The following is a 72,089-nucleotide window of genomic DNA, read 5'->3' as shown; positions in this document are numbered from 1 at the left end:
GCAGTCCACAGCCTCTGCAGCACGAGTTCAATCCCCGGCAGGCCAGGGAGCAACCCACATGGCGCAGCAGACCTCTCCTGTCTCGCCCGCTGCACCCCTCAGCAGTGTATTTCAGTCAGTCTGCCTGTTCTGTTCCCCGCTCTGTCTCTGGTGAATCCTCTCACCCCCTGCATCTCTGGCCTGTACCCCAGCTCTTGCATGCATAAATAAATCTTTTTAAAAAACAAAACAAAATAAAATAAAATAAAATAAAATAAAATCACCTTCTTCCAGGCTCCCATGATATCCAAGTTGCAAACCATCTCTCCTTTCTGGATCAGATTTCAATACACTTGTATGGCACTCCAGGTCACTTTAACTCTCTTTACCCTGGGAGACATGACAGCTTGGCAAGTCAGGAACACGACAGACACTCTGTCTCCTGAAGAGCGGGGCTCCTGAGAGAAGCTACGCTCATGGAAGGGCTTTGTCACTCTCACCTGAGCTCTAGGTCAGCTTGAGACCCAAGAGGAGAAGAGCTTGACCATATTTATTTATTCTGCCTGGCAAGGTAAACTATAGTACTTCCTCAAAAGAGAGAATCTCCCTGGTTGTCTGCTTTTCCCCTTCACTCTCTGCTTTCTGGCTTGCTGCCAAGGATACTAACTAGACTGAGACAGAGAAAAAGCCCTAACTGCAAAGGATGGCTTTACTCAAGCTCAGTCTTGGGGAGCCTGGCTCAGCCAGGCAGGGATTGTGGGGAACCAGACACATGTGTGGAGCAGTTACTATGCTGACACCCACCTCCATTGTGGGAGGATGCAGAGAGAGGAGAGGGAGTCAGACATGACCTCTAGGACGAGGCTGTGGGGGCACTGAACAGTTGGAAGAGCTGTGGAGAAGAAATGCCTGCCCCAGAGAACGTCCCACAGTGACTAGAGCTGGTTAGGGTTAATAGACAAAGGGTCGGGCCTCCCTGGTGGCACAAGGGGTTAAGACACAACCTAGCACAGCATGAGTTCGATCCCCTGCCAGGGAGGTACCCACATGGCGCAGCAGACCTCTCCTGTCTCGCCCACTGCTCCCCTCAGCAGTGTATTTCAGTCAGTCTGCCTGTTCTGTTCCCTACTCTGTCTCTGGTGAGTCCTCTCACAGTCCCCCACCCACCCCAGCACCTCTGGCCTTACCCCAGTTCTTGCATGCATAAATAAATAAATATTTTTTAAAAAAATAGAGAAAGGGTCAGGACCAAGGGAGTTGGGCAATGTTTTCAAGAAGGAATGGTAGCAGAAGTGATAAAGATGAATAGTTTCCAAAGAGGCAAATGATCTTTGGCTTCTCCATACACGATGGAAGCTTGCCACGTGACTTCCTATAGGAAGTTCACAGGAAAAGGAAGGAGCGAACTGCTAAAGATCCCTGTGGCCGGGGGTTCTGTATTCTGTCTCAAACCTCTCTCCTTCTTTCTCCAAAGCTTGAGCGCCTCTGCACAAATGGTATCTTCAGCATCCTTCATCTTTTTAACCAATGTGTGTAGATTTAAGGTGAGTAAATTCCTTCACCAAGTTCTAAGAGAAGGGATTTTCAAAACAGTGAAACTGCTCATAGGGAGGACACAAGATTCTGAGATGCCAAAGGGAAGGTCCTTTTCCTGTTCATATTGTGGTTAGTGGGGAGAATCACTTCTCATGGAAATGATTTTCAAAATCCTTTCCAGTTGTAATGCCTCTTGTGATCCTAGGTAAAGCAAGAAGTCTCCCTTCAACAGACACAAAATAATGCAGATAGGGAAATATCAAAAGATTTGCCTCAATTATCCCAGGGCCGCCCAAGTCCCAAACCTCTTTTTGGAGTTGCCCAGAAGGTGGCAGAATAACTTGATTTAATTACTCCAAATCTTCTCTTTATGCTGAAGAGAGGTATATAAATAACAAAGCAGAGTAAGGCCACAGGAAATTCACACCCATATGTGCTCCAACCACAAAACAATTAGAAAATGAGAAGGTTCTATACTGAACTGGAACTGGGTGGAGGAAAGCTGTCTTCCTGGGCCCCTGTCCTTGAGAGGCCTTTTACCTAAGGTATGCCCAGTCTCTTCATAGCCCAGGAAAGCCAAGTCAAGGATTCCAACATAAATGAATTCTGCCACATTGTCCCTTTCTGTTCTCCCAAGACATCTCCCAGATGATGGCATCAAGGTTACAAGTGCAGGGTCTGGAGTAAATTGGCCTGTTTTAATCCCTCTGCGTCAGTTGGTAGCTGGCTGAAATCAGGAAGTGTTAGCAATTACGTATTATTTGCCAATTCAGCACTAATCTCTCCATTGACAGAAGTTAGTCTTTGGAGGGTGTCTGTCCTTCCCCAGTTACCCACAAATGTCACTAAGCAGCCTTTCCACATCTCTGTTCCCATCCTGCCAGCTCCATTTAAAGAGAAATACCCATGGAATTCCCTTGGCATTGTCATATCACTCTCCCTTAGCCAGAAAGGAAAGGCTCCAGAATATTCTCTACTCCATCCTTCTCCTCCTATCCCCTCCCCCATCCAGCCAGCTCTCCTTCCCTTGTCAGTCAGGTTAAACCAGGACGAATAACCAACATTTGTATAGTACTCTGCAGTTCTCAGAGTGCTTTTGCATATATGATTTTGTTCAGTTCATGGTAAGCAGTGTAATTTTATTCTTAAAACAATCCTGTGGACCTGTATTTGTTTTTCCCCATCTTATAGATATGCACACCAAATCTTAGTTTCACAAGCTGTCCACGCTCACACAGCTAGGAAGTCAGTCACCCCAGGACTCAAAGCTAGGTCTCCTAAAACTGAACCCATCCACCATTCCTCCACTACTCCATATTATCATTTGGTCATGTCCACGTTCACAGCCCCGGAGCACGTGGAGCTGGAAGTCTATGGTCAGAAACAAAGATGCCTCACTCCCCCCACCCCCACCCCCACCCCCACCCCCACCCCCGCCGCTCCGCCCCCACCCCTCCAGGCCTGGGCAGGGCTGTCCATACAATGCTGCCTGCAAAGCACCATGCCTAGGTAGGGAGGGAAAACCAGAGAGGGGACCAAAGGCCCACGGGGTCTGGGATACCTGCCAGAGCGCCACTAGTTCAAGGCAAAGACCAAGGCATTCCAAGCACCCAGACAATTCTGAAGAACCCAGGAAAAGGCCAAGGCTCCAGCTAAACAAAGGTTTCTCCATCCCAGCACACCCCTGGGCCTGCCTCAAAGACCTGTCTAGGGAGAAGGAAACAGATAAGCTCCTTCTGGCCAGGGCCGAGAGGTTGATCAAATTCAGACACACACCCATGCACACTCAGCAGTAAACTCAGAGCCATGGAAATCAAGCCCTGGGCTCACCCAAGGCCAAAGGAGAAGCAGTGGCAGCTACAGCCTGTCTGGGGCTCCAGCTCAGTGCTACCATCTCCTCAGATGCTGGCTGCCAGGCAGAGCAATAAAATATACCTCTACTTAATTTTTCCATGGACACAACCCCAGATGGGACTGGCAGGCTCTGCAGGAGCTGCAATTCCAAAGCCTCTGCTCTGGGACCCACACTGGAGATGTGGGAGGAGAAGTATTTGGGAATCAGGTTTGTCATTCCCTGGACATTTCTCTCCCAATATCTTTCCATTTCATTCAAAGATTGATAGAGGGTTGGAATTCAGTGCAAATTGCTTACATCTGCTTGGCCACAGCCCAGACAGGCAGGTAGTTCAGAGAGAAGGAGGGGCCTTGTTGGCCCACTTCTGGAAGCCCAGGTGGCTGTGTGCTAAGGAATCTGGTGCTGGGCAGGGATTTGTACGCAGAGTTTGCACGCAAAATTCTCCAAGGAAATTGAGGAAAAGACATCAGGGCAGCTGCAGACAAGTGATTTCACCCCAAGCATGGCTGGAGGAACCCGGGCAGGGAAGCCACAAAGACCCAAAAGCAGTGCAGATGGAGGTGGAGAAGGTTGGGCTGGAGGAGCAAGAGCAGTGGCAGATGCTTCAAGCACACACACCTCAGCCAACTAGGGTGTGGGCAAAAACTAACCTCATACATTTGGTAACCTCTTCCAGTGAGCCAGAAGCCTGCCAAGCCCCCAGGCTCCCCACCCTACCCCACTCCACCCCAGCTTGGCAACCTCCCTGCTGCTGCGATTGCTCCCCAACATCAAAGTCACAGCTTTCAGGAGCTGAAAATGCAAGACAAGCACAGGCAGGGAGAGCAGAGCGACCCTGAGGGCCGAGGACCCAGGCCTGAGGGTCCCTCTCCCAAGCTTTCTCCTTCTGCTGCAGCATCCTTCTAAGGCACGAGGCCCATGTACCATCCTCTGGCTGAGAGATGTTTGCATGCCCCAGACTAGGCGCTGACTTTTCATCCACTGCCAGAGCAAGCACCACCGCTGCCACCCCCACTCGAGGCAGGGCTGGCTCCTATTTTTCATCTTAAACAAACATATCCCCAAATCATTGGTTGGTTCCCGGCTTGCAGCGGGGAGCCAGGAAGTGTGCTTAGAGGGAAAGCGGTCGGCGAGGACCCCCGGGGGCCTGAGATGCCCCGACGCGGCGCGAGCCGGGCGGGGGTCTGCCACCTGCTCGGCGCGGCGGGCAGGGGCTCCGGCTGCGACCGCGTCCGCGGCTCCGGCGGTCGCCCGCCACCTTCGCTGCTTCCATCGCTGGCCCTCGGCTGTTGCCATGTTTGGAGAGCGCGCCCAGACCTCGGCGCGGCCAGCGCGGCGGGCCCGCCGCAGCCCCCCGGCCGCCGTCGGCAGGGGCGCATCCTACCTGTGCTCCGCGGGCTTCCCGCCCCCGACGACGGGCCGCGGGCTCGGCGACCGGGCTGCCGGCTCTGCGGCTCCTGGCGGCTCCGGGCGGCTCCGGGCGGCTCGGGGCCCCGCGCGCGCCGCCTCCTCCCGGGCCGCTCCCCTCCGCGGGTTCACGCGGCCCTGGGGTCCCCGGACGGCGGGGGAGGCCGCCGAGGGCGCCGGGCGCAGCTCGCAGCAGAGAGAGGTCCCGGCGAGGGCGTGCGCGAGCCCGCAGGCCAGGCCACCCCGCGCGAGACGACAGCGGGAGCCGCGGGCGAGCGCGGAGCCAACATCTTGTTATAGAGCAGCCCGGATATTAAACGGGTTCCTGGCTGTGGGTCCTCACCCGCGCGCTTTAAAGGGACTTATGAATACTCCACTGCAGGCACACACAAAAGGTTCATAAAAGGTTTATTTACAAGGGAAAAGGAAAGAAGGAAAATGGACAACTCAGGGAGAAAATAGGGAAATAAAGTCTTTAATGCGTCCTACCCGATCCGACGACCTGGAAACCCAAAGCCACTCCCAGAGCTGGCCGTGTGCTGCCGTTTTACCACGAGTTCTTGTCTCGTGAAACCGTAGAAAGGAATTCACAGACTTGTTGAAGTAAGTAAGCAGAGAGAGACAAATCTTGTCTTTGAAAGAAAAGTTTATTTAGGAAGAAAAGAGACAAAGGAGAAAGACTCCCAGGTATAAGGTACCTGGGAGGGGCCAAGATGAGCCGGTACGGGATATTATGTTGGCAATATATACTTTTTCTCCCTCATTATGTTTAAGTTTTACTTTTTCTCTCCCTGATTGGCTAATTCCCAGAGGGTCTCACACTTACTAAGTGAGAGATTTCACATTCCTTATCTAACAGCTTTCCCTTTCCCCATTTGTCATGCTTGTCACTCTATCTTTATGGCCTAGTCCTCTGGGTGAGCATCTCTACACTTTATCTTTATGGCCTAGTCCTCCTGGTGAGCATCTCTACATTGAAGTTAAACAGCTGCCCTCCTAAGTTGTCCATAAATTAAACCACTCTCCATTTCGCTAGTCTCCACCTCCCTTTATCACCTGAAGAAAACCAGGACCATCGTTAACAGCATTAATATTGTCCGTGGTTCTGGGGTATTTGTTTTTCTCAATGGAATTGATTATATCTCTGAAGCCTCCCTAAATTCTTCAGGGGTCCCTCCTGCACTGTCCCTGAAACTGCCTAATAACCCTAGCTTGCCCTGTGTCTCAGCCGGACGCTGCGAGCTGGCGGGGAGCCAAAATGGGGGCCCCCCAAAGCCCACGTGTCTGCCTTTTGTATCCACCTGGCTGCTTAACCCCACCCTCAGGTCCCAGCCACCTTCCCTTGGGTGGTGATGGGATTTGGAGTTCCCAGTGTCTTTGGCTTTGGCCTGGGGTGGGGGTGGAGTCCACAAAGCCTGTATGGAATTAGCTTTGGGACATCCTTTCCCCCTAACAATCTCCCGGAGGCCGGCGCCCAGCTCGGCCCCGCGCCCCAGACCCCGCCGGCGGCCCGCAGCGCGCGTCCTGGGCGGGAGGCAGGGCGGGTCCCGGAGCCTGGGGCCTCCACCTCTCCCTCCCCGCCTCCCCTCGCCCCTCTCCAACCCCCTGCGCGCGGGGAAGCGCTGCGCGCGGGCGTCCAGCGGTGCCGGCGATCCCGGCGCCAGGTCCCCACTCCCCGCTCAGGTGAGGGCTCTGCCAGCGGTCGCTCCTCTTCCCTCCGCGCCGGGTCAGGTGGAAGCCAACCGCGCTGCTGCAAACGGCCGCGTTTGGGGGCCCAGTTATCGGCGCGAGGAATTCTCCCTTCGTATCCACAGTGATGCTACCTCGGGGCCGCGGTGGGGTGAGGGGGAGCTGTCTCGCGCCTTCCCCACTCGACCCCATTCGTTTTTCTGTTCGCCCACATGGAAGCTCCCCCCAGAGCCTCAGAAAATAGCAATCAACGACCTGAGGAGGGAAGCAGGTGGAAAGGGTTGGGGAGCCCTCTTTCTTAGGGTAGGTCGTACCTGAAATGTAGACTTTTTCTTGGAGGCGTGGTATCTAGAAGAATTCTCCCCCAGGAGTCACCTCAAGAAAGCCAGTGGACCAGCTCCCAGTTTGCGTTTGCTTTGCATAATGACTGATATCTGATCTCAAAGGTCACTTTTCTCAGAACAGCCCTGCTTGCCTTTTCCTTAGTTCTTGCCCCACTGTGAATCCACACCTGTTCCCAGCCTTGTCCTCTGAACTCCCCTTCAGGTATTTAAGTCTCAAGACTCCCAACCAGGGCTCCATAGAAACATCTGCCAACCATCTTCTTCCGTGTTTTCGAGGAAATATTTGCCAAGATGTTACTATTCCAGTCCGTTAGAGGTTCATGAGAGCTTTTAGTTTCAGATAGGACTTTTTTTTTTTTTTTTTAAAGACTCGGGACCTTTAAATTTTTCCTCATTAATAAAAAACTTACAACAACCCCAAACAGAATTCTTAGATTCATAGGATTATAAAATTGGAAGAGACTCTAAAGTACTATAAAAGGACAACTATTTGTTGGAAATGGAATTTGAATAAACAAAGGCCATCCTACATGGGGGAGAAAGCAATGGAAAAAGTGAGTTGACAATTCAGAAGGATTTCTTGGTCTCTTAGAAGATGAAACCTGGGCAAATGCAAAGTAACCCTGCAGGTAACCCTGGGGAGAGAAAAAGGGTGGAGAAGCCTGTGAGGGGCAGACAGGCTTGTTTCTCCACTCTGCCCCTCCTGATGTGACCTTGGGTGGTCCAGTCACCCCCTGAGCTGCAATAACAGTAGCTTCCCCTACCACTCAGTGTGAGCAGATCTAACGAGAGAATGGAAGTGAACCATTCTGATAACATATATCATAATGTCCATAGGACCCTATTCCTGATCCCTAAGATCCACAGAGGCTAAAGCCGTCATTCTTCCACTCCCCAGTCTCCCCCTGTTCATAATACAGATATTTATGACACTTATTCTGTGCCTGCTATCAGGCTAAGCTCAGAAGCCTGAGAGAACCCCATAGCCTGGGGGCTATAGGTGGACCCATTGTGGCACAATTTTGGGGTGAAATGTCAGAAGTGGAGAGCTAACAGGAAATAAGTGGGCCTGGGTAGCTGGGTTGAGGAGGACAGTAAAGGCTTTCAAATGCATTTTGGTAGGAAGAAGAAATTGTGTTATAAGAGAAATCAGGACATGCCAAAATGGCTTAGATTTTGTCCTGGAGGTGACAGAGGACACAGGTGTAGACAGGTGAAGTTGGGAGTGATGTTGCAACAGGGTGGTCCCCAGGAAAGGGGGAGGTTCCCTGTCCCACCCAAGAGAGGGTGGAGCTGAGCAGGAAGAGGAGAAGCTGCAGAAGAGACTGAGGAAGGAAGCAGGATGGAGCCAGGAGACCTGGAGGAGGCGCATCGAGCCTAGAGACACATGAAGAGACTGCGCTTGTCTTTTGGTCGTGGACTGGGTGATACAGATGTGGGTGAGACCCGTGGGGAGGTGACCATGGCAGCTTTTATCTTGATGTTGATTTTGCTCTTTTCCTTCCGGGCTTGTCTGGTGGTTTCTGGCCCTTTTTTGTTGGTCCCCACTGGAAGATGTTTTAGACTTGTGGCAGGCTGTGGGGCCTTGCTCTGGGCCGATCCCATATGGATGGACTTTTACCCACGAGGGGACCGGTAACTTTGGGTGCTTGATTTAGATTTTAGACTATTTGCCTTTCCTGTATTGTTTCCTAATTGTATTAAAGTTCCTTCCCATTAAAGTCTCCTATGTTTTGTGTTGATGCGGCGGATGGCAGAACCCATTTAGAATAGGCAGGTTTGCGGGGTTTGGGCTGCCCCTCTCCCTGCCCTGTAACAGATGTGGCGCCCAACATGATTTAGGACAGAGCCATCCGTGGTTAGTCAGCCCCATGGGGAAATTGGGCCTCCCTATGGCACTGGCTACCTACCATAAGCACAAATGTGATTTTTGGTTTTGTTATAGGACAGGGAGAAGGGCAGCCCAAATCCCGCAAACCTGCCTATTCTAAATGGGTTCTGCCATCCGCCGCATCAACACAAAACACATGAGACTAATGGGAAGGATCTTTAATAAAACTAGGAAACAATACAGGTAAGGCAAAGGTTGAGAGAATTCATTTTTGCAAAACTTGAACCATTTTAACATTTTTTCCCTGTGATTTTGATATATTTGCTGTCTTGTTTTAGCCAATGCTCCAATTTTTTTTATTTTTTTTTTGGCTTGAACTGATGAACTATTTTTCCTGGAGTAGAGAACTTTTGCTTTCCACAATGGACAAATACCTGGAGAGACTGGTTTTCTTTCACACTGGAACCTGAAAAAATGTTCATCTAAGACTGCATCCCAACCTCCATATATATTTGATCTTCATCACCATGGAAATGGTGGCAAAAAGTGAAAGGGGGAAATTGTTAGGGGGAAAAGGATGTCCCAAAGCAAATTCCATACAGGCTTTGTGGACTCCACCCCCACCCCAGGTCAAAGCCAAAGACACTGGGAACTCCAAATCCCATCACCACCCAAGGGAAGGTGGCTGGGACCTGAGGGTGGGGTTAAGCAGCCAGGTGGATACAAAAGGCAGACACGTGGGCTTTGGGGGGCCCCCATTTTGGCTCTCCACCAGCTCGCAGTGTCTGGCCAGCTCTGAGAGTGACTTTGGGTTTCCAGGTCGTCGGATCGGGTAGGACGCATTAAAGACTTTATTTCCCTATTTTCTCCCTGAGTTGTACATTTTCCTTATTTCCTTTTCTCTTGTAAATAAACCTTTTATTAACCCTTTTGTGTGTGTCTGTAGTAGAGTATTCATAAGTCCCTTTAAAGCGCGGGTGAGGACCCACAGCCAGGAACCCGTTTAATATTGGGGCTGCTCTATAACAGTTTCTCCAGTGTGTTTGTTTCATATGTCGATTTGCTGTTGAAAAACTGGCTTGGGCTTTGTGAAAATTCTGTGTGCTTGTGTGTAATTTGTTTGTAGTGACTTGCTAAGAGATTTTAATTTGTGTAAATTGTTCTGTGCCAGTTTTACTCAAAAGATTAGGCAGTACATCGGACCATGTGGCCAGATGAAAGATGGCATCTGAGGCCACTTGGCGTGCTTTTGTAAAATTCAGAGGTTCTTGTTGCTAGAGCTTTGGAACTTTTTTTTTTCTTTCTTTTTGTAATCTCTGCTGTCTCATTAGCATTTCTAAAGGCACTAATGGTTCTTCACTGGTATGTTGCTTTGTCTTTGACTACTTCCTGCTCTCTGCCTGATGAGTATTTCAACAAAGCCAGCTAAAAATTGCTGTTAGTTATTTCTGCCCTGTGATTTTATGCAAAAATAGGAAAAAATGGTTTAAAAGTAGATTTAATTTGCAAACTTTTGCTATGCTGTTAAAACGTTTGGGATCAAGGTTGAGAAAATTCGTTTTTGCATAAGATTTTAAGATTTTTTTTCTTTTGGCTTGGATAATGGACTATTTTCAAGTAATGGAAAACTGTCATACTGGACATTCATGGACAATGCTGCTGACTAATTGTTGCTTCTCTTACACACATTGTAACCCTGAAAAAAGACTGTCTCCTAAAATTACACCATGAGATCTGTGCCACCATAGATATGGTGGAATAAAAATTAAAAGGGGGATTGCAACAGGGTGGTCCCCAGGAAAGGGGGAGGTTCCCTGCCCCACCCAAGGGAGGGTGGAGCTGAGCAGGAAGAGAAGAAGCTGCAGTAGAGACTGAGGAAGGAAGCAGGATGGAGCCAGGAGACCTGGAGGAGGCGCATCACAGATGTGGGTGAGACCCGTGGGGAGGTGACCATGGCAGCTTTTATCTTGATGTTGGTTTTGCTCTTTTCCTTCCGGGCTTGTCTGGTGGTTTCTGGCCCTTTTTTGTGGGTCCCCACTGGAAGATGTTTTAGACTTGTGGCAGGCTGTGAGGCCTTGCTCTGGGCCGATCCCATATGGATGGACTTTTACCCACGAGGGGATGGGTAACTTTGGGTGCTTGATTTAGATTTTAGATTATTTGCCTTTCCTGTATTGTTTCCTAATTGTATTAAAGTTCCTGGGCCTCCCCGGTGGCGCAGCGTTTGAGTGCTGGGTTGCGAAGCTGCCCGCGGCCTCTGCGGCGCCGGTTTGATCCCCAGCTGCTCCCCGGCCACCAGAGGAGGGTCCCACATGGCGTGCAGACCTCTCCTGCCGCCAGCTGCTCCCCTCAGCAGTGTACTTCGGTCCTTCTGCCTGCTCTGCTCCCCGCTCTGGCTCTGGTGAATTCTCTCACCCTCCCGCGCTTCTGACTGTACCCAGTGCATGTATAAACAAACAAACAAACCAGCAAACAAATAAATAAAGCATGCCTCTATAAAAAAAAAAAAAAAGTTCCTTCCCATTAAAGTCTCCTATGTTTTGTGTTGATGCGGCGGATGGCAGAACCCATTTAGAATAGGCAGGTTTGAGGGGTTTGGGCTGCCCCTCTCCCTGTCCTATAACAATGTGATCTGGAAAACTTGCTGGCGGATTACACAGCATTTGGAAGATGCACTATTTCCCCCTGGCCCTCCAGATCCACTCTGGGCCCTCTGCTTCCTGGAACCAGTTGCCAGTGGGGAGCCATGGCAGTAGTGGGGGGAAGGGGAGCTGGAATTCAGGGAGGTCTGGATATTTATTTCTCAGAATCCCTCTTTCTGGGATCACTGTGGGCTGTGGCCACCTTCAACCAAAGATCATAGCTCCCTTCCCTCTCCCTCCTCTCTCTTAATTCTGGTAATCACCCACTTCCTTTGGAGGAGGGGGGAAATGAAGAAACTTGCTTTGCTGCACTCTGTGCCTTGTGGTTTTCCTAGGCCCTGCCAGTCCTTTGTAAACTATCTCTTTTTTTTTTTTAACTCTCTTTAAATTACTCCTCAAATTGGAGTGCAAATTTGCTTCCTGCCCCAACCTGATACAGGTTAGCAGCCCAGATTGGGAGCCCTGGTTTCCTCTGGAGTGCCATCAGGGAATCTCCAAACTGTGCCCAGGCTACATCTGAGATGAAAAGGAAACGACAGATATAAGAGATAGTTAGGAATCCTAATGAATAACATTTGCTTATGTGTTGGAAGTTGTGAATTAAGGAGAGAGGGGGATCTAGAAATTGTTCCCCACTGGATGCATTAGGAATTGGTGGCAGTTCACTAAGGTGGAAAGAGGGGTGTCTAACTATGGGGGGGGGATCATGAGTTTGTGTTGGTTGGTGCTATCTGTGGAATATTTAGGGGGGGTTGCCTGGTAGATAGTGAATTGAGACTCTAAACTAATAGTTGAGGCATGGGCAAATGATACCCAGTTTGGACTGCTTGGTTTATAGGTAGTAAATGAAGTTATGGGCATGTCTGAGATCACCTCGGTGGACATGCAGAGGAAGAGGCCTGCAAAAGAAATGGAGAAGGGCCTCCCTGGTGTTGCAGGGGTTAAGCACAGTACTCTGAACTTATCCACAGCCTCTGCAGCTTGAGTTCGATCCCCAGCCAGGGAGCTACCCACGTGGTACAGTAAACCTCTCCTGTCTTACCCGCTGCTCCCCTCAGCAGTGTATTTCAGTCAGTTTGCCTGTTCTGTTCCCCACTCTGTCTCTGGTGAATCCTCTCACCCCCCCACACCTCTGGCCTGTACCCCAAATCGTATATGCATAAATAAATCTTAAAAATAATAAAAAAAGAGACACATGAGTGTAGACCATTGTTTCTATGAACTTGGCAATGAATGGGAAGGAGAAATATGACAGTAGATGGGGAAGGTGCAGGGTCAAGAGGAAGATCTTATGATTTTTTTTCTTTTTCAGATGGAAAAGATTTAAACATGCTATTTTGTTAAGGGTAAAACCAAGGAGGAAGATGATTGATGAAGAAAACCCCAGAGGAGCTGAGAGGATTTGGGGTCCAGGAATAGGGGGTGACATTGCCTGGGCATCTTTGAGAGGAGGGTGCACAAGGAGATGTCTGTGCAGAGTCATACACAAGAGACTAGGCCTGGAGAGGACTGGCTGCTGCCTGACAGTCTCTAAGCAATTACTGAGAAAAATGGGGGGAATATTTAAGGAAAGTAGTCAAGGTTAATATAGCTGCTGAAGGAATGAGAAGGTAGCTCCTTCAAGAAAGGAACTTGCCCACAGAGACAAGGATCCTGTTGGGATGGGCCATTTTATCATGTAGTGGCTATGACCCATATTTCCATTTTCTTCTACAGCACTGGGAATGTTAAGCATTAAATCAGTGTACCCAGTTGAAAGACAAAAGGAAAAGAGGGCTCCTGAAAGAAAAGGAGGTGCCAAAGCAGGAAGGTTATGATTGCTGACATGGGCATTAAGGCCTGCCACTCCGGTGCCCTGGCCAGAAAGTGCTTTCTAACACAACCATCTGTTTTCCTTGCTTAAAACTGACTAGTATGTATGTTCGCGAGGGCAGGATTTTTTACTTTGTGCTTTAAATGCCTGAATTCCCAGAGCAGAGAATGAACAGTGCCTGGGACATAACAGGTACTCAAGAAAAGCTTGTCAAACAAATGGATGGTTCCACATAACTCCTGGGTAAAGTCCAAACCTCAATCCACAATCAGGGCCACTCCCTCTCTGGCCCTGGATTTTCACTGTAGCCTCGGAGAACAGAAACTTTGTTTCACTAATCCTTGCATCCGCAGAGCAGTGCCTGTCATGTACTAGGTATTCAAGTGTGTTGAATGAATAACACCCTCCTTCATTTCAATATAGACCGCGCTTTGGCCTTTACTATACTCCCTGCAGCTTCTAGAACACACACAATCCTCATCTGGACACCTTCCTACGAGCTCCTCCCTCTGCCTAGAGAGGGTTGCTCCCTGATATATATGCTGTCTATGTGGCAGGCAGAATAATGGCCTCCCAGAGGAGGAAGTATCTGCCTCCTAAATGCTAGAACCTATGAATATATGGTAAAAGAATTTTCACGTGCGAATAAGATAAGGCTATGGAGATGGGTGGGGGGAGTATCCTGGATTACCCAGGTGGGTCCATTCTATTTTTTTTTAAGATTTATTATTTATGCATACAAGAACTGGGGTACAGGCCAGAGGTGTGGGGGGTGAGAGGATTCACCAGAGACAGAGTAGGGAACAGAACAGGCAGACTGACTGAAATACACTGCTGAGGGGAGGAGCTGGCGGGCGAGACAGGAGAGATCTGCTGTGCCATGTGGGTCATCTTCCCGGCAGCAGTGGCTGAGGATAGCCTCATAGGTTGCATCTTAACCCCTTGCGCCACCAGAGAGGCCCCCCAAGTGAGTCCATTCCAATCACGTGAATCCTTGAAAGTGGAATTCTGCTCCCAGCTGAAGGGAGTGATGACAAAAATGGTAGGAATTACCACACTGCTTGCTTTAAAGGATGAAGGTGCAGAGCCAAAGGATGTGAGCAACTACTAGTAACTGGAAAAGGCAAGGAGACAGATTCTCCCAGGAGCCTCCAGAAAGGAATGCAGCCCTGTCAACTCCTTAATTTTCAGCTAAGTGAAATCCATGTTGGGTTTCTGATCTATAGATTGTGTGATAATCAACCTATGCTTTTTTTTTTTAAGATTTATTTATTTTATTTATACAAGAACTGGGGTATAGGCCAGAGGCGTGGGAGGGTGAGAGAATTCACCAGAGACAGAGCGGGGAGCAGAACAGGCAGACGGACTGAAGACACCGCTGAGGGGATCAGCGGGCCAGGCAGGAGAGGTCTGCCACGTCATGTGGGTTTTTCCCTGGCTGGCTCGGAATCAAATCTGCGCTGCAGAGGCTGCGGATAGCTTCACAGAGCGGCGCTCAACCCGCTACGCTACCAGGGAGGTCCAACCTGTGATTTTTTTTTAATCCACTAAATTTGTGGTAATTTGTTATAGCAGCAATAGTAAACTAATGCACCTCATGACTAGCTTTCCAGAAGTTTCCTTAGGGTGCCTGAGTGTCTGGACACACCTGATAGATGGATGCTTGGGTTGTAGCATTAATCAAGGGTGTTGGGACTGCTCTTTCTGCACTGGGAAGTTGAGAGACAAGATCACCTACCTACATTCTGATGTGACTGTCCCTGTCTCAAAGAAGGAGCCCCTACCCTATACATACTTTAGATGCAATGAAGTTGTCACCACTACCAAACCCTTTAGGCTAACAACCTTCTAGGCTAATGATGTGGAATCCATTATAAAGAGGTCAGAGGCACCAGGAGATCATGAGTTGGAGACCTGAATGACCTCATGGAAAGAAAAGCAAAAGAAAGGACCCCATCCCCTTAATTCTCTTGAAATTAAACCTTTCCCTCATTGCACTAAAATCCCACCATTGGAGATGTGCTTTCTGGATCTTTAATATAATTATATTCAACTCACGATTATTTCTGTGCTAGATACACAGCCATGGGCCATTGTAGGAATCTCATACAGTATCTCACCCCAAGTCACAGGAGAAAACAGTTACCTCTTCAAGGTGCTAAAGCAAGGCTTGCTGTTTCAGGGTCCACAAACGGGGCCACTTAGGGCCAAGAACTGCGATGATAAGCCTGTCTGCTCCACCCCAGTTTTGATAGAGTGGTTGCTGCTATTCAAAGACAGATGTATCTGATGAGTAGGAGGTTAAAATGCATCTTTTAAAAAATTAGTGGGGGAAATTAAGCTTAAGAAATAGGAAACGGGGTGGGGAGGGAGGCTTAAGAATCTGTGGGTTTAGACTGTCCTCTAGTGGGAGAATTTAATTCAACCATCTATGTGAAGTGAGAAGCTTCAAAAAGCACTTTGGAAAAAGGCTTATGCTTAATAAGGTAGAGGTAACAGTTGTGGTGTTTGAAATGCAGCAGAGAAATGAAGCCAATTCCGGTCACACTGCCTCAGGTGGGACTTTGCAGTGTTAACAAGCCAAACTTTCAATTCAACTGTCAAGCTTTGCCTACAGGAAGAAATTATTCTCCCAAGCCTGAAATAAACCCTGTCAGCTGTCTCCAATCTGGCACCTTCTCTCTCTAGTTCCTTCCATTCCAGCCAGATTAATTTATTCACCATCCCCCAAACACAGCTTGCACTCCCCACGTTCCTTCCAGATTTATCATTTTCCTTCCCACTGTGCCTACCTCAATGTTAGGGATGTGGTAGATAATAAACAACTTAATGGCTTAACCCCATGACATCTAGTTAACAGGTAGTTTATTATCCTGAAGGAAAGTGAATATGATGTAACAAAATCATTGGGCAGGATAAAACTTAAAGGCCCCTTTATTCTTGCTCCTTTAAAGTGGCCGGGACAGAACTCCATTTACTTTCATTAAAAATGTTAGGTTTTATACATTTCCACACCTCATTCATAAAACAGAGCAAGAAGTTTTTCCTTGTCTAACACAGGGGCTGCTCAAGATGTCTACATAGATAACTGAATGTCTCTGTTGCCTGTTTCTATTTACCTCTAAGAGTGACTGGTTTAAACTTAACTCTGATCATGTATTTTCCTTGACTAAAAACTCAGTCTCCTGCTCTCATTTTGTAACTTCTGTCTTTCCATACCCATCTCCTGCAAAGCTTGTATTTGAATTTTTATTGCTGCCATTATTACTATATGTTAAGATTATCTGCTAGTGTATCTGCCTTCTTTCCTACATCGTGAACAGAATCTGTCTTACCTATTTCTGGAGTCTGGAACTAGCCCATAAGGAAACCACAATAAATGATCAATACATATTTGTTGAATTAAACCATTCCTTCCTGGTAGCTTGAGTCTAACCTTATCCTCCTGAGAAAAGTAATAGAATGGTGAAACTTTAGATTGAAAGGTATCTTAGAGGTCATCTAATCAATTCCCCTCATTTTTTAGAGGTGGAAGCCCAGGCCTATTCAGGATCACACAATTTGTTAGTCTTTGTTTTGAAAGAATCAGACAATTGTAGGAAAGAAATTTTTCCTAGTAAGGCTGAATTGTTTTGTTGTCCATTGTGTTCAGAAGCCTCAAGTTCCCAGAAACAAGAATAAATTCTCTCACCAGACTGTTAAATTTCATAACCCTGTGTTCCACACCCTTTGTGTCAGGATTGGTGAAATGGATTTTAGGAAAAAATAGACCAATCTGGAAAATTTTGTTCTTCAGGTTCCAAGTTGCTCCCATCCTGAACACTGCACGGGCTTTAGAAGGACTCATTTTGTGAGCTTGACTTGAAATCTACAACTTGCCTGGAAGAGGGGGAAAGGCAAAGAATCAACCAAAAGTCTATATTCAGGATCTAAGCTTCCTTTCTTTAGTTTCAATTCAGACCCACTTTTCATAGTCACTTTCATTTTCCTTTATTAGAGCCCCTATTGGTGAGTCAAACTTATCTTTCCTTCTTTAGTGGCAAGGAATGCTTCATCTAATGGCAACATCATATCATGGATGGAAGTGTATTTTTCATCAAAGGTATTATAATCTGGTTCAGTGAAATTATTAAAATTAAGAGAATTTATCAGGGAAGTGATAGATAAAATTCAAAAGAATTGTGTTCAAAGAGGTTACAGGCATGGCAGACCTCTCCTGCCGCCTGCTGCTCCCCTCAGCAGTGTACCTTGGTCTATCTGCCTGTTCTGCTCCCTGCTGTCTCTGGTAAATCCTCTCACCCTCCTGTGCCTCTGGCCTGTACCCTAGCTCTTGTATAAAAATAAATAACCCTTTTTTTTTTTTTTAATAGAGGCATGTTTATTTATTTATTTATTTGTTTGTTCTGTTTACACATGCACTGGGTACAGTCAGAAGCGCGGGAGGGTGAGAGAATTCACCAGAGCCAGAGCGGGGAGCAGAGCAGGCAGAAGGACCGAAGTACACTGCTGAGGGGAGCAGCGGGTGGCAGGAGAGGTCTGCACACCATGTGGGACCCTCCTCCAGTGGCCGGGGAGCAGCCGGGGATCGAACCGGCACCACAGAGGCCGCGGGCAGCTTCGCAACCCAGCGCTCAACCGCTGCGCCACTGGGGAGGCCCAAAAATAAATAACCCTTAAAAAAAAATAAAATAAAAAAGGTTACAACTGTATGTCTGAATTTTGGATGGTCTTGGCTTTTTTTGGGGGGTAACTTTAACATTAGAAGGTTTAGTGGATATTGGCAACTGATCAAACGTGAAATACGAAAGAACTTGAACACATGTCTTACATGAAAGGAAAACAAATGTTGACGTCACCTTACCACGCCAAATATATACATATTTTTAAAGCCAAATTGGAATCTAGCTTTAATTCACGAGAAACAACTTACTAGAATTATATCAAGTGAATAAAAGAAAAGCCTAGTGCATGAGCACCTGGATAGCTCAGTCGGTAGAGCACTAGACTTTTAATCTGGGGGTCCAGGGTTCAAGTCTCTGTTTGGGCGTCTGCAGCTTTTGCACATTCACAGCTTACTAAATATTTTCTATTAGCAAAATTATAACACTGAAGCAAACCTCTTTTTAAATCGAACACAATTATCTCAGTATTGATTTCAGAAATTGCTAGAAGTTTGTTCTCACGGAAAGAAAGTGTAAAATCCCGAAACTTTTTGGAGAGTATACGCAGGTTTACGCAGGGTGGTTTCCCAGCAAGAAGTTTTGTTTTTTCAGATGGCTAATAATAAAGGAAACCAAAAACAAAACGTGAAAAAGAGAGGTAAAGATCGCGGCGGGGGAATGAACAGCTGGAGGGAAAGCACGAGCGCGCAGTTTGGCAGCTAACGGGGTTGAACTGTGCGGTTAGCCGCGGAAGACGGATTCTGTCTGGGGCCAGGAGCTTCCCCTGTAGGTCCCCTGCAGGCGTCTGTTTAAATGACGCAAACCCTGAAGGGGTCTCCAGCCTTGGGGCGCAGCCTGCAAAGCTGGAGACGGGACCGGTGCCGGGGCCACACACGGGGCGTTACTGACCTCGCTGTCGCCGATGGTTCTTTCCCTCCACGGCCTCCGGGGCCTGAGCGGGGGCCTGCGCCCCGCCTGGCCTTGACAGTTACCCTCGGGGTTTAGAGTGGGGAGTTTTGTTAGATGATGTTCCTTTTCTTCATGCCGTTTTTTAACTGACTTAAACTGATTACTCTGGTCCAGCAATTCCACTTTTAGGAATTTATCCTAAAGAAATAATTTGGGATGTTTGAAAAGACCTGACCCCGCGAGAGCTCGTCATGGTATTTTAATTGGAAAAAAATGGAAGAGACATAACTAACAATATAAATTATGGTACAGCCTTATTATGGAATGTTATGCATCCATTACTAATGTCTGGAACTATACAACTTGAGAAAAATTGCAAAATATTGTTAAAATTAGGAAATATTTCAAATCAATTTTTTTTTAATTGGCTGAATGTATGTACAATATAAGGATAAATGCTTCTGCAATGTTTGGGTTCTGAAGTTAGGTACCTTGTTTGAGTCCTCACACCACATGGGATTTGGAGTAAGCTACTTGGGTAAAATAGTACATGGGTATATGGAAGTTGTTTAGAACAGTGTGACATATAATAAGAATTTATAAAGTCACAAAGACAATGCAATGATGTAACAAGAAAAGCTTCTATGGATTCTGCTCTATCATTCTTTCACACTTTCCACCTTTCAACAAGGCTTAACATATTTGACTGGTGTAGAGGGAGATACAGAGAACTGACAGACAACAATATTAGATTAATTCTGGACAAAAAATGAATAGCTTTTTCTCTTAAATAGCAGGAAACTATCAACAGTGTGGCTCACCAATATTCTACCTAACTACCCAGGTGCTTCACCAACCTTCTCCCTTTGCAAAGGAGAGGAGGCAGCTCTCCTTGTCGCTAGGCTGCCCGCCTATGACTATGCAGGCGTCTCTCCTAACAAACCTGTCCCTTTCAGGGGCTGCTCCTTCTGCCCACGTGTGTTTGTGCAAGCATCCTTTACTTCCCTTCCCTTTTTATAACAAACCTGACCTTTTGAATATTAAAAAAAAACACTCTGATTCCTTATCATTTATTTATAGCAGCATTCAAAATCCTCCACATCCTTCTTTGCTAGGATTCCATGTCAGCACCTTTTAATAGAAATATGATGCAAGCCATGTATCTACTTAAATTTTTTCCATTAGTAATATTAAAAAAAAAATAAGGGCCTCCCTGGTGGCACAAGGGATTAAGATGCAACCTATGAAGCTATCCACTACCTCTGCAGCACCAGTTCAATCTGCAGCACCAGATGCCCACATGGCGCTGCAGACCTCTCCTGTCTGGACTGCTTCTCCCTTCAGCAGTGTATTTCAGTCAATCTGCCTATTTTGTTCCCCACTCTGTCTCTGGTGAATCCTCTCACAACCCCCCCACCCCCTGCCGCACCTCTGGCCTGTACCCTAGTTCTTGTATGCAAAAATAAATCAATCTTTTAAAAAATAAAATAAAAACAAAATTATTTTATTAATATTTTATTCTACCCAATATATCCAAAATATTACTATTTTTATGTGCAACCAACATAAAACACTGAGATATTTTACATGATTTCTTTCATACCAAATCTTTGAAATCTCATATGTACTTTACATTTATAGTACATCTTTTGGCTAGGAGAGTTTCAAGTCACATGTGGCTGGTAACTCTCATTTTGGACAGTGTGATTTAATACACAATCAAATCTTCCACTTCAATCAAAGTGGACTCTTCTCAGTTGTCAGACTATGTCTTCTAATTCCTCATCTCTTTCTTCTCTTCACTATTTATGCCTTGCTTCTTCTTCAAATGTTCTCCCATCTCTGCCTTTTGAAATCATATTAGTTTTTTAAGGTCCCATTCAAATGATACCTTGTCTATAAAACTCGCAATAAGAAGGAAAGATTAATTCCAGAGACTAGACTGACATTCAGTTTATGGTCACATTACTCAAATAGAAAAAATAAAACTGGATCTTTATGCTGTGCACAAAAATCAATTCCAATGAGTTAAAGGCCTAATGTGAAAAGAAAATCTTTAGAACTCTTAGGAGAAAATATATGAAAGTATCTTTATGACTCAAAGACATAAAGATATGTCTTCTAAATAATATACAAGAAGAATCTTCTAAATAATATACAAAAAAAGAAATAAGACACACAGAAAATAATCAATTTGACTTAATTGAAAACTTCTGTTCATTGAAAGAAAACATGAAAAAGCGAAAACAAGCTATATATATATATATATATATATTTGAAACTTATTTGCAATGCATGTAATCAAGGATTAAAAGATTGATATTCAGATTATAAAGAGAACTTTTACAAATCAAAACCAAAAGACAAACAAGGGCCTTCCCAGTGGCGCAGCAGGTTGAGCACAGCCCTGTGAAGCTGTCCATAGCCTCTGCAGTGCAGGTTTGACTCCTGGCTGGCCAGGGAGATACCCACATGGCGCAACAGACATCTCCTGTCTCGCCGCTGCTCCCCTCAGCAGTGTATTTCAGTCTGTCTGCCTGTTCTGCTCCCTGCTCTGTCTCTGGTGAATCCTCTCACCTCCCCCACCTCTAGCCTGTACCCCAATTTTTGTATAAAAATAAAACAAATCTTAAAAACCAACCAACCAACAAACAAAAAATCCAAAAGACAAACAATGCAACAGGAAAATGGGTAAAAGAACTCATAGATGAGAAACAATAAATCAACAAATATGGAAAAAAATCAACCTTGTTAATAATCATGAACATATACATTAAGCCATCATGAGAAATCATTTCACATCTCTCAGATTGTTTTTTAAATAATCTGATAATATCAAGGATTGGCAAAGGTGTGGAGCAACAGAACACACTCCTGTTACTCTGGAGAGTGCTTTGTCATGATCCAATAGAGTGGATAATGTATATGTGACTTTACTCTCTACAACACACACAAAAATGGATCTTCCATATGATCCAGCAATTCCACTCCTACGTATCTACCCAAAGGACACAAAAAACATTAATTCAAAAGAACACCTGCACCCCCATGTTTATTGCAGCACTATTTACAATAGGTAAGCTATGGAAACAACCAAAATGCCCCCAAAATAGATGTCTGGATCAAGAAGATGTGGTATAAATACACAATGGAATATTACTCAGCAATCAAAAGATAAGCTCATGCAATTCACAGCAACATGGATGGAGCTGGAAGGGATCATGCTCAGTGAAATAAGCCAGAAAGAAAAATACTGGATGGTTTCACTGATAGGAGAAATGTAGAGGAACCAAATAAGTGATTAGGAAAAAAATTAATTATAATAAATTAAAAATCAAAATTAACAAGCAACTACAAACCAGAGACATTCTGCAGGTGGGGAGAAGGGAGTAGGATCAAAACAGGGGTAGGAAGAGCACAAGGGAGTATGATGATGGTACATGGGTGAATGGGTGGTGGGAATTTCACAGGGACTATAACTGAGATGAGAAAGCAATCATACATTGTACAAAAATGAAGAGTGATGTAAAAATATATATAAAATAAGGGCCTCCCTGGTGACACAAGGGGTTAAGCACAGCACTATGAATCTATCCGCAACATCTGCTGCACAAGTTTGATCCCTGGCCAAGGAGCTACCCACATGGTGCAGCAGGCCTCTCCTGTCTCTCCGCTGCTCCCCTCAGCAGTGTATTACAAATTGAAGATTGGTGTAACTTTCTCGTTTCTACAAATAGACTAAACTCAGATTTCCTGTCTCTTTATTCAGTAGTTTGTGAGTCTAGTTCTAAGAGATGGAAGTGGTGACCATTAAGTCACTTATGAGTATGTTAAGCCAATTTCATTTTCTTTTTTGGTAAGGTTATTTGACTGGTAAAAGATATTATAGGTATGGCTTATTTTCTTTCTTTCTTTTTTTAAGATTTATTTATTTATGCATAAAGAGCTGGGGCATAGACCAGAGGTGTGGGGGGGTGGGTTGAGAGACAGAATGGGGAACAGAACAGGCAGATTGACCAAAGAACACTGCTGAGGGGAGCAGCCGATGAGACAGGAGAGGTCTGCTGTGCCATGTGGGTTGCTACCTGGCCGGCCCAGGATGGAACTCATGCTGCAGAGGCTGCGGACTGCTTCATAGTGTGGTGCTTAACCCCTTGCGCCACCAGGGAGGCCCAGATATGGTTTATTTTCATTATAGCATGTAATTTGATGAAGTTTTATGAATTCCTTTAGAAAGGATAGAGAAATGTTGCCAAATGTTGACCACTAATATGTGGGATCATTGGAGGTTTAAGAAAAACACTGGAAGATGAATGATTTTCATGAATCAGGTGTCAACTCTAAGGGGAAAAAGTTCTATTCTTAATCATGTCTCATTCAACTTATTTATGAAGGCTTTAAATGATGATAAATATGTTGATAAAAATTTTGCAGAATGCAAAAGTGAATTAATCTCTCTCAGCCTTTCAGGAGAGGCTAACCTGCAGTCCATGCATCACTACACTTACCACATTCTTTTGATCTGGGCAGTCTGACTCCTCCACTAGACAGATTGCAAGTCCTCTAGGTTTGGAATCCTCTACCTTGGTGCTTGGCACATAGTAGGTATTCAACAAATATATGTCCATCTTAAACAAGCTTAATTGCAAGGAGGGATCATAATTCAAAAGTTCAGGATACAGTAGGAAGGGATCCAAGCTAACCTGAAACTATTTAAAAGAAACAAATTCCTGTTTGGGAATTTTTAAAAAATTAAAATTAACTGCACAGGTGAAAGAGTTGACAGTGGTTCGCCTAAAAGAGCACCTCCGTCCCCCTCCCCCCTTTATTTTTTTGAGAGGAGTGGTTGCTGACTTAAAGCTCTCTGGAAACAACTGTGAAAAAAGAAGTTTCTTCAGCTTATTTACAGAACTCTGAAACTCTCAGCGACAGAACTAGAGGAAGGTGCGATATGCAAATTAAAGGAGTTCACTGCCCCATTTTTACTTGCCTGAGACCGTGTGTACCTCAAAACCCACATTTTAAAAGGGACAAATGGGTACTTGTGCAGAAGATGGTGACTAGGTGGCAGGGGGCTTGAAGCCGTGCCAAATAGAAATAGCTGGAGACTCTGACGGGATTTTTTAGTTTGTATAAAATCAAACAGGGTTAGGGATGGTTTATGCTAGCTGTCTTCAAATAACCGAACAGACACTACTTAGTTCTCCAAAGAGCAGAACTATAATCACTAGAAATTGCAAAGTAACATTATCTCTGCTCAGGACTCCCTCTAACTTGTAGAATCTCCCTGAAGTTAAACGGAATGAGGTATTTAGGGGCGGTAATGCCGCTTGGTCCCAGCAAGAGTTCGAAGAGAGTCAGCCCGACAGGTTTGAAGGTACTTTGATATTGCGAAAGCGTAGACTGGAGGACCCCATTTCATCGTGCTTTGCGCGTTTGGCATTTCCCATGACGTCTTGCAGTCGCCCGGTGTCTACTAGTCTGATCTCCCCCAAAAGCGCCCACGCTGCGTTTCCGCTCTTCAGCCTCCTGTGGGGAGTGAGAGTAAGTTAACACCGAGGAACTGAGGAGAGGCGCTTTTCTGAAGGACGCCTCTGATGACCCTCTCTGGTTTTTCCTCTCCCAGTTTTGCGATCTCCTAGGGCACGTCGACAAAGGCCTCAAGGCCCCGCAGTACTCAAGATGCTGGCGCCTGAAACCTTACGACTCCTCGCCACCCACGCTCTGCGACTCCCTCTCCGGACCAGCCTCTCCTCTGTGGTAGGAGCGCGCGGCCGGTCTAACTCTCTAGCCCTCCAGTTGCCCCATGGAAGCTTCCCGGAGGCCTCACCGGAAGGAGGCCTCACCGGAAGCGCTTGTGAGGAGCGTTGGAGAAGCCGGAAGTTGCGCCTTCTTTCCTCGCCGTTTCAAAATGCGGTTGAGGCCTTGAGGCCTCGGGGCCTGCGACTGACGCCCCCTGTCCCGCGCTTGGCGGGGGAGCGACTCCTGGAGTGGCCTTCAGGTGTGGCTCTGGACTTAAGCCGGCAGGGGGCCGGGGGCGGGGAGTGGGAGCGGGCACGGCAGTCTCCACGGGCGGAAGGAGCTCGCGGGTGGATGGCGGCGTGGGGACGGGTGCGCCGGGCGGAAGAAGGGCTGGGGCAGGATTAGAGGAGCAGCCCCCCAGGAAGATGAAATGGAGGTGAAGGAACGTGTCACCTATTCAGCTACCGGGCTCCAAACCTAAAATCGAAATATTGGTATTGACGATGTTTAATTGGACGCAGAATTGGAGGAATGTTGAGGCACTTGGGAGGAAAAAAGGTGGCGAGAGAGGGAAGCGGGGAGAATGACACTGGGGTGTCTCTCGAGAATCTCGGAGCTGCGGGTCATCTGTCTCAGAGACCCTGAGGGCTCATTTGAAGAAAGCTCCTTTGTGGCCACACCCAGGCTTCCCAGGCAGAGTATCAGGAGATGGAGCTCAGGAATGTGTGTTTCTGTCATCAGCTTCCCGTTTGGTTTTTTTATCCCACGAAGCTTGAAAACCGCTGTTTTGAGGGGAGGTCTGTGTTGCGAAGTCCCTGCATACCTTGGGATGCTACACGTGGAACAAAAATCTGTCAGAGACTTTACTTCTCAGTTTAGGTTTATTCCTCTTCTTCCCTCGTACATTCTGATGCGAAAAAGTAATTTGAAACATAAATATTTATTTCATGATAAGCACTGGTTATGATCATAACTTTTTTAATAGTTAAAAAAAGTGCATACCTGTTTGAGAAAATGCACACGGTATAGAAGTATGTAAAGTTAACTGTCCATCTTTACTAACCTTTTACCTCTTGCAGTTAGCTACTTTATATTTATTTATTTATATTTTTATATTCCCCATACAATTGCACCCCCCTTATTTTGGCTCCAATCCCTCCTTTCCCTGCCCCCCCGCCCCCATAGTGTGTCTCTGGTTTATAGTTGTTTGTTGACTTTGATTTTTTCTGTCTTATAATATTTTTTCTATTTTTATGCATAATGTTTTAAAACAACATTGGGATCATTTTGTATGTATTCTTCTGCATCTTAAATTTTTCAAATATCAATGTCATGGACAGCTTTCCATAAAGCATACATACTATACTTAGTGTGTTTTTTTTTTTTTTTTTTTTTTTTACAAATCATACTTTAAAGACTTGCATGATATTGCATTACAGGATTATACAATAGTTTCTTTAATCAGTTCCCCCTTGGTGGATTTTTAGGTTGTCTTCTGACTTGGTTGTTTTGCAAACTGTGCTGGAGTTTACTTTTGCTACACACTTATTCTTTGTAGGTGTGTAGTAGGCTTGGTAAGAATTAAAAGATCTGAAAAGTAGTTTCTTTATTAAAAGAAAAAATCTAATCATTTCTGTGTAGTTGAGGGAGAATCAGACAGTAGTTTTTAATAGAGATCCCTAGGGCTCTAAAGAATTGGTAAAAATGATTAGTTCTGCTAACTTCTGATAAGTTATTGTTTTGTGGGCCCAGCACGCTTCTTTTGCATGCCCATGTCGGCTGGTCCTTTGCTCCTTAAGTGCTCTGAAAAAACAAGGTATTTTGCTCTACCTTGGGATATTCCTAGTTTTATATTATGGGAGAAGTAGTGAAATTGGTTTTTCTTTCAGTAAATACACCTCTTCTGAGGAAGGGCCCTTTTGAATACAGCAACAGAAAATAGCAAAAAGGGCTTTCTGCTTTCATTTAAAAGCACACAAATTCTTCTCAGTTTTCTTTACATATCCCTAGGGTTTATTAATTGGAAAGAAACTTATTCAGAGAGTTAAAGCAATGACGCTTAATCTTTTAATAGGACTGAAGTATTTTCTAAGAGGGCTAGATTTTTCAAGATACTATAGATAAACACAATATTTGTGATTTTCTCATTTGGTATATATACCATTCAATAAAGTAACTAAAACCTGTTTTTTCAATTCATATTTTTTTTCTGTTTACCCTGCTTTTAAAATGAGATAATTTAAATCATATCACGGATATATCATTTTACCTTTAAATATGCCAGAATGGGGCCTCCCCGGTGGCGCAGCAGTTGAGCGCTGGGTTGCGAAGCTACCCGAGGCCTCTGCGGCGCCGGTTCGATCCCCGGCTGCTCCCAGGCCACCGGAGGAGGGTCCCACATGGCGCGCAGACCTCTCCTGCTGCCCGCTGCTCCCCTCAGCAGTGTACTTCGGTCCTTCTGCCTGCTCTGCTCCCCGCTCTGGCTCTGGTGAATTCTCTCACCCTCCTGCGCTTCTGACTGTACCCAGTGCATGTATAAACAAAACAAACAAACAAGCAAATAAATAAATAAATGAAACATGCCTCTATAGAAAAAAAAATAAATATGCCAGAATGTATATCTTATCAGGTCAGGATTAAAAAAAAATGATTGCCATGCATTCAGTTAATCGTTTCTAATAGTATCTGCTGTATATTACATCATTCAAAATTTCTTGACTGTTTAGAAAAATATGACATTTTGCACATGGCTTGCTTGAATCCAGACTTGAACAGGAATACACACTGTATTAGGTTTATTATATTTTACATTTTATTTATTTTTTAAAGATTTATTTATTTATTTATGTATGTATGTATGTATGTATGTATGTATGTATGTATGTATACAAGCACTGGGTACAGTCAGAAGCGAGGGAGGGTGAGAGAATTCACCAGAGCCAAAGCAGGGAACAGAACAGGCAGACTGACTAAATACACTGCTGAAGGGAGCAGCAGGGGAGGTCTGTGCGCCATCTGGGCCCCTTGCTGGCGGCCGGGAATTGAACCGGCGCTCCAGAGGCTGCGGGCAGCTTTGCAGCCCAGTGCTCAACCGCTGCACCACCAGGGGAGGCCCTATTTTATATTTTAAAAAGATTTATTTTATTTATGCATATAAGAACTGGGGTGTAGGCCAGAGGTATGGGTAGTGGTGAGAGAATTCATCAGAAACAGAGTGGGGAGCAGAAGAGGCAGATCCACTGAAATACACTGCTGAGGGGAACAGTGGGCAAGACTGGAGAGGTCTGCTGTGCCATTTGGGTCAGCTCGTTGGCTGGCGATTGAACTTGTGCTGAAGTGGCTGCAGATAGCTTCATAGTGCTGAGTCTGAGCTGCTTGCACCACCAGGGAGGCCCTTAGGTGTGTGTTTTTAAGTCTCTGTAACAATCTCTTTAGTTCAACTCTCCTACCCAACCGAAGTCCTATATGAGTATTAGGTACTTTCCTCTACCCTTCGTTTTCCCTACAAACATGTAGTTAGTTAGATCTGAGGTTTGATTAGATTTTAATATATATTTTTTGGATCAAGAATATTGCATAGGGCTTCCCTGATGGCGCAAGGTTTAAGTTGCAGCACTATGAAGCTGTAGAAAGCCACTGCAGCACGAGTTCGGTCCCCAGCCAGGGAGGTGACCCGCATAGCACAGCAGACCTCTCCTGTCTCTCCGGTTGCTCCCCTCAGCAGTGTATTTCAGTCAGTCCGCCTGTTCTGTTCCCCACTCTGTCTCTGGTGAATCCTCACCCCACAGCTCTGGCCTGTAATCCAGCTCTCGTGTACAAAAATGAATAAATCTTTAAAAGAAAAGTTTTTTTTTAAAAAAAGAATATTTCATAGGGGAGGTACTGGGTGCTTCTTATACTTCACATCAGAAAGTGTATGATGTGTGATTGACATTTTTAGAGGTAAGTTTAGTCAGTGCGTCAAGTGCTTAATCCTACTGCATATGTGTTAAAATCTCCCCTTCCCCCTCTATCAGGTGGTTTTAACATCTAATAATGATTGCTGAGGAGATGACATTTAACCTGAGACTGGAATGTTGAGGATGAATCAGTCTTGTACTGAACTCACTCTCAGTGCTCCTAGTGAGGGGACACTGTGCAAAAGCCCTGAAGCAGGAAGCAGAGGCCCTGGTAGAGAAACCAAAATGTCAGGGTGACTCAGGAGTAGGGGGAAGATAGTGCGGCTGGAGGGCTGGACTGTTTCTCTTGAGGACAGCAGTAAGCTATTGCGCAGGGCAGGTGCGGTGGACTTGCTTTTTTGTTTTGGTTTGTTTTTTGAATCCTGCCTATAGTGTGGAGCTTGGATTGAGAGACCAGTTAAGAGTCTATTGCTACTTCTTGAAGTAGTCAAGAAGTAACACATTTTGGTTTGGGGAAATGGTCACAGAGAGAAAGTGAAGGGATGGTTTTAAAATCTCCAGGGTCTGGTGATGTGATAAGGGGGAGGAGGGAGTCAAGATGAATCCTAACTTCTGGTCTGCGTGACTGAATGTAACTACCCACTGGCAGCAGGGTGTAGTGGAAAAATGATAAACTTTAGGCTTGGGCAAGTTATTTACTTCTTTAAGCCTTTAGTTTTTCTTTTAAGGAGCAGATAACAGTACCTAATCCTTCCTATACTCAGAGGGATTGCAAGTAGAAGAGGGACAAGATTTCTCTATTTCTCACACATGTCCTTGAACAAAGACTCTGTTCATGATGTTTTCCCTCTCCTTTTTCTCAGCATTCTCCCATTTACAAGTTCTTCCACTACTACTTCACTCTGTCTTACTCTTCCTCTGCCTTGCAAGTAACTTGTGAGGTTTAAATTTTCAGAGTTGCCAGTCCCTATTATAATGCTCCTCTTTCTACTCGAATGCTGAATTTGTGTGACTACTGCCTCCTTTCCCCAGAAATCATTCTTGAACTATTAAAAAAATGCTATGGGAAACAAATGGGTGTGTTTTGAACTGGGGTGTGTGTGTGTGTGTGTGTGTGTGTTTCCTTTGGAGGTGTGGGTATTGACCTCTAAGACAGGAGTCTGCCTGGCGCTGCTGTAGAAGAAGAAAACCATGGGGAAGGGAACTGTTGGACTACTGTTTTAGTTTCTCATCTCCCTCATTATCTTGAAATTACCTTTTTCTACTCTTGCTGTCACCAGAGCCCTAGTCCAGCTCTCCTCAGGAGTAAATCAGGGTGTTGTAGGAGTCTCATCTTGTCGAGAAAAACAAGCAATGACAGTCTTGTACTGAACTTCCTCAGTCACTTATGTCCCTTATCCTCTTATACCTTAGGTCGCTCCAAGTCCCTATTATGATGCCTCTTCTCCCTGAGGAACAAAGGTGAATGTTTGATTTCAGTGGCGGTTGTATGGGGTGTAGAGTGACTGATGTTCTGGAGCTTGCACTTGCCACTTTTTCATTTCCTACCTTGCTTCATCTTACTGCAACTGATGTGAGTTGGAATCTAGTCTTCTTCCACATGGTTTGCCTGTCAGAGTAGCTGCTGTTCTCCAGGAAAAATAACACAAAGACAGTTGAAGAGCACAGAAATAATTTAACAGACCAACATTTTAATGTTAGACTGGTAATTAATCATAAAAGAAACAGGGCGGGCCTTCCTCGTGGTGCAAGGGGTTAAGCACCACGCTATGAAGCAATCCACAGTCCGCAGCCTCTGCAACATGACTTCGATCCCCGGCCAGCCAGGGAGCAACCCACATAGCAGCAGACCTTTCCTGTCTCGCCCGCTTCTCCCCTCAGCAGTGTATTTCAGTCACTCTGCCTGTTCTGTTCCCCATTCTGTCTCTGGTGAATCCTTTCCCCCCTCCCACATCTCTGGCCTGTACCCCTGTTCTCGTATGCATAAATAAATATTTAAAAAAAAACCAGGGAAATATTAGCAAATATCCTTATTGAAATAAGCAGGGACGAAGAATATCAAGCATAGGGCCTCCCTGGTGGCACAAGGGGTTAAACACAGCATTATGAAGCTATCTGCAGCAGACCTCTCCTGATTTGCCTGCTGTTCCCTTCAGCAGGGTATTTCAGTCAGTCTGCCTGTTCTGTTCCCTGCTCTGTCTCTGGTGAATCCTCTCACCCTCTCACACATCTGGCCTGTACCCTGGTTCTTGTATAAATAAATAAATAAATCTTTAAAAAAAAAAAAAGAACCCTATCAAGTGTATGCTAGCAATTTTGAAAACAAAATGGAAGCAGAAACAAAAATTTTGAATATGTTTGAATTAGCATTACAATTTGTTTTTTTTATTTTATTTCTTTTTTTTTTTTTTAAGATTTATTTATGCATACAAGAACTGGGTACAGGCCAGAGGTGTGTGTGTGTGTGGGGGGGGTGAGAGGATTAACTGGAGACAGAGTAGGGAACAGAACAGGCAGTTTGACTGAAATACACTGCTGAGGGGAGCAGCAGGCAAGTCTGGAGAGGTCTGATGCACCATGTTGGCTTCCTGCTGACTGTTCAGGATTGAAATCGTGCTACAGAGGCTGTGGACAGCCTCATAGGCAGTGTATTAACCCCCTGCGCCACCAGGGAGGCCCAGCATACAATTTTGCATAATATTTATTAAAGAAGTTAAAATTGTGAGGGCCTCCCTGGTGGCACAAGGGGTTGAGACGTAACCTGTGAAGCTATCCACCGCTACTGCAGCACAAGTTCAATCCCTGGACAGGGAGCAGCCCACATGATGCAAAAGACCACTCCTGACTTGCCCGCTGCTCCCCTCAGCATTGTATTTCAGTCAACCTGCCTGTTCTGTTCCCCATTCTGTCTCTGGTGAATCCTCTCACCCCCTACACCTCTGGCCTGTACCCCAATTCTTGTAATGCATAAATAAATAAATCTTTTTTAAAAGTTAAAATTGTGATTAAAAATCTTCCCACAAAGAAAACACTGGCTTTTATCAGTTTTGCAGGTGGATTCTACCAATCTTTCAAAAACCATAACATCTCCATTTTGTAGTTTTCAGACAGTAAAATAATAGGTACTACTCAAAAATTCATTCTATTAGGCCTGATAGCCCTAACATCAAGATGAGACAAAAACAGTAGACAATTGCAGACCCATTTCATTTACATAGATTTAGGACCTAAGCAAAATAATTAGCAAATCAAAATTAACAGGTTATTAAAAAAGGGTAATACCCAGAAACCAAGTTGGGTTTATCCTAGGTATATAAGGATTTAATTTTTTTTTTAAGGATTTATTCATGCACACAAGAGCTGGGGTACAGGCCAGAGATGTGGGGGGTGAGAAGATCCACCAGAGACATGGGGAACAGAACAGGCAGACTGACTGAAACACACTGTTGAGGGGAGCAGCAGGCTAGACAGGAGAGGTTTGCTTTGCCATGTGGGTTGCTCCCTGGCTGGCTGGGGATTGAACTTGTGCTGCAGAGGTTTTGGATTGCTTCACAGTGTGGTGCTTAATCCCTTGCGCCACCATGGAGGCCCTGTAAGGATTTAATATTTAGAAAATCCATAAATCCAAAATTCACATTGATTAAAAGACAAAAATGATCATCTCAGTAAATAAAGAAAAAGCACTTTATAAATCACTCTTACAGTCTTATTTAATGAGGAAAAAGAGGGAGACTTCTAAGCTAATAAAAGAGTAGCTGTTTAAAAAAAAGCAAATATGTTGTAGGGAAACAATGAGAGCACTTCCTTTAAAGTCAGAGACAAAGAAACCTGATATATATTCAACATTGCATTGATAGTCTTAAGTAGTAAGACAAATAGAAGAAATTAGAGGCACAAGAATTGGGAAGAGGGAATAAAATTCTGTTACCTGCAGATGATAGGATCATTTACATAGAGAACAATGATTTGAAAAAATAGGTTAATAGAAGTAATTATGTGAGTTTTTGCAAGAGAACTAGATATAAGATTAATGAGTCATTTGTATTTCTTTACATAGGCACAAACCACTAAAAATCAATGAAAGAGAAGGCATGATCGTGTCAAAACTATTTTAGAAATTACTGTAATGCAGTGGTACTAGCCCTCTAAGGAGAATGTTCAGGAACACTGCTAAGATATTAAATAAGTCTTTAATAAGTAGAAGCATATATCATGTTAATGAATTAGAGAACAATTTGATTTGCATTATAAATGTAATATCCAAAATCCCAACAGGGATTTTCTTTTTTTCTTTTTTTTTTTTTTAACAGAGGCATGTTTTTATTTATTTATTTGTTTGTTTGTTTGTTTGTTTTTGTTTATACATGCACTGGGTACAGTCAGAAGCTCAGGAGGGTGAGAGAATTCACCAGAGCCAGAGCGGGGAGCAGAGCAGGCAGAAGGACCAAAGTACACTGCTGAGGGGAGCAGCGGGTGGCAGGAGAGGTCTGCGCGCCATGTGGGACCCTCCTCCGGTGGAAGGGGAGCAGCCGGGGATCGAACCAGCGCCACAGAGGCCGCGGGCAGCTTCGCAACCCAGCGCTCAACCGCTGCGCCACCGGGGAGGCCCCCAACAGGGATTTTCATAGAACTTGATGATACTAAAATTTATATGAAAGAGTTAAGGGACCAAGCATAGCTAGTCACTTCTTAAAATGAACAGGGAGGGGAAGATTGCCATACTGGATAGCAAGACTCACAGGAATTAAGACAGTGTGGTGCTGTTTAAACACAGAAAGGCTGATCAGTGGAATAGAGTAGAGAACTCTGAGGTGCATATAAGGGAAATTTGATAAATGACAGAGGTCATGGTCCAGAAAGGTATTGTTAAATTGAGCTGGGAAAAATGACCATTGAAATGGAAAGAGAAAAGTGACACTTGTGTAAAATCTCTAAAAAGAAAAATAAGTCAGGTCCAGATGGATTAGGATTTAAATGTCATAGAAGTTTAAAAATTTTAGCAGGCCCTCCTGCCAGTCTTAGTAAAAAGTATAGGTAAACATAAGACCTTGGGTGGGGCCTCCCTGGTGGCGCAAGGGGTTAAGCACCACACTATGAAGCAATCCACAGCCTCTGCAGCACGAGTTCGATCCCTGACCGGCCAGAGAACAACCCACATGGCACAGCAGGCCTCTCCTGACTCGCCCCACTGTTCCCCTCAGCAGTGCTTTCAGTCCTTCTGCCCGTTCTGCTCCCCGCTCTGTCTCTGGTGAATCCTCTCACCCTCCCACGTCTCTGGCCTGTACCCCAGCTCTTGTATAAATAAATATTTTTTTTTTAAAAAAAAAGACCTTGGGAAATAAAAAGATTACTTAGCTAGACCAGCTGGAGGTCATTGACTAAAAAAAAAAAAAAAAAGAGGTGATAAATATAAATTTGATTTGTGTAGAATTAAGTTTTTTGGGCCTCCCTCATTTCGCAAGGGCTTAAGACGCAGCCACAGCAGCATGAGTTGGATCCCCAGCCAGGGAGGTGACCCACATGGCGCAGCAGGCCTCTCATGTCTCACCTGCTGTTCCCTTCAGCAGTTTATTTCTAGTGGATCTGCCTGTTCTGCTCCCCACTCTGTCTCTGGAATCTTCTTACCCCCTGCATCTCTGACCTGCACCGCAGCTCTTACGTCCATAAAAAAATAAATCTTTAAAAAAAAAGAATTAAGTTTTTGCTCATAAAAACGCCTTCTGGAAAATGCAGATTACAAATTGGGAGAATATGTTAGTAGAACACCCAGTTGACAAAGAGCTAATATTAAAACTCTGTAAAGAACTACTGTAAGTAAGTATAACAAAATCAATTAGAAAATGTGCAAAAGACACAAACATCTATCACAGATGAAATACATGTGGCTGACAAACATGTAAAGACAGCATCATTAGCGATCAGGGATATATAAATCAAGGTCATACCTATTTGGCAAAAATTAAGTTTTATGATACCAAATTTTCAAGGAGGGGTAGATTGACAGAATATCTTATACATTCTGAGAGAATTATAAATTGGTACAAATACTTAAATTGAATTCCGTATTAGATTTATATATGGGGGCCTCCCTGGTGGTGCAAGGGGTTAAGACGCAGCACTATGAAGCAATCTGCAGCCACTGCAACACGAGTTTGATCCCGGACCAGGGAGGTGACCCACGTGGAGCAGCAGACCTCTCCTGCCTCTCCTGCTGCTCCCCTCAGCAGTGTATTTCAGTCAATCTGCCTGTTCTGTTCCCCACTCTGTCTCGGGTGAATCCTCTCACCCCCCCCCCCCATTTTGGCCTGTAACCCAGTTCTTGCATGCATGCATAAATAAAATGTTTTAAAAAAAAAGACATATATGCTCTGACCCAGGAATTTCTCTCGTAGATATGCCCAAGAGATACTTTTTGCACATGTACATCAAATAACATGCATAAGAGTGTTAATGGTGAAATATTTATAAGAGTGAAAACATAGAAACAACTCAGATGTCCCATCATACACTAGGATGTTATATGGCAGTCAGGATAAGTGAAAAATGAAATAAAAGTATGCTATTATATGAGTGAACTCTAAAACATTCCACTAAGTGAAGTAATTCAGACACAAAGGACAAATGCTGTATAATTATTGGAGGTGCCTAGAATAGGCATATTCATTGCGTCAGACCATAGAATAGTTCCCAGGGTCTTGGGAGAGGGATACTGCAGGGTTATCGTATAATGAGTACAGAGTTTCAGTTGAGGGTGATAAAAATGGTTAGTGGTGATGGTGGACAACATTGTAATGTACTTACTGTCACTGAATTATATACTTAAAAGTAGTTAAAATGGTTGATTTTTAAAAAAACAGATTATTTATGCGTACAAGAACTGGGGTATAAGCCAGAGGTATGGGTAGTGGGGGGCGGGGGGCGGTGAGAGGATTCACCAGAGAGCGGGAAGCAGCACAGGCAGATCTACTGAAACACATTGCTGAGGGGAGCTGCGGGCGAGGCAGGAGAGGTCTGCTGTGCCATGTGGGTATCTCCCTGGCCGGGGATAGCTTGATAGCACTGTCTTTAACCCCTGTGCTACCAGCGAGGCCCAAAAATGGTTAATTTTTACTGCAGTTCAGTTTTAAAGTGACATAGTGGTAGAAATTAATTATAGTGATATAAAAATCACTGAAATATCACTAACATACTTGTGGGATTTTTTTAAAGTTGAAAGCAACTAAACCAAAAATATGTACTTTTTAGGATTCCATTTTGAGGTAGTGAAATGCATAAAAAATGGGAAGAAGGAAAATGAAAACAGGATTCAGGATGATTGTTGGGGGAGGCAGAGGAATGTGGTGGGGGTATATATATGATTAAGTATAGATCATTGTCAAAATCTTAGTTTTTTTTTAAAGATTTAATTATGCATACAAGAGCTGGGGTACAGGTCAGAGGTGTGGGGGGGGGTGAGAGGATTCACTAGAGACAGAGTGGGGAACAGAACAGGCAGATTGACTGACATACACTGCTGAGAGGAGCAGTGGGTAAGGCAGGAGAGGTCTGCTGTGCCATGTGGATTGCTTCCAGGCTGGCCGGGGATCGAACTCGTGCTGCAGTGGCTGTGGATAGCTTCATAAGTTGTGTCTTAACCCTTGTGCCCCCCAAATCTTAGTTTGTGGGTGCTAATATTGCACTGTTAAAAAGAATCAAGTAGAAGCAGGTCATGTTTGGGCCTCCCTGGTGGTGCAAGAGGTTAAGACGCAACCTAAGAAGCTATCTGCAGCCACTGCAGCATGAGTTTGATCCCCGGCCAGGGAACAACCAACATGGTGCAGTAGACCTTTCCAGACTTGCCCACTGCTCCCCTAAGCAGTGTATTTTGGTCAGTCTGCCTGTTCTGTTCCCTACTCTGTCTCTGGTGAATCCTCATCCCTCACACCTCTGGCCTGTACCCCAGTTCTTGTATGGATAAATAAATCTTTTTTTTTTTAAAAAAAAGCAGGTCATGTTTGAATGAACAGTGATAATATGTCTTGAAGGAAAGGATTGTAATCTAATACCTAAATAGGATCTTCAGAATTCTTCTGAGTTTGAAATCTTGACCCCCAACAATTTGCTATGTGATTTTAGGCAAATAACATTTCTTTTCTTCTCTTGCCTCGCCTGTAAAATAAACATAATGCCTATACCATAGGATTATTTAAGTATTAAATAGGTTAATATGTATGCAGGTACAGAGTAAGCTCTATATAAGTGTGCCTTTGTTTTGATTATCTAATGCTATGTAATAAACCACCCAACAATGTAATGAGTGAAAACAACACCACCACTAACCATTCTGTAGACTGAGATGAATCTTCTCAATTGTGGTCTGTCCTGCAGTAGTCAGGTGACAGGTTGGGCTAGAATAGCCAAGATGTGTGGCCCCTGATGGCCAGAAAGCTAAGCTAAACTGGACAATTGATCCTTTCCATATATTCTTTCTGCATGGTTTCCAGGTAGAGTAGACAGAAAGCAAGGGCTTTCACAAGCATAAAATTTGAAGCTGCCAGACCTGGGATTGGCACATTATCACCTCTGCTGCATTCTGTTGATTAACATATGTCACAGTACCAGTTGGGGGATATGGTTCATTGGGTGTCCTTTTTGTAACCATCCTGTTATTTCTGGCCATCAAGCGCTCTATATGTATATAATTGTCAGTTTAGGCACTGGGGTGTATTATTGATCAGTTAATGCAAGCCCCTGTCTATATTTGCATCTGTATTTTACTTGATAATTAAAAATGTGTGGTGTGTTATTTGGTAACAAGGACCATGAAGAAAAACAAAGCAAGGAAAGAGATAGGAAAGATTGTGGTTTGGGAGTTGCAGTTTTAAAAATGGGTGGTCATGAAGGTTTCCTTTCTAAACTGATACTTGAGCAAATACAAAAAAGAGGAAGTTAGGAGTTAGAGGGCCAGGGGTGGGAGCTAAAACCTTTAGGAGGCTAATGCAGTTAAGAGATGGTGTAGTGCCAGCAGGCACAGAGCAGGGTCTCCATGACCAGGGCACAAAGGTAAAGGAGAGTCCTGGAGCCCTTGGTGCCTTTTCAGGCTTTTATTGGGATTTCACCAGGTACACAGCAGGTGGGGTGGCAGGGGGTGCGGGGGTGGGGGGGGCAGGAAGCTGGCAGGCCTTCTAGCCCCTAGCGAATCATCACTCTTTCTGGGCTCTCTGGTGTTCTCTCGTGGTCTAGTTCTCTCTCTTCTGTTTCTCTTTATGCTCTCTCACTCGTTCCCCTTCTGGTGTTCTACTGGCCTCCTAGTGACACCGCCCTTAAAAGCCCAGTCTCAGCCCAGGTGTACCCACCTCCGTATGCCCACACATGCATTCAGGACCGCAGGGATCCATCGTTAACTCTACAGGAAGACTACGCAACTTGTAGGTTTGGGGAGATCAGGATTGTTTTTTATTTATAAGGTTTGAAATGTCAGTGGAATGCTCCTTCCACCCTCTATGAGATGTGGCTTATTCATAAATTTCACTGATTGTTTATTGTCAACTTTGTGAGAAAAAGGTGTGAAGGTAACTTTGTTAGGGACCTGGAGGCTTTGCAGAGGTTCTGACTCATTGTAAAAGAATTTAACGAGGGCCTCCCTGGTGGTGCAGGGGTTAAGACGCACCCTATGAAGCTGTCCACAGCTACTGCAGCACGAGTTCGATCCCCAGCAGGGAGCTACCCACATGGAGCAGCAGAACTCTCCTGTCTTGCCCGCTACTCCCCTCAGCAGTGTACTTCGGTCAGTGTACTTCGGATAGGTTCCCCACTCTATCTCTGGTGAATCCTCTCATCCCCTGTATCTCTGGCAGGTACCCCAGTTCTTATATGCATAAATAAATAAATTTTTAAAAAAGCAGTAAATATAAGTATGTTTAAAAAAAAGGAATTTAACGAGACCACACACTGTAATCCAGACAAGGCTATGGTAGACTTAAGCTTGAACACAAGGAAGCGGTGCTGAAAAGGGACCCTTCCAGGCTGACTCTACAAAGGGAGCTAGGGGGTGGTGAGAGGATTCACCAGAGACAGAGTGGAGAGCAGAACAGGCGGATTGACTGAAATACACTGCTGAGGGGAGCAGCGGACGAGACAGGAGAGAGAGGTCTGCCATGCCATAAGGGTCAGCTCCCTGGCTGGGGATTGAACTTGTGCTGCAGTAGCTGCTGATAGCTTCATAGTGCTGATGCTTAACCCCTTGTGCCATCAGGGAGGCCCCTAGGGAAGGATTTTTGAAGGATTTTTGAAGGATCTAATCAGGGTGGACTGCACTGAAGCATGTGCAGAGGGTAAGTTTCAACTGAATGTTGGGCAATTCCATGTGTAAGGAAGTGATACTCAGGCTTTTACGTCTCTAGCCCCTGTGGCTATCTCCTGCGGCCTTGAATGCAGGAAGTGCTTGGGAGCTGGCATCAGGGTACACATGCCTGATGGTGGACACCTGGAGTATGGTGTGGGCCTGTGTAAGTGGGCACACCTGAGCTTGGAGGCTGAGGCTATAAGGGCAGTGTCAAACAGAAAATGGCTGTGCTGGAGAACGTTGAGAAGATGAGCGACGGCTGCTAAAGGAAGAGACCATGAGATGACACCAGAGAGAGCCCAGAGAGAGTAAAGATTTGCGGGGGGCTGGGAGGCCTGCCAGCCTCACTCTGTGCATGGCTGCTGGCATTGCGGTGGGTTCCACACTTCATATATCACATGTCACTTTAGCATCTTAAATCTCCAACCAGGGCCGCGCTATGAGACCTTGGTCACTCTAGGTCAGGTTTTTCCATCATCTGTATGGCCAGGGCCCTCGGCCGTCCCCTCTTTCCAGGAACTTGTGAAACAGTCGTTTGTCAGGATATCGCACCATTTGTCTAAATGTGTCACCTGTCGTCAGTCTAGTGGCAGAGGTTATGTAAACAAGATGTTAGGCCGTGACCTGCTGTTGGCGCCTTACCTCATGGCATCAGGATACTTCCCCCTTCCATGATTGGCTGTGCTCCTTTCGGCCCAGTGCGCATGACGACCTCCGGCGCACCAAATAAGGGCATGTGCCCTTCCGGGATTAGCTGTGCTTCTTTTGGCCCAGTGCGCATGAGGGCCTCCGGTGCACCAAATAAGGTTATGTGTTTAATCATTGGCTAGGCACTGTTGGCCTGCTTCTTCCGCTTCCGGTCCCCAGCTATAAAGCCCCGCCGAAACCGAAAGTAAAAGAGACCTGCGATAGCTGAACCAAGAGTGTGTGTGTCTCCCTCCGTGGTGTACCCCTGTTCTTCAGGTCGCTGCTCTCCCCTCGAGAACCTCGTTGACCAGTCCGCGGGCTCGGGCAACCTGCCACCTCGAGGTTTAGTCCACTTGTTTAAACTGAATGTTGGGCGATTCCATGTAGGCTTGAAGTGTTTGTTTTTATACATTTCAGAAAGGACAGGTTTATCAGGAAAAGGCGAAAGAGGCACCAGCATAGTTACAGGCGGACAGGAAAGCTGCTGTCAGCTTGAAATGTCACACTTTTATATTGTCTCAACTCTGTAGCTCTTTTTCTGGAGAAAAGTTAGAAGTGAAAATTTTAATTAAATCTTACCCTTTCAATTCATGCTCTCTCTTCCCTTGATCATATATGTCTGATGTGGTTTTTGTAGAGTGCAGGGTCCTTGGGTTCACTCTGGGGAGAGGTATCCCCAGAGCTCCCGTTTCAGCGGCATGCGGCGAGTTCCCCAGGCGAGTTTCTCCATGAGATAGAGACGGTAGTTATATTTGAAGAATAGGTTTATTAGGGAAAGGGAAAGGAACAGGTTTGCTCTAAGAGACCTGCATGGTTGCAGGCGGGCGGCCTTGAGGAGAGTGGCCTCCGCTGAGGTCAGTGAAGAGACGTCCCGGCATGGAACAGGTCACTGTTAGCCAGAAAGCTGCTGCCCTGCGGAGGGTGAGAGTTGGTGAAAAGAAGCACCTGCATCGTCACAGGTGGGCAGTGGGAGTGCTGCCCCGAGCCTGTGCGGAGACTGCACTGATATAGTCCTCTTCTCTTTGGGAGGGGTCACTGCTCCGTGGAGTAGCCTGCTTGTTGCTGATGTTGGGTAACAGGCAAAACTAGAAAGGGACCAGAGATTCCAGGGTGGGCCCACTCTCCATATCTTTATCCTCAGGCCTGTGCTCTACTCCCTGTAGCATCTGATCCTGCTTGGGTCTCCTGCCTTGTGATTAGACACTGGTGCCTAAGAGTCCAACCTCTATAGCTGGGTTAATGATCATGTTATTCCCCTCGACCCCCACCTCCTTGTGTGAGTCAGGTTTTAGTCTCCTTAGGCCTCCCTCCAGTCTTTCTATTCTTGTCCTCCATCATGTCCACCTTGGTTTAACCCGTTTTGTATTTAGTTCCTATACTCTTTGGGGTTGGCGTACTTTGAAAACTGCTTTGTCTCATGCTATTTTGACTCTCCCTTGCCTGTGGTCCCTTGCCGGGACATGCTCCAACTTGTTGCAGAGGTTTTCCTTGCCAGCCATTTGGAATCTTAAATCTATTAATCCTGTTAATTCCCCCAGTTCTGCATATCTCTTCCAGGGGGTGCTCTTGAGTATTATCAAGAGGGGAGGAATAATGAAAACCCATCTGATCTCCACTGGGGTGATAATGATTGTAAATTTGACTTTCAGGGCAAACAGTTTACTCATTATCACCGGTGTGGGGGCTGGAGCATGCCCGAACCTGTTTTTGTTTCAGGCTTCACCTGAAGGCAGCATAGGTGGTTCTTACTCTTAATTGTGTGCTTGTGGTTCTTGCAGAATCAGGCAGTGTCAAGAACTTCATCATGGGTGTATTACATTGTGTGGGTGCCCTGATACATTTTTTACTATAACTGCACAGTGGAATGCCAAAGAGAATTTTTATTTTAGAAAACATAATTCTTTTCTTTTTAGACTTATTAGCAAACTGCAAATTCTTCACTGCCAAAATGACATCATTTCCCACCTCTGCCCAGTGTTCAACGTCTGACAGTGCTTGCAGGATCTCTCCAAAACAAGTTAATCAGGTAAATCATTTTTAGGCATTTCTATTTTCCTTTAAGTTTTTAAAAATTGAAATGGGGCATGTAACTAAAAATCCTGACTGACTCTAGGATTTTTATGCAGAGCCGAAATGATTATTTTTTATTTTTTATTTATTTATTTTTTAATAATAAATTTTATTTTTATATTCCCCATACAATTGCAGCCCCCCCATTCTGACCCCAATCCCTCCCCTCCCACCCCCGCCCCCCTAAAAGTGTCTCTGGTTCATAGTTTTTTGTTGATTTTGCTTTTCACTTTCTTATAGTTATTCGTTTTCCTGGTCCCTTATTTAAGTTTTCTAGATTCCTGCTATGAGTGAGACCATCCGGTATTTTTCTTTTTCTTTTTGGCTTATTTCGCTGAGCATGATCCCTTCCAGTGCCATCCATGTTGCTGCAAATTGCATGTGTTTATCTTTTTTGAATGCTGAGTAATATTCCATGGTATATATGTACCACATCTTCTTGATCCAGTCATCTATTTTTGGGCATTTGGGTTGTTTCCAAAGCTTAGCTATTGTAAACAGTGCTGCTATAAACATAGGGGTGCAGGTGTTCTTTGGAATGGATGTTTCTGTGTCCTTTGGGTAAATACCTAGGAGTGGAATTGCTGGATCATATGGAAGCTCTATGTTTAGTAGGTCCAGAAATCTCCACACAGCTCTCCACAGTGGTTGGACCAGTTTGCACTCCCACCAACAGTGCAGAAGAGTTCCTTTTTCTCCACACCCTCGCCAACATTTGTTGTTGCATGTTTTTTTAATATGTGCCATTCTCACTGGTGTAAGATGGTATCTCATGGTAGTTTTGATTTGCATTTCCCTGATGACAAGTGATGTTGAACATTTTTTCATATGCCTGTTGGCCATTTGCATTTCCTCTTCAGAGAAGTTTCTTTTTAGCTCTTCTGCCCATTTTTTGACTGGATTCTTTTCTTTGTTGTTGTTAAGTCTCATCAGCTCTTTGCAGATTTTTGTGATCAGTCCTTTATCATTAGTGTTGGGTGCAAAAATGTTCTCCCAGTTGGTGGGGTTTCTCTTTGTTTTTGTTATTGTCTCTTTTGCTGTGCAGAAGCTCTTTAATTTGATGTAGTCCCAGCTGTTTATCTTCGCCTTCACTATCACTGCTTTGGGTGATGTGTCTGTAAAGATGTCTTTGATGTGCAAATCACGTAGTGTTTTGCCTATATTTCCTTCTATATATTTTATGGTTTCAGGTCTTATGTCTAGTTCTTTAATCCATTTTGAGTTGATTTTTGTGTATGGTGTGAGGTAGTGGTCAAGCTTCATTCTTTTGCATGTAGCGACCCAGTTTTCCCAGCACCATTTATTGAACAAACTTTCTTTGCTCCAATGCATAGTCTTTGCTCCTTTGTCAAAGATTAGTTGACCATAAATCTGTGGGTTTATTTCTGGATTTTCTATTCGATTCCATTGGTCTGTATGTCTGTTCTTGTTCCAATACCATGCAGTTTTGATGATTATGGCTTTGTAGTAGAGTTTGAAGTCTGGGAGTGTGATGCCTCCATTCCCTTCTTTTTTTTTTCAGGAGAGCTTTGGCTATTCGGTGTTTTTTGTGATTCCATATGAATTTCATCAATAATTGTTCTATTTCTTTGAAGAATGACATTGAAATTTTGATTGGAATAGCATTGAATCTGTATATTGCTTTTGGAAGGATGGCCATTTTAATAATGTTTATTCTTCCAATCCATGAGCAGGGGATGTCTTTCCATTTCTTTGTGTCTTCTTCTATTTCTTTTAACAGTGTTTTATAGTTTTCTTTGTATAGGTCCTTTACCTCTTTTGTTAGATTTATTCCCAAATATTTGATTTTTTTTGTTTCAATAGTAAAAGGGATGTTTTTTTGATTTCTTCTTCTTCAGATTTATTGTTTGTGTATAGGAAGGCTACTGACTTTTGCGTGTTGATTTTGTATCCTGCCACTTTACTGAACTGATTGATGAGTTGAATTAGTTTTTCTGTGGACTTTTTGGGGTTCTCTATATATATTATCATATCATCTGCAAATAGTGATAGTTTGACTTCTTCTTTTCCTATTTGGATTCCTTGGATGTCTTTCTCTTGTCTTATTGCTCTGGCTAGGACTTCCAGTATTATATTGAAAAGCAGTGGTGAGAGTGGACATCCTTGTCTTGTTCCAGATCTTAATGGAATTGCTTTCAGCTTTTCACCATTGAGAATGATACTGGCTGTTGGCTTGTCATAGATGGCCTTTATGATGTTGAGGTATGTTCCTTGTAGAAATGATTATTTTTTAAAATGTCATGCTAGGAAAAGAGTAAACAGTATCAACATCCATAAATTTGAATTGGTCACTGATGAAATATTTGGAGGTTATGGATTGCTCAGTAGTACCTTTTGAAAATTAGCATATTTTAGGGTATGGGTGACTAGTGGAGAATCTGAGGCTGTTAAATTAGTTTCCTGTTTGCGTTACTTCGCTGTTTTTTAATCAGTTTTAATTATAAGTATGTTAGGGGGAAAGTCCCTTTTAAGTGCGCAGGTGAGGACCCACAGCCAGGCAACCCGTTTTATATCAGGGCTGCTCTGTAACAAGTATAGCAAATGTATTCTAAAAAATTACTCTATTTTATCATGTATTTGTCTGTATTTGTCTGTACATACAGATTCCTTTGACCACCTCCTCCCTAAATCCAGAGTCCCTTCTCCTTTATCTAACATTGATATTAATTTGGTGTGTCTTGTTCCACACCTTTTTCTCCAACATACAGAAATACATAATTTTGTTACATGTTTTCATGAACGTTGCACATTGGTTAGTATTGTGTGTCTTAATCTATGGTAAAGGTAGAATTTGGATTTGATGAGGGTAATATGTGCCTTATATAAAAAATGGTTTTGACAGAAGTCTGTTATGAATAATGCTGCTGTGAACATTGGTGTACAGTTGTTTACATACCTGCTTTCAGTTCTTTTGGATGTAAAACTGGGAGGACCTGCTGGGTCATATGGAAATTGTATGTTTAGCTTCTTGAGGAATTGCCACAATTTTCCAGAGCCATTTTACATTCCCACCAACTTAGAGCATAAGTTCTCTCAATCCTCACATCTTTACCCGTATAGCCATCCTAGTGATTTTTCAGTAAGGTAACAAGTAGTAATTCTGATCATTGGCAGTTAGCTTATGCACTGGAAGATTGGGCATTAATAGATAAGTGTCTACTAGGGTTTGTTGAAAAAGGTTTTAAAAGATTTCTTGCTCTGTAGGGCTTCAGAATTCAATCTAATTGAAATGTAAATGGGTTTATTTTTTATTTATATCAGGTACTACCAAAATTGCCACTTTTGAAGATTTTGCAGGCAGCAGGTGCACAAGGTGAAATGTTCACTGTTAAAGAGGTAAGCCATCGTGGAAAGGTTTCAGTTTTAAAAGAGCTGAGCAGTAGAAGCTACTGAGTATGTGGTTCTGAGATCAAGCCTCAGAAAGGAAGTTCTACTCCAGGAGTTCTATGGAAGCATTTTTTTCTTCTTTTAAAGCCCATTGAGCAAAGTTGAACTTCATATTTCCTTTAAATTTCCTTTTGAACTATACTGTCAGCTAAGCAAGATTAACCATGAAGTTCATTGATCTCAAGAGTTAAAATGCAGAACATGTACAAGATTTAAAAAATGACACTGTGATTTAGAGGATGTGCTGCCAGGCAGGGATTAAATGCAGTGGTTTTTCATTATAAATGTGTCAAATACTCTTCTGAGCACTGTGAATTATTTTAAACATTTATTTATTTAAATAACTTATTTAGCTCCTAAGGTGTTTTTTTTTTTTAACAAAAAACAAATTGAATCCTTTAAGTGGAAAAGACTGCATATTAAAATGTTAAACTTTATCAATTGCTTGCATTTATTTAATAGAGTAAATATCTAACCCTTCCCAAATATACCAGGGTTTTTTTGGACTTTCCCTAAAAGTCTTAACAGCTTTCAGTAATGCTGCATTCCTGAGCCATTATGCCTCTTAAAGAAACAAAACTGGAGGCATTTCAGATTTTATAGAGTACTCATATTGACTTCATCATTTTGAAGTAAGTGTGCCATTTTGGACTGTATATCTCAAATTCTGATGAGTAAGGCTTTTTCCAAACTTGTTAAAACTTATAAAGTTGTTAAAATCAATTATGCTATTTTCCTTCATAACATGACATAATGTTTTACTGGAGAAAAACCTGGACACAGTCTGTTTCTATCATGAATGCTGACTGCATAAAGGGAATTTGCCAATTTAAAAACTTTACTGGTTTTTAGTATGTGTATTCAGGCAGGTATGATATAAGAATAGTGTATTATATACATATTAGAATAGTGTTTTAGAAGATCTTTGTATCCTTAAAGGGTATTTATTTTTTTCTGAACGCTAGACAGACATAAAGTTTCCTCCCTTTTCTTCCAGTAGATGCTCTTCCCCATCCTGTTTTTTCTAGGTAATTGATGAGTGTTGTATTTTCACTGACATATGTTGTCTGAGATGGAGGGGACCCTAGAAATACTGTTCCAATATAATGGGACCAGTGTAAGAAAAACTTCTGTTCAAATATCTAAAATTCCTGAGAAGTTGGGACCTAAAGATAATGGCTGCCTTGGTCTTCAATTAAAGATAATTGCTGCTTTAGGGGCCTCCCTGGTGGTGCAAGGGGTTAAACACCACACTATGAAGCAGTCTGCAGCTTCTGCAGCACAAGTTCGATCCCCAGCTGGCCAGGGAGCAACCCACATGGCGCAGCAGACCTCCCCTATCTCGCTGCTCCCCTCAGCACTCTGCCTGTTCTGTTTGGTCAGTCTGCCTGTTCTGTTCCCCACTCTGTCTCTGGTGAATCCTCTCACCCCCTGGCATCTCTGGCTTATACCCCAGCTATTCTATGCATAAATAAATAAATTTTTTTAAAAAAAGCTAATTGCTGCTTTATACTGCTGATGGCATATTGAACATTGTACTTTATTTCCCCCACTCCCCCACTGAAATGAACACATATCAAATGCCTATGGTTTTATGCCCTTGGACTTGGAAAATATTTTTCTGATCAAGCAAATTTAAAGATACTACTTCTATTTAGACTTGGGAGAAAATTTTTGAGGGAATGCTGGGTGAAATTCACCACTTTTTTTCTTGTCAGACCAGTACACTTTTGTTCTAGAAAGTAATGGTTTGTTCTCTGGAATTTCATTACGACTAAACCCCCACTCCAAAAAATACTACAAGGAATCCTAAAGCCAGAACCTCAGAAGGGTGAATAACAATGAAAGAAGGCCAAAAAAAAGTTATTAAAAGAATAAATAAAATCAAAGGAAAGACAAACACAATGGCAAATACAAATGCTAACATATCAATATTATCTCTAAATGTAAATGGACTAAACTCTTCAATAAAAAGACACAGAGTTGCAGCCTGGATTAAGAAACAAAACCCAACCTTTTGCTGTCTCCAGGAAACACATTTAGCTACAAAAGATAAAAATAGGCTCAAAGTTAAAGGATGGAAAACAATCCTACAAGCAAATGGACCAAAAAAGAAAGCAGGAACAGCTATACTTATATCAGATAAAACAGACTTCAAACTCAAAAAAATAAAAAGAGACCCCAATGGTCACTACATCATGATCAAGGGGACAATACTTCAAGAAGAAATAACACTCATTAACATATACTCACCAAACGAGGGAGCACCAAAATATATCAGATAACTGTTGTCCTCTCTGAAAACAGACATCAGAGAAAACACATTCGTAGTGGGAGACTTCAACACACCACTATCAACAATGGATAGATCAACAAGACAAAAAATAAGTAAAGAAACTAAAGCTCTAAATAAGGACCTAGAGCATTTGGGCTTAACAGACATCTATAGAACACTAAACCCCAAAAAAACGGAGTACACATTTTTCTCAAGCGCACATGGATCATTCTCCAGGATCGATCACATACTGGGGCACAAGACAAACATCAACAGATACACCAAGATTGAAATCATATCAACCATCTTTTCTGACCATGAAGGCATCAAACTAGAAATAAACCATAAAAAGAAGGCAAGGAACTTTCCTACCTCATGGAGATTAAAAACCACACTACTGGAAGACCACTGGACTAACGAGGAGATCAAAGAAGAAATTAAAAAATTCTTTGAATTGAATGACAAGGAGGACACCAATATCCTAAATGTATGGGATGCAGCAAAAGCAGTAATAAGAGGAAAATATATAGCAGTAGAAGCTCACATCAAGAAACAAGAAAGAACTCAAAGAAACAACCTAATCTCGGAGCTCAAAGATCTAGAAAAAGAACAACAAAAAAACCCCAAAACCAGTAGAAGAAAAGAAATAATAAAAACCAAAGCAGAAATAAATGAAATTGAAACTAAAAAAAACAATCCAAAAGATCAATGAAACCAAGAGCTGGTTCTTTGAAAAAAATCAATAAAATAGACAAACCCCTAGCCAGGCTCACAAAGGAAAAAAGGGAGAAAGCACAAATAAACAGGATCACAAATGAAAGAGGAGAAATCACAATGGACACAGCAGAAATCAAAAGAATAATCAGTAACTACTATGAACAGTTATATGGAAACAAGTTCAACAATCTAGAGGAGATGGACAAATTCCTACAACTCTACAATCACCCAAAGCTAGATAAAGAAGAAATAGAAAACCTAAACAGACCAATTACAATTAGCGAAATTGAAATGGTAATCAAAAACCTCCCCAAAAACAAAAGCCCAGGACCTGATGGATTTACAAATGAATTCTACCAAACATTCAGAGACGAATTAGTGCCTATCCTTCACAAACTCTTTCAAAAAATTGAGAAGGAAGGGACAATACCAAACACGTTCTATGAAGCCAGCATTACACTAATACCAAAACCAAACAAGGACAACACAAAAAAGGAAAACTACAGGCCAATCTCCCTAATGAACACTGATGCAAAAATCCTCAATAAAATTTTAGCTATCAGAATCCAACAATGTGTCCATAAGATAATTCACCACGACCAAGTAGGATGCATTCCAGGGACACAAGGATGGTTCAACATCCGAAAATCAATCAACGTTATCCAACACATCAACAAAAAGAAATATAAAAACCATATGATAATATCAGTAGATGCTGAGAAAGCTTTCAACAAAGTGCAACACCCATTCATGATAAAAGCCCTTGAAATTCTTGGGATACAAAGAACATACCTCAACATCATAAAGGCTATTTATGACAAGCCAACAGCCAGTATCATTCTCAATGGTGAAAAGCTGAAAGCAATTCCATTAAGATCTGGAACAAGACAAGGATGTCCACTCTCACCACTGCTCTTCAATATAATACTGGAAGCCCTAGCCAGAGCAATAAGACAAGAGAAAGACATCCAAGGAATCCAAATAGGAAAAGAAGAAGTCAAACTATCACTGTTTGCAGATGATATGATAATATACATAGAGAACCCCAAAAACTCCACAGAAAAACTAATTCAACTCATCAATCAGTTCAGTAAAGTGGCAGGATACAAAATCAACACGCAAAAGTCAGTATCCTTCCTATACACAAACAATAAATCTGAAGAAGAAGAAATAAAAAAAAACATCCCTTTTACTATTGAAACAAAAAAAATCAAATATTTGGGAATAAATCTAACAAAAGAGGTAAAGGACCTATACAAAGAAAACTATAAAACACTGTTAAAAGAAATAGAAGAAGACACAACGAAATGGAAAGACATCCCCTGCTCATGGATTGGAAGAATAAACATTATTAAAATGGCCATCCTACCAAAAGCAATCTACAGATTCAATGCTATTCCAATCAAAATTTCAATGTCATTCTTCAAAGAAATAGAACAATTATTGATGAAATTCATATGGAATTACAAAAAACCCCGAATAGCCAAAGCTCTCCTGAAAAAAAAAAAGAAGGGAATGGAGGCATCACACTCCCAGACTTCAAACTCTACTACAAAGCCATAATCATCAAAACTGCATGGTATTGTAACAAGAACAGACACACAGACCAATGGAATCGAATAGAAAATCCAGAAATGAACCCACAGATTTATGGTCAACTAATCTTTGACAAAGGAGCAAAGACTATGCATTGGAGCAAAGAAAGTTTGTTCAATAAATGGTGCTGGGAAAACTGGGTCACTACATGCAAAAGAATGAAGCTTGACCACTGCCTCACACCATACACAAAAATCAACTCAAAATGGATTAAAGAACTAGACATAAGACCTGAAACCATAAAATATATAGAAGGAAATATAGGCGAAACACTACGTGATTTGCACATCAAAGACATCTTTACAGACACATCACCCAAAGCAGTGACAGTGAAGGCAAAGATAAACAGCTGGGACTACATCAAATTAAAGAGCTTCTGTACAGCAAAAGAGACAATAACAAAAACAAAGAGAAACCCCACCAACTGGGAGAACATTTTTGCACACAACACTAACGATAAAGGATTGATCAAAAAAAATCTACGAAAAGCTGATGAGACTCAACAACAACAAAGAAAATAGTCCAGTCCAAAAATGGGCAGAAGAGCTAAAATGAAACTTCTCTGAAGAGGAAATGCAAATAGCCAACAATCATATGAATAAATGTTCAACATCCCTTGTAATCAGGGAAATGTAAATAAAAACTACCATGAGATACCATCTTACACCAGTGAGAATGGCACATATTAAAAAAACTAGCAACAACAAGTGTTGGCGAGGGTGTGGAGAAAAAGGAACTCTTCTGCACTGTTGGTGGGAGTGCAAACTGGTCCAACCACTATGGAGAGCTGTGTGGAGATTTCTGGACCTACTAAACATAGAGCTTCCATAGGATCCAGCAATTCCACTCCTAGGTATTTACCCAAAGGACACAGAAACATCAATTCCAAAGAGCACCTGCACCCCTATGTTTATAGCAGCACTGTTTACAATAGCTAAGCTTTGGAAACAGCCCCAATGCCCAAAAATAAATGACTGGATTAAGAAGATGTGGTACATATATACCATGGAATATTACTCATCATTCAAAAAAGATAAACACATGCCATTTGCAGCAACATGGATGGCGCTGGAAGGGATCATGCTCAGCGAAATAAGCCAAAAAGAAAAAGAAAAATACCGGATGGTCTCACTCATAACAGGAATCTAGAAAACTTAAATAAGGGACCAGAAAAATGAATAACTATAAGAAAGCGAAAATCAAAATCAACAAAAAACTATGAACCAGAGACACTTTTTGGGGGGTGAAGGGCGGGAGGGGAGGGATTGGGGTCAGAATGGGTGGTTGCAATTGTATGGGGAATATAAAAATAAAATTTATTATTAAAAAAAAAAGAAAGAAAGAAAGTAATGGTTTGTTGATGTCCAGAATGATAATAAGTGAATGAGTCTAGTTGGGGGCAACTCTCTTGCTGTAGGACACTTTACACAGCACCGCCATGCATGTGTGTTTTAGGCAGCAGCTGGACAGGTTTCTTCATGGTATTTTATTCCCATGCAGGTCTTGCACTATCTTGGCAAGTATATAATGGCGAAGCAGCTCTATGATCAGCAGGAACAGCACATGGTATACTGTGGTGGGGATCTTTTGGGAGAACTACTTGGACGTCAGAGTTTCTCTGTGAAAGAGCCAAGGTAAGAAGATTGAGGGTTTATCTTTTTGGGCATTTATACCACACCACTTAATCTCTTTAGGTTATAATGGTAATGACTATTTATTTCTCTGGTCAACAAATATTTAAGAGCCTACATCTGTCAGGTGGCCTCTAAGACACTGAGGATTTAACAGTGAGCAACAGTTTCTCATTTTAAGGGTCTTAAAAGAGTTGTATGAGACAGGAGATGCTCTCCTCCTTATCATTCTATTGCTTTCCAAGCTATACTATGAACAATGTTGCAGAAAGAAGGTACATTTTGTGGGGTGGAATATAGGGTTTTTTAGGGGGTAGAAGTGCTGGTTGAGGAAGTGCTGTTTGTGCTGATAGCTGAAGGGTAGTTAAAGTGTCAGTTACGGGGAATGGTTGAAGGAGAACTTTAGGCAGATTGAGCATCACATGTATGTGTCTGGGTAGGAGGGAATTTGATGTGACTAGATTATAATTTTGTGAAATAGTTGTAGAGAAGGGAAGAGTGAATTGATGAAAGAAATGTAGACTTGCTGGGCACTTTGAGGTTGATGAAGAGCTTCCTGAGAATCACAGTAGAACTACTCTGACCTGCTGTGTGACTTTCTCCAGGTGCAGAGGGTATGTGGTTATTAACACAGTGACAAGGTAATTAATAATTGAGAATCCAGTCTTCTCTTTCACTCTATAGCTTTATGATGACTGTTTCTTCTCAGCTCCTTTTGTCTTATTTTGGTAGACTCCCTTCCACTCCCAGTCCCAATTATAATGTAAAACTTAAGTCCTAGAAGGAAGGGATTGTCTTGTAAGGAAATCTCCCTACTTGTGTTACTGTTGTTATTAATAAAATTAAATGTAAATTAGTTTTTAATGGTCACAAAATAATACAAGGGCTTGGGCATTACATCTTGATATTTAAATAATTCTTAGATTCTGAGAAATCTATTCTGTGGAAAACACAGAATACATACATTATAGGGAAAGTTGGGAAATAGCATATCAGAAATATACTTAAAATTTTAATGGAGAGCCATATTCACTTTTTTTTTTAATTTCTCACAGCCCACTCTATGATATGCTAAGAAAGAATCTTGTCACTTTAGCCACCACTACTACAGGTATGTCGCATCATATTTCTTTATTCTGTGTCACAGCTTTGAGTTCAAGGGGGCAAATGATGGGAAAGCAGAGCAGGACCAAGATGGGCATGGAAGGCCATCAGGGCGCGACTGGGAGGGATGGCTTGTGCAGTTGGTTACTGCTGTGTTATTTAACTTTCCAGTTAATCCTGAAAATAGATTAGTATCATTGGTACCCTCCTGTTAGACTTAGTGATTGTTAACATTTTGCCATATTTGCTTCACCTATACATACTTGTAAAATCCGACCATTACTGTAACATTATTACATGCAACAAAATTAATAATGATAAATAACTCCATAATACTGTCCAATAGCCATTTTATGTATAGTTTCTCTCAGTTTCCTCAGAAACATCTTTTACATTTGAGTTGTTTATTTTTTTTTTTTTTATAGAGGCATGCTTTTATTTATTTATTATATTTGTTTGTTTGTTTTGTTTATACATGCACTGGGTACAGTCAGAAGCGCGGGAGGGTGAGAGAATTCACCAGAGCCAGAGCGGGGAGCAGAGCAGGCAGAAGGACTGAAGTACACTGCTGAGGGGAGCAGCGGGTGGCAGGAGAGGTCTGCGCACCATGTGGGATCCTCCTCCGGGGCCGGGGAGCAGCCGGGGATCGAACCGGCGCCGCAGAGGCCGCGGGCAGCTTCGCAACCCAGCGCTCAACCGCTGTGCCACCGGGGAGGCCCTACATTTGAGTTGTTTAAATCCAGATTTAAACAAATTTCTTATGTTGCATTTGGCTGACATGTCTTTTAAGTATCTTTTATCTCTAAAACTTAACCCCCTTTTGTTTTTGTATCATTTATTGAAGAAATGGATTATTTTTTCTTTAGAATTTCCAGCATTTTAGAGTTTGTAGATCGTACCCTTGTGGTGATGTTTTATGTGTTTAGCACTTCTCTTTTGAATGCCAACTTGTCTAACCTTTTGCTTGATTCCATACTTTTAAGTACTGCCTTTTGAGTTTAACTTACTAGGTATTGCAGGAAACTGCTTTTGGGTCTGAAGTGCAGTGTATTAGAGATCAGTGAATAAAGTGGACATGACTAAATTGTAACTATCTCACACTTATTTCCAAGTAATGAAACTTTTTTGTTTTCCTGTTCCTACATGAAACCCTTGTATGGATTTCAAATTAGATTCTCGGGAACATTGTCCTTTGGAGAAAGCCCAAGCTTGTGATCCCTATTGATTGGCTATCTTTCAGTAGTTTCCTGAAACAAATAGGTTGAAAAGAATTTGTTCCTAATGAAGATTTATGCTTTAAAGTGAGAGTAAAGAAACTACTTTGATATTGAAATATGATTTTGAACTTACAATGAATTTTGGAACTGCTTAGTTTCATTGACAATCTACCTGTGTTATAAATTTCTGTTTGAGGGGGAAGGCAATCGCTTGTGAAATAGTGTGGTTTACAGGGATTGTCACTAAAAACTTGACATAAACAGAGGATTTTATATTTGCGCATCTACTCTTTTTCTCAGATTTGTTCTGATCTGTTGTCTGAATATCCAGAGGAGATATAACTCTTACCCTCTCATTTTCTTTCTTTTACTTCATTTGCAGAATTTAACATGCTGTATATTAAAACGAACATTTCTATAACAAGTATTTCAGTTGATCCTCTTAACAACCTTGTGAGAAAGGTCTGAAAATGGAGACACTGAGGATTTTTTTAAATTAGATAAATGGTTTGCTTAAGATCAGCTGCCACTGATGAGTAGTGGTGCATCTGTTTCTGAATGGGCAGTCCTTGCTCTTTTCATCATTCTTTTTTTTTTTTAATTATTTATTTATACAAGCACTGGGTACAGTCAGAAGTGCGGGAGGGTGAAAGAATTCACCAGAGCCAGAGCTGGGAACAGAACAGACAGACTGACGAAATACACTGCTGAGGGGAGCAGTGGGCGGGACAGGAGAGGTCTGTCGCGCCATGTGGGACCCTCGCCAGCGGCCGGGGATCTAACCGGCACTGCAGAGGCTGCGGGCAGCTTTGTAGCCCAGCGCTCAACTGCTGTGCCACCAGGGGAGGCCCTCTTTTCATCATTCTTTAATGTCCCTTTAACCCTTTTTTTTTTTTTTAAAGATTTGTTTATTTAGACACAGAAGAACTGGGGTATAGGCCAGATGGGTGGGAGGCGGTGAGAGGATTCATCAGAGATGGAGTGGGGAGCAGAACAGGTGGATCTACTGAAATACATTGCTTAGGGGAGCAGTGGGCAAGACAGGAGAGGTCTGCTGTGCCATGTGGGTAGCTCCCTGGCTGGGGATTGAACTCAGGCCCCAGCAGAGATAGTGCTGAGACTAACCCCTTCGTCACCAGGGAGGCCCCCTAGCTCTTGCTTGTAATGGAAAGAATTTCCCTCAGTTTTCAACACATTTTTTTCATAATGTTAATTCTTCAAAACATTTTGTTATTTAATTTGTCACTTTGAGATAATTTTATTTACAAAAAAGTTGCTAAAAAGTATTATAAAGAGTTGCATATACTCTTTACCCAGATTCCCCAAGTGGTGACATCTTTATATAACCATAGTACAATGATTAAAATTAGGGAATTGCCCCAAAGTAATTTTGATTGATTGTTTGCTCTTACTTGGACGTGCATTGGTTGACATTGCTTCCCATGTCACCTGTTTTACACCATTAAAAAATAAGTTAAAGCTTTTATTTTATGGCTGAAGAAAATGCCATTATTTAAAGTTAAGGTAGTTCTTTATAAAATTATTTCTCTAAATTTTTTAATAATTCTTTATTTTCCACATGTATACTAAAGCAATGAAAAATAAACGGTGAACCTTATATTAATTTAATTAATTAATTAATTAATTTTTTAATAGAGGCATGTTTTATTTATTTGTTTGTTTTTGTTTATACATGCACTGGGTACAGTCAGAAGCGCGGGAGGGTGAGAGAATTCACCAGAGCCAGAGCGGGGAGCAGAGCAGGCAGAAGGACCGAAGGACACTGCTGAGGGGAGCAGCGGGCGGCAGAAGAGGTCTGCGTGCCATGTGGGACCCTCCTCCGGTGGCCGGGGAGCAGCCGGGGATGGAACCGGCACCGCAGAGGCTGCGGGCAGCTTCACAACCCAGTGCTCAACCGCTGCGCCACCGGGGAGGCCCAAACCTTATTTTAAAATCCCTTTGTACATTATCTGTTTCACCAGATTTATTTTTGTTTCTAATTGTTTTAACCTAGGAAAGATTGTAAGGCTGTTGAGCTATAAAGGATAAAGCTCCCTGTGGTCAGAAAATCTTGTCTCTCAAACTTCTCAGTATCTATAGCTATAAAAAATGCTTTTAGAAATAATGTTGTCAGTAATTTTGAAAATGTTAACTTTGTGCAAAACAACTGAATTGTCAGACCAGTTGTAGGATCTGTGCACTTTCTCTGCCTGTCTTTATCCTCCACGAGTGTCTTTCTTCCGAGACTGCAGTTGCTGATGTACCAGCACAGGATAGACTCACTTGGGTGCATCTTGGTTGCACAGAGCTTCATGTAGTGAGTGATCTTTTCCTATAGCTAAGTTTTCATCTTTTGTTCTGCTTGAAAATTTTTCAAGTCCTTGAAATATGTTTCTTTTACACTAAGAATATCTATCAGGTTATTGTTACCTCTGCTTCTTTTAATTGACCTTGAGAAAAACTAACTGCCTCCTCTAACTGGGAAAAGTAAAACTTTTTTATTTAAAAAAAATAATCTGCATTCAGGGCCTTCCTGGTGGTTCAATGGATTAAGCACAGTACTAAGAAGCTATCTGCAGCCTCTGCAGCACAAGTTCAATCCCCGGCCAGGGAGCAACCCACGTGGTGCAGCAGACCTCTCCTGTCTCACCCGCTACTCCCCTCAGCAGTGTATTTCAGTCAATCCGCCTGTTCTGCCCCCCACTCTGTCTCTGGTGAATCCTCTCACTGCCCCCTCACCTCTGGCCTGTACCCCAGTTCTTGTATGCATAAATAAATAAATCTTTAAAAAAATAATCTGCATTCAGGTGATGGGAATTTAAATTGTGAAATCAACACTTAGAATGTAGGTTTACATGAAGGATGCTATTGTTATGAAGGATGCTATTGTTAAGAAGCATGTGGGGAAAATTCCAGATTTTCAAATCTCACAACCCTGTATAATTTTAACACTTGAAAATAAAAATTAAAAAGTCAAACCTTTTTTTTGTTGTTGTTGTTGTTTATATCTTAGGCACACTTGGTAATAAACACCTTTAGGAAGATATGATAAAAATACTCTCCATTATTTGCTCCTTGACCTCAGTTCTCATATTAAAATTTGAAAGCTTGTTATGGAAAAAACGTTTTTTAGCCATTTTTCATTTTCCCCAGATAAGATTTTGGCAGTAAATTTTGAAAGTAGTCTGTTTTAGTCTTTGCCATTTTTATTAGTTTTTTTTCCCTTCTTTTTGGATGAGAGCCTTGTCCAAGCAACGTGGAAAAGTACATTTCTAGGGACCACACCTGGCTCCAGGGTTGTTTGCTGAGGTCCTTTCTCTGTGGAAAGAATGGTTATTACCAGGGAAGGTTTTCCTTTTGTTTCACTTGCTATCCAGATGCTGCTCAGACTCTCGCTCTCGCACAGGATCACAGTATGGATATTCCAGGTCAAGACCAACTGCAGGTAAAATCACCACACGGTGACCTCTTTTGTTGTACAGAGTGGCCCCTTCTCTGTACCTGTGGCTCTTGGACTCCCAAGTCCTTTCCTGAATGTGGTAAGAATTTAACAAGAAAGGTTCTTGGGAGTTCACAGACCAGGGACAGAGTGAACCTTCTCTGTTCTGCCCATAACAGAGTTCCAGTCTCTGAATCTTTCTTTGGGATGTAGCACTTCTGATCTTCAGTTCTTCCAGTTACATTTTCTTTGGGGTTTATGTGTGCCTGTATGTGTGATGGTGTATGTACAAGGTGTTTGAGAAAACTGCTTCATTAGATTTTAACAAACTTGTTGTAGTTAAGTTCTTGTCAGGCCATTTCTTTGAGCTCCCCAAACCTGGGAAAACTTTATGATTATCTTGGTATACGGTAAAGGCGTCACATGTTTTCTGAATTATGCCTACTTTTGTAATAAGGTATTATATTTATAGCCTGTTTCTAACAGATTTTGGCCTTTTGTGCAGAGATTTTTTTCCCCCCAGGTTTGGGATTCTCCTACCTCTGCTGCAGAGGGTTGAGAGGTGTGGCCTTTATTTGATGACTGTTGTGAATTTCAGAATTCTCTTGTGCATAACCCATTGTGTTGCACACTAACTGGTGAGCCAGAGTAGAACTGCCACATCCCCTGGTCTCAGTCATTTCTTTCCCACTGATTGGTACCTTTCCCTTTTTTTCAGCAGAAGAAAGTTCCAATTCCAGGAAGAGAACTGAAGAAGGCAATTTCCCCACACTGCCTACCTCACAGCATAAGTGCAGAAATTCTAGAGGAGGTAATTTTGGATTAAGTCTATGTCGATTTCCCTTCCTCCCTCTTTCTTTTATCCTTCCTTCTCTCCCTCCCCTTCTTCCAGTTTTTAGAAATGGCTATCCATGTTAAGCACTTACTATAATTAAGACCAGATATTAGAGGATTCTAATAATAATAATGCTGTCTCTTTACGTATGGAGTAGAAGGGTGTAGGTCATACTTATTTCTCATTCTTTTCAGAAAACCTTTTTCACATGCTAATAGAAATTAGCTACACATGTCTCAAGTTTGCAACTTGGTAACTCAAGCTGCCTTGAGCTTTAATTGTCCCTGAATGTATTCCACCAGGTTAGAAATTTTATTTGATTTGTCTGCCAGAGGCTAATTTTCTTAGATTTTTGAAGTTTGCAGTAGTCATAAATATACTTAATGACTTAGAGCCAAGAATGAACATAAGAAACCTAGTCGCTCTTTGTCCTTGTATGGTTGTTATCAGATCTTTGCCGCATCCTTAGGTGTGGCTGGACTGTATGAGTTAATTGATATTTTGAAAGTTTCCCCCAAACCCTACTTTATAAAAGAGCTCTAAAACTTTCTACAAAGATGTTTAAAATCATAAGTACCTCAGGGGTATTTTGTGGCATGATGGTTTCTTGTTTAGGTACCTGCCTCAAACTTAAAGCAATGGCAGGCTAAGCCTCTGGCAACATCCAAGTTGCTCATTTTGCTGTTTAAACAGATTTAAATGTTCATTGAACTTCGATCAGTTTGGATAATTTTCTTCAAATTGCATTTGAAGAGTTAGAGGCTGCCTAGTTACCTTGGAGCTAGTCCTCTCTGTGTGGCGTTAAATGTGTACTTTTATTTCTTCAGGTCCTTGCCCATTTTCAACTCAAAAAGCTGTTTATAAGAAAAAGCCAATTCAGGAGACTGTATGTAGTTTGCTGAGAATAAATAGCTTAGCCTTCAAGGAAGGTATACAAGTAGAAAGGACGGAATTTTTTATATGAGGAAAGAATGACCCATTTCCAGTCCATTGACAATAAAGTTATAGAGCTTGACTAGATAAAGATAACATTTAATAAGTCTCAACTCAGAAATTCGGTTTCTGATAATTTTAGTAGTGAGTAAGGAACAGAGGTGGTTTTAGTTTCCTTTTAGCAGGTGGATTGACATACTTTTTAAGTAGATAGGGTAATCCTTTGTTTTGGCAGGGACCCATTTATTACAGAAATTTTTTCAATCATCTGGGAAGAGGTAGAGGAGAGTAAGAAAGTAGGACAGTCGGAAAGCACCACAAAAACATTGGGATAGTGGGAATGAAAGAAAAAACTTTGTTAGCGACAAACTGGTTAATAACTGCCCTGAATATCATTTTGATGTTCAACTGGAGATTTTTATTCCCTTGAAATATTTCTAGTTGTTAGGTATCTTAACTCCAGTAGAGCCCATTGAGCTAGAAAGTTCATAACATACATACTTAGGAAACCTGGGGCTCAGTGTTTTGTACTTTAAAACATGAATTTTTGAAAAATGTTCCAAAGTATCGGATGTGCCAATGAGACTGCTTTGACAACCTTGTGATGGCCCATTGTTATTCATGCCACCTTGCTTCTGTCTTTGTGCCGTCGCCAGTTTGCAGTCCAGTGGGTCATGCCATCATCAGGCATTCTGTGCTTGACCAAATCATTTTCTAGTTATTGTAGTGCTCTGAATGTTGAGAATGCCACTAAATGACTTTTTAGACATTCTTTTAGAGCGGTATCATTGTTTAGTACTTTTCATAGTTTATATTTCTTCATATAGGATCCTCTACTTCTAATGACATTACTTGCTAATGAAGCCTAAATGGGAGGAGATTTGGGGTGTGCTACCGAGACAGCTATTTGATTTCTGATTATTTCTCACTGGGAGTAAAAATTTCTTTTTACTTATAAAGTATTGTGAGTATTATAAAGTCTAAATTTTCAAGTACTGTGTACATAGTTATCATTCTTTTAACATCTATAGATGAAGACTTGATAGAAAATTTAACTCAAGATGGGACCTCTAGACTGGACCTTGGGTTTGAGGAGTGGGATGTAGCCGGCCTTCCTTGGTGGTTTTTAGGAAACTTGAGAAACAACTATACACCTAGAAGTAATGGCTCAACTGATTTACAGACAAATCAGGTTAATTTCACATTTGAGGGGGAAGTTCTTTTGAAAGAGTAGTAAACTTGGTTACTCTTGACTGCACAATGCATTGTCTAAGAGTTCTCATGCAGTGCTATTGGTCTAGTACCATCTGTGTGTTGTGATGCTTCAGTCTCTATCTTCAGCCCTAACCTCTCCACTTCATGCCCAGGTTCCTGCTCATTCAACACCTCCACTTAGATGATCTGACATTTGACATATTCAGAACAGAACTCTTGAGTCTTGATTTTTTTTTAACCAAATACTTCTTTCTAACCATTCATTTGTCTTGTCTACTTTCCACTCAGTGTTTCCAGCCAGATGTCATAAGACAGCATTGATTTCTTTGTCAAGATTAGCAGTTTTTGATCCAAAATGTATCCGAAATCTAACCACTTTTTACTAACCACTTTCACTGTCATACCCTAATTCAAGCCATCATCATCACACTCCTTTAACTTATTTTATATTCTTCATTGCACTTCTCACTTTGTACAACTTACTAGACTTTTTGTGTCTATATCTCCCCCCGAAATCAAGTCCATGGCTTTTATATTCACTGCTCTTCTATTGCCTAATACCTAGAACAATATCTGACACATTGTAGGCATTCAGTGTTCAGTTGATGAATAGGTATATAATGGTGGCAGAATAAGTTGTCTTTTATGAATATTGTAAAAAGCATGTCATAAATGTAGATAAATGTAGAAATAAAATTAAATTGTTTAAGAATTCAGAAAGGAAAAAAAGTCTGCGTTACCCTCTGTGTTTCTCATATTTCTTCAATAAACATCACTAACTATTAAGGAAAGCATGTCACAATGTAATGTTTTCTAACTTCCTAGAGCGTCACCTGTGGGAAAGGAATGTAAGAAATGGATTCTTTTTGGTTGAGCAACAATGAATCCTGCCTTTTAAGCTCTTTGGTACTTCTCAAGAGTTTTTCCTGATTTACTATTAAATCTGACATACCATTAAAATTGAAAATTCCTTGCTAGATACCTTTATATCCATCTATTAGCTTGTAGGTGTCTAGTAGATATCTGCTGAATGAATAGATGTTAAAGGCTGGGCGTTCTTTGAGGCATATGTGAAGACATTGAGTTTGGGTTCATGTATGTTTATTCAGCATCTTTGATAAGCCTCTGACTACGAAACTCTTGTTTGTTTTTTGTTCTACTAGGATATAGGTACGGCCATTGTTTCAGATACCACAGATGACTTGTGGTTTTTGAATGAGTCCGTGTCAGAGCAGTTTGGTGTTGAAATAAAAGTTGAAGCTACAGATACTAAACAGTCTGACGAAGTAGGGAAAGTGAGAGATAAAAAGGTTTGTTGTGGGAAAATCGTGAACCTGTTCACATCTGGTGACCCATACCTTTTTGTACAAGTGACTCACACGGTCCCCCTATTTTCCTTTTTGGTATTCTCTTATGTCCAACATTAAGTTAACCAACACTGCCTTAGAAATAAGATACAATCATGCATAAAGCTCCTACCTCATTAGAAGAAATAAACTACCTACCTTTTCCTGAATGCTTATTTTCTCATTTTGGTGTTTTTTCTTCCAGAAATCTTGCTTTGCTAAGAAGGCAAAGTTCTAAATAGCCAAAAGAGCCTGTTGGGAAAATTTTTTATTTCTTAGACATTGTAGTAGCTTCCATATAACTTTATATCTGGGGGAAAAAACAGTTGAGTTCTAATGTAGTTTAGTTACAATAGGGGGAGATTTTGGGATGAAGAGTCCTACAAGCATGTGTTCAATTCTCAAATCGGGTAACTCCTGACACAGACAAGATTCTTGGTAAACATTAAGTATATATAGCAAGAAATAAACCCAAGTTGTACCATCCTTTTAATTTAAAAGATTCTCAGAGTAATTTGGAGTTCTAAAGGATATTCTGATATTTTTGTGATTAGCAAAGAGGTGCTTGGATTTCTTGTTAGACTAGTTGTATGCAAATCAAGTGGCTAGAATGAAGCCAAAGGTGACACTTGGAAACTTCTACAGAGAGATGGGACTTCAAAGTACTTAACTTTTGTGAGAAAGTTTCTATACAGGGGGCCTCCCTGGTGGCGCAGCGGTTGAGCGCTGGGTCCCCTCGGCCTCTGCAGCGCCGGTTCAATCCCCAGCTGCTCCCCGGCCACCGGCGGAGGGTCCCACATGGCATGCAGACCTCCCCTGACGCCTGCTCTGCTCCCCGCTCTGGCTCTGGTGAATTCTCTCACCCTCCCGTGCTTCTGACTGTACCCAGTGCATGTATAAACAAACAAACAAATAAATAAACAAATAAATAAAATACGTGCCTCTTTAAAAAAAAAAGTTTCTATACAGAAGTTTACAATTTTGTCATATTTGGTTTTATTGTTGTTTTGCATTGCAGAACTAGGCTTTTAATTTTTAGTATTTTAAGTTCTCTCCTCCTCCTTTTTATTTTATTTATTGACCTTTTTGGTAATGCTTACATTTCTGGAATATGGAGATTTTAGGATTTTAAAATTCTAAACTTTTTAATTTAGAAGACACTTCCTGCAGTTTTTGACTTTGTTTCCTGGTCCATGGGCATGCTTTTCTAGGACAGCCAGAGAATCGCATAACTGGTTTTACTTTTGAATATGAAAAATAAAAACTTAAAATACTCCATTTTCAGTCTTTGCATCTAAGTCCCTTATTTTATTTATTTATTTTTTTAATTTTTTTTTTTTTTTTTTTTTTTTTTTTTTTTTTTTTAGAGACGGGGTCTCGCTATGTTGCCCAGGCTGGAGTGCAGTGGCTATTCACAGGCGCGATCCCACTACTGATCAGCACGGGAGTTTTGACCTGCTCCGTTTCCGACCTGGGCCGGTTCACCCCTCCTTAGGCAACCTGGTGGTCCCCCGCTCCCGGGAGGTCACCATATTGATGCCGAACTTAGTGCGGACACCCGATCGGCATAGCGCACTGCAGCCCAGAACTCCTGGACTCAAGCGATCCTCCTGCCTCTGCCTCCCGAGTAGCTGGGACTACAGGCGCGCGCCACCATGCCCGGCTAAGTCCCTTATTTTATACAGTGCTTTTCACTATCATTTTGTCACAGGGTCCTTGTGAATGCCTACCTACCAAGATTCCTAAGAAAATATTTCCATATTTACGTAGCATCTCTCCTCTGACACTGTTTATTTTCTTTAAATTCACAAATTTGGTCAGCCTCTCCCTTCTGGAGGCAGAAGGTGATTTGGTAGCCCTCCCCCTTCAAGCCTCCCCATGCTCAGTCATTGATGCTCCTGAAAGTCCTGCTAGGTGTGTGCAGAGTTACATTTTTGCCCTCAGACTTAAGCTGTCTACTTTTTAAGTGCTAGTGATAGAGACAGAATGTGAGTTTTAAATTGAAGCTTTTCTGTCTTTTTTGCTTTCAGGTAGTAGCCTCATCTAAAATAGGTACACCTTACTAATGAGATATCTTTGCCTTCACAGCTGTTTGAAGTGGGGAAAAATGATGACCTTGAGGACTGTAAGTCCCTAAGTGATGATACTGATGTAGAAGTTACCTCTGAGGTATGAGTCTATACTAAAAGGGCTGTTAGGACCACCCACATCTTCAGCTTTTAACAATTGTAGCAGTTCACTTGTGCTTAGGAATACCTTTTAACCTCAGCCCGGTTTCCACCTACCTTTTCTAGTCTATAGAGATGTCGGTTTCCACATCTTATTATAAATTTTTATTGGAATTTGGGAAGAAATGGGGGAGACTTGATCTGCGCTTCCCTACCTTGGAAAGAGATGATACTGCTTCTTTTTGCCTCTCTGCCTACTATCAAAACTCTTCGAATGTGTTGCATTGGATACACAAGTTATTTAAAATAGTTCTGCACTACTTTCCCATTAAATACCTCTTTGTAACCCCAAAGGCAGATCTATAAGCTACCTAAAATTCTTTATCAAGTGTAAAAATTGTATCTTCAATACTTTCTTAAAAGGAAACATGGGAAATGTTTAATGCTTTCTTAAAAGGAAACATGAAATCCACACATTTACATTTGAGGCAGACTAATATTCAGCTTTAAGCTGTTAGGTAGTAGGTTTGGATTTATCACCAATTGACACTCATGTCTAAACTCAAATATATACCTTACTTTTCGATTTTCATGCTTGTTCTCTAATGTCCTTTATTTTTTTATTTTTTTTTTATAGAGGCATGTTTTATTTATTTATTTGTTTGTTTGTTTGTTTTTTGTTTATACATGCACTGGGTACTGTCAGAAGCGCGGGAGGGTGAGAGAATTCACCAGAGCCAGAGAGGGGAGCAGAGCAGGCAGAAGGACCAAAGGACACTGCTGAGGGGAGCAGCGGGCGGCAGGAGAGGTCTGCGCGCCATGTGGGACCCTCCTCTGGTGGCCGCGGAGCAGCCGGGGATCGAACCTGCGCCGCGGAGGCCTGGCTGCTTCGCAACCCAGCGCTCAACCACTGCGCCACTGGGGAGGCCCTCTAATGTCCTTTAAATGCTTCCCTTAGGTAATATACTTTGGGAAGAAAAGTGATGGGGAAGAGAACAGATTTTATATGTTGCTGCTGATGAATAGAAAATATTTAGGTTGTCACTAGTGATGATTTCAACCCCCCTACCCCCTTCCCTGTTCACCGTTATGGTGATTCATTGCAAATTATCTGTGTATAGCTAAGTAATAAAATGGAATATATCAGTCCATTAAGTGTTCTTGACCATAATACAAATAGCAGAGATAAGTGTATCCATCTTAATCAAACTTCTGTGACTGCTTAGGCCTAGAAAACCTATTAAGCAAATAGATTATACTTCATCAAATCAAAGATGCCATTGAATTTAATAAGTCCTGTTATTTTATGTACTACTGAAAAGGAGAAAGTAGATTATGAGACACCATCAATTATCATTTCCAAATCTTTATGAAGTTTCTTTGAGTATTTATATAGCATTTTAAATAAAATCTGAGTATCTGGCAAGAATGTTTTGAGGCTCTCTAGAGAACATCCCAGTTTAACAAATGGTCAAATTCCTGCCTTCAGTCTAGGCAATTGAGTTATGACTTCTAAACTTGAAATGCTTGGCCCAGACTCTGAAAGTAATCAAGTCAGCCTGTATCGAATCATCGATCCTATAAAAGGCAGCCAGTTACCCACGTTAAATACTTTTGACATGTTCCGGGTAGTTACCTTTGAATTAAGCAAGCCATTTAAAATTCACTGGGCTCTGGTTTTACCTCATTTGAATATGGAGAAGTAGGAAAAAAATTACTTGGCATTCAAGGACAAGAATATTGATTTTTGGTGGGGTGGGAGTGGGGGGCCTTCCTGGTGGCACAGGGGTTAAGTTTTGGAGCTATCAAGCTTTCACAGCCACTTTGCCATTAGTTTGATCCCCAGCCATGGAGCTGACCCACATGGCCCAGCAGACCTCTTCTGTCTTGCCAGCTGCTCCCCTCAGCAGTATATCTCAATCTGCCTATTCTGCTCCCCACTCTGTCTCTGGTGAATCCTCTCACGCCCTGCACCTCTGGCCTGTACTCAAGTTCTTATATGCATAAATAAATAAATCTTTAAAAAAAAAAATCTTGTCTTAAAAAAAAATTGACTTTTTGGAGAGTGTGATTTAGGTATACAACTACCTGTTCCTGAGAGCAATGAGAGAACTTGAGTAAATTTAGTAGCTTTCAAATTTCATTTTAACTTTAGCTTGTTTTTTGCCAAATTTTAGACATTTGTTAATTAGGCAAGAATGAGTTGTTTTCTCTTTTTCATTCTTTAGCAGCTTTGTTTAATAAATGTGTAAATTGCACAGAGAAATGAACCTAGAAAAGAAGGCAGTGGGGAAAAAAGCAAGCAGTTCCACCCAAGTCAGAACGCCAAAACAGTTAACTTTCTTGGGGATAGAGATATCAAATTCTGGCTTGAAATGTAATTGTATTACTATCAGTATACAACTTTTCAAGAGTTTCTTATATGTAGCTGTAGAATTTGTTCAGATTCTAGGCTAGACCACTGGTGTGGAGTGTCTGAACTCTCACTAGCTTAGAGACATAATGAGGAGTTGACCTCACCACCTGCTTAATCAATGTCTTGTTCACCACCAAGTGAGTATTCACTGGCTGTGCTTGTCTTTGTAGGGTGAGTGGCAGTGTACTGAGTGCAAGAAATTTAACTCTCCAAGCAAGAGGTACTGTTTTCGTTGCTGGGCCTTGAGGAAGGATTGGTATTCAGATTGTTCTAAGTGAACCCATTCTCTCTCCACGTCTGATATCACTGCCATACCAGAAAAGGAAAATGAAGGAATTGATGTCCTTGATTGCCGAAGAACCGTATCGGCTCCAGTTGTTAGACCTAAAGATGGATACAAAAAGGAAGAAAACCCCAGACGTTTTGATTCCTGCAACTCGGTGGAATTTTTGGATTTGGCCCACAGTTCTGAAAGCCAAGAAACTATATCAAGCATGGGCAAACAATCAGATAACCTTTTTGAACAGAGAGCCGATGCAGAAAACATGGAGGATTGCCAGAATCTCTTGAAGCCATGTAGTCTGTGTGAGAAAAGACCACGAGATGGAAACATTATTCATGGGAGGACAGGCCATCTTGTCACTTGTTTTCACTGTGCTAGAAGGTTAAAGAAAGCCGGGGCTTCATGCCCTATTTGCAAGAAAGAGATTCAGTTGGTTATTAAGGTTTTTATAGCATAGTTGAATCAATGAATTGCAAAGAAATATTAATAGCGTCTGGCCATGTACCAAAACATCAGTGTTGAGCCTCTCCACTCAGTGTGACCCATTGCATCCGTTCATTAATTCGTGCAAACATCTGTGTTCCAGGACAGTTTTGCTTCTAAATTTACATGTAATTTGAGAGTGAGTGCTTTAAAACTAGATTATAAATTTGGGGACTCCATTGACATGAAGAAATATGTGAATGACTTCTCCCTTTAAAGATGAGGATCTGGGAGCACCTACCAGTATAAGCAACACATTCATTCACTCACCAAATTACTTGAAGATTAATTTTTTTAGTTAATCCCTACTCTTCTGTTAGAGAACGTTCTTAGGCATCAAAATCCAAGGTGTCTATTAGAAAAATATTAAAGCTAACAGTGAAAAAGCATAAATGATTTGATTAGTCCAGTGATACTATAGTGCTACAGATCACTTTGTGTTACAGTCAGGCTGCATGAGTCAGAGAGCAAAAGGAAAGTCTTAGAAAACAAGAACTCTCTTCCACATGTGCCTAGAATAATTGTATCAAACATTTTTGCTAAATACTCCCTAGTTTTGAAAAAGTTTATATAACTTTTTGCACATTTAAAAAAATTGAGGTATAATCACTAATTCATTGTTCCCTTTTGCTGGATTGTTGACATCTTAGTAACTATACCAGACAAGCTAGAGAATGTTTCTGTCACCTCAGAACATTCCCTTATGTTTCTTTACTCCACCATTTTGTGAATCTCATCCTAGATTTCTTTTTGCACATGTTTAATTTGACTTCAAATTTCTTAAAATAAGTTTAGGTACTTAAAATGTGTATACTAGTTGTGTATGTGCTTTAAAGATATTTTTGTCCAAACTGTGGAGCTATAGATTTAAGTGATTAAATTTATAGAAAAAGTCCTATCATATAAACTGGCAAAGTCTGACCTTGTTATAAAATTAATCAGCCAAATCAGACTTCGCTTTCAGTCAGAAAATAATTGATTTTCTTTTGACTCAAATAAATGCATTAACACACATTTCTGATACAACCATCTCAATTATAGTTCTAAGATAGATAATTTTCCACCAAAATTCTCTTTACATTAGTCTGTCCTCAGTGTGCCTTGAGAGTCCTATGGGGGTTTTTCCCTCATCTTTTGTGTTGTCATGTTTGATGCCTCTGGAGAAAAATGGCAAATCTGAAGAGGTCTTATTTGTGATAACTCTTGGGACAATATAGAAATTGAAGATCTTTAAATTGATTTCCTTACAGATAGCCCTATCTGCTTTTCCCATGGGGAAAAAAATCTTTATGTGTATCAAAGGGTATGAACGTGCCGTTCGGAAAACTAAGGCCCTGGATTGATCAAATTAAGGATCATAAGAGTCACCTGGGTAGCATGTTCAGCAAAGCCCAGCTAACTCCCTGACACATTCACACCCACACACACCCACACCCCATACCTCCCTCCAGGGATTTCCATTTGAAAAAGTGTCCCTGGAAGCTGGTGCTGGTCTAGGACCATCTTTTTGGAAGCACTGTCCTAGAAGGACAGTTTTTTCCAAATAAAGGAAGAAGATTTCTTTCTTGAGCATCACACTTGATTTCTAGAGAGGAAGTTAGAAAGTTATAGTTTTTTAAAACTGCTACGTACTCTTGTACTCAACCCTGTTTACTTTGCATGAGGCTGAAAGGGTTAAATGACTGCTCTGTTCAGTCATGGCTGGTGTGCTTCTACTGGTACTGAAGGTTCTTGTAGCAAATCGTTAAGGCACACTTGCTCCCTCCTCTTTTATTTGTTAAATATTTTAATAGTGGTGCTTGTTGAATTTGGAACAATTAATAACCTTTTAAAATAATGGAGACTAAATTAGGAGAGCAGTGACTTTCTCCGACAAGAGAAAGGGCCTAGTAAATGCCAGACTTTCATCCAGAATCAGATAACTTACTCCTCCCACTAGGAGGACAGGAAAAGGTAGCAGAGGAACTTGAACTATTTTTCCATTGTTTTTCCTATACCTGAGGAACCGGGTCTGGGTCTCCAGGCACTGGGGACAAGTAGAACCAGTCCTGCGAGGCCAGTGCTCCGTGGACTGTGGTAAATGCTCTAAAACTTCAGATAAGTCCCTTTGCATTTCCCCCTTCAATCCACTATTTTGCTAATAGTTTAAGTGCCTTCCATTTTGTTTTCTATTTACTGGTCAAGTGTTTGTAGGGAGAGATGGACATGAGCACTTGTGCTGCGCATGCGCGCGCGTGTGTGTGTGTGTGTGTGTGTGTGTGTGTGTGTGTGTGTGTGATTCCCCTTATATAACCTGCTTTTTTTTTTTTAAGAAAATTTAAGAAATGTTAAAAAGTTTGTGTTTGTAGCTATCTCATGGTAGTGTTAAGAGGAAAAGGATGTCCTAAAGCTAATTCCGTACAGGCTTTGTGGTGTCTGTAGTGGAGTATTAATAAGTCCCTTTTAAGCGCGCGGTTGAGGACCCAGAGCCAGGAACCCGTTCAATATCGGGGCTGTCCTATAACAGTAGTTCTGGTACATCCTAGCCCCGCACGGAATCCTGTGCCTCAGCTTTCATCCTCCTGCCTGTGTTCACCACTTCCATTAGCACTATTTAGAAGAAACTGTGAGTTTAAACTGAATCTCACCTGTATCTGAGGAAATTGCTCATCTTGATCTTTTTTCTCGTTTCCTTTGTTTTATGCCACTGGAAGTATTTTTACACTCAGGCAGTGCTCTGTAGAGGCGTTGTGCTGCGGTACAGAAGTTTTACTCACTGCCACTAAGACTGCCTAGTTTGTGTAGGGACTCTTCATGGTTAGTATTAACAGGCGAAGAAACTCTGGATTTTCAAACACTACCATTTACCTTTAGCCATAGGTATGTGCCCATAGACTGGTTTTCTGATACAGCGCCAATATACTACTGTTTTCAGCATCCTGTCTGGTCTGTCTCCTCTCCACCTTCACCCTCACATGTCTCCATTTGAACATTAAACTATATCATGTGCTCATCCTACTTATAGGCAAACCGTGCTTGAGTTGAAATTTTGATTGTGAGGAGGACAATGTTAAAGTAGATGTCAGTGGGATTCAGTGTCATGTACCACACCACAGACCTGTGATTAATGAATCATCTCCCACCAGCATCAAACTTCTTGTTTTACTTATTTCATATTTATGGTCATGTTATCCTGAATGAAATTCAGAGCAGAAATGACATTTGAAAAAACACTGAATTTCTAGATTGTAGCTACAATTATCCTCCATATCTTAATATTAACTGCCTCTACTTGCACTGTGTCTGGTAAGCTTTGTATTTAATACTTAAATCAGACTTTATTAAAAAAAATCTTAGATGAACCCTTTACATTAATATTACCATTTATCCATAGTCCTTCAGTACAATATAATAGGCTCTTAATCCTGGACTTGAACAGTGGATTAGAGTCCAGCCATGCCAGCCTCAAAACTGCCATGAACTTGTCTAATGTAATATTGAATCACTGCCAAGCATTTGAAATATGCAGCTGTGTTTTAATTATAACTTATGTTTATTTAGATGTGTGTAATGCTTTGTATGATATTTTGTTTATAAGAATTTAATTTTGAAGTTGCATCATTTGTGATGTTTTAAAATGTCAATTCAATGCAATGTTGGCTTCTTTGAAAAGGTGATGACAAATTGTTCCAGCTCATGTTGTGTACCTCTTAATTCTCTTTAGGAAAGAGGAAACTTGTTAACCAGGTTTTTGGGTTTTTCTCCCATAGAGAGTTATGTGAATTTCTGAAATACGTGGCTTTAGATACTGTGAATCTTTTGTTTTCCATTTAGCAGAGTGTCTGCATAGATCATTCAGACCCATGTTGTAAAGAACTCATTCGTTGGCTCTGCCGTTGCTGTGCACACACGCATGGACAAGCTGCCTGTGCCCATGCTAGAATGGCTGTAGCTAGGAGCTAGCTGCACCTCACAGATAGAGGCCCCTGCAAACTCTCCTCTGTGCCAAAAGTAAATGTACAGTGTTTATGGTATCTAGCGTTTTGCACTGCCATAGTGAAAGCTGAGGTTCCTTTGCTGGAACTTCTCAGGCTTGTGATTAGCAGAGTTGTAGTTGAACATATGAGAAAAAATTTTGAGGTCTCTAAAGCACACTTGGAAATGAGTACATGAAAGTAGCTCCCCAGACCTAATATGGGGACAGCTTTTTCACATTGCTTTGAGACATCCTTTCTGTCGATAGAGCTGTCCTTGTTTGTCATCGCTGTTTTTGTTTTTGTTTTTGTTTTTTTTCCCTTTTAGGAGCCTTCAAGTCTCCTCTCTCCTGGGAGAATGTCCCATAAGCATTTTGAGACCTTTTGATGCAACAAATATGCAATCCCAAGTAATGCTAGTATTGGTGACTGTGATGATTGTTTAGAGAAAAGATTACCGTGAACCTCTACTGGGGTTTATTGTACTGCTAACAAAAACCTTTTCAATAACTGAAAACCTTATATTTGCAGGAAAAGGTAATTCATATTTCTGGGTAGCTTATCTCAACTCCAAATGCTGCTTCTGCAGATTGCTTTTCTTCATCCAGGATCCTTCCGTCTTCTGAGTACATAACACTGCTGGTGGAACTCCTTATTTCTTGGGATAGCAAGGGTCCAGAATCCTAAAAAGGGCCAAATAGGGCTATCAGAGCAATTCCTTTCTCAGACAGTTGCTATAATTTAGCAAATGCTTTATTGAGAGTCAATGTTATCATAATACTGAGTTATAAGCGCACCTAATTTCTTATCCCAAGGCATTTTTTTTTAAACAGTAAGTACTTTGGTGTCAGATAGGTTCCCTTCCTGCCTCCTATTTTGCTTTCCCCCCCAGACTTCAAAATTATTACCTGCTTATGGAGATGGCTCTTATACCAAAGGTCTTCTGTCTCACCCCTAGATGGTTGTAGATGCAGTAGGGGTTCATGTCTTTTACACTTGCTCTTAGGGAGTGTCTCTTGCGGGGTTCCGTAGTGGATTCTAGTAATAAGGATGAGAAGCTCTGGCCTGAGAGCTGCTGTCTAATAAAACTCATCTTGTAGTCAAGGCTGCCTTTGTGTGCATGAGGGAGTGTGGGGAATTAGCTCCCCGTTGTCTCAGCGCTAAGAAATGGAGGTCAGCCATCCCTCTTGCCACAGGAGGCTTGGTCTTTTTCCCTACAGCTTGCCTCATTTTTTCATTTTCTTTTAGATGAGTATCATCAAAATGACTCTTTTGATTCTTTCCCCCCACCTTTCCTCTTTTTAAAAGTAATAGAAAATATTTTCCAGGGAGAATGAAATGTTTCTGACCTCTAGCACCTGGCAAAGTAGAAGTCTTCAGCTGCTTCTAAATAGAACTCTCCTTAGTCTATAGCTAGGAACCATAAGTGCCTCCTTGGATAGAGATAAGCAATAATATTCTATCTCTAGTCCCAGTCTTAACCTTCGTAGACCTCCATTTTTCTCATCTGTGAAGTGAGTAAACATGCTCTCTTTCTACCTCATCGTTTGTTGTGGGGATTCAGTGTGGGGGAATCCCCAACATTCAAGTCTTTATTTATATATTCTTACTCCTGGTGCTTGGAGGAGGCATTTGTAAGACTGTTCTAAAATCTAGGAGGGCAATCTGGAATGAGATGAGCG

The 72,089-nt window shown here is 42.3% G+C and overlaps 1 protein-coding gene across 1 annotated transcript; it reads left to right on the top strand.

Moving 5' to 3' along the window:
- Window positions 1-41,257: 41,257 nt before the first annotated feature.
- LOC311175684 (protein Mdm4-like) lies at window positions 41,258-66,428 on the top strand (the record flags this gene model as incomplete). The annotated part of the gene is given in 11 exon segments (XM_084240681.1): window positions 41,258-41,344; window positions 44,671-44,745; window positions 50,885-51,018; window positions 52,071-52,126; window positions 56,714-56,797; window positions 57,494-57,586; window positions 59,575-59,735; window positions 60,922-61,068; window positions 63,193-63,273; window positions 65,859-65,963; window positions 65,967-66,428. Coding segments are annotated over 11 exon segments (1,476 nt in total). The 5' UTR covers window positions 41,258-41,266.
- Window positions 66,429-72,089: the final 5,661 nt, after the last annotated feature.

The sequence above is a fragment of the Talpa europaea genome (genome assembly GCF_964194135.1).
Source record: "Talpa europaea genome assembly, chromosome: 8".
NCBI classification, from domain to species: domain Eukaryota; kingdom Metazoa; phylum Chordata; class Mammalia; order Eulipotyphla; family Talpidae; genus Talpa; species Talpa europaea.
This window is presented reverse-complemented; position numbering and strand designations above follow the sequence as displayed.